Below are 63,481 nucleotides of genomic sequence, written 5' to 3' on the forward strand. Positions count from 1 at the left end.
AGGAAAAAAATGCTAAAACACTTCAAACAACATCCTACAAAACCCAACCTTCAAAAATACCTACAAGCACGAGCAAAAGCACGCTATATTATAAAAAAAAGCAAAAAAGAAACCTGGCAAAACTATATTTCCAAATTGAACAACAACACGCCATCAAAAAAAACATGGGAAATAATAAGAAAAATAACTGGAAAAAAACTTGGAACACCAATAAATAATATAAATACACCAAATGGTAGACAAACTATAGACAAAAAAGAAATAGCAAACATAATCGCAAATGAATTCAGCCAAAACTCATCATCCAACCACTACTCCCCCAAATTCCAAAAATACAAAAACAACGCAGAAAAAGAAAAACTCAATTTCACATCCAATAACAAAGAATACTATAACACCTCTTTCACTATAACAGAACTAAAAAATGTAATTCATAAAAGTAAAGATACAGCTACTGGTCCAGACGACATCCACTATCAATTTCTAAAACACATGCCAGACACATCTCTCAACATTCTCTTACAGATAATTAACAAAATATGGTGGACTAACAATTTTCCAAAACACTGGCTCGACTCCAATATCATCCCAATTCCTAAAGCAGGAAAAGATCACTCCAACCCTACCAATTATCGTCCTATCGCCTTAACAAGCTGTATATGCAAAACAACAGAAAGGATGGTCAATACAAGACTAATGTGGCATTTAGAAAAATATAACCTCATTTCTACGCACCAAAGTGGATTTAGACAAAATCAAGGTACTAATGACCAACTTATTCGGCTAGAAACATATATTCGTAACGGTCTAATAAGAAACCACCACGTGGTCTCAATCTTTTTTGATATCGAAAAGGCGTGTGACACCACGTGGAGATATGGAATCTTGAAAGATATTCATAATATGGGAATCAGAGGAAACCTAGCAAAATTTATCCAAGAATTCCTATCCCACAGAACATTTAAAGTATGCTTAGGAAATACAACATCAGATCAACACACACAAGAAACAGGGGTACCACAGGGTAGCGTACTATCTGCCACCCTTTTTCTAATTAAAATCAACAGTATAATCGAAAATGTTAACATGGGATTCGAAAAAACACTATTTGTTGATGACTTTTCAATAACTTACTCATCACCAAATATGCCAACTATTGAAAGACAAATGCAACATTGCCTTAACAAAATAGACCTTTGGGTTAACCAAAATGGATTTAAAATGTCCAAAAGCAAAACCACATGTATCCACTTTTGTAGGAAACGAAAATACCACCTTGACCCACAGCTCAAACTAGATGGACAACCAATACCAGTAGTACAACACACCAAATTTCTAGGGATCATTTTAGACAACAAACTAAACTTCAAGGAGCACATTAACAAATTAAAACAAAAATGCTTAAAAGCAATAAATATCTTAAAAATAGTATCAAAACTAGATTGGGGAGCAGATCAAGCTACAATGCTCAAAATATATCGCTCACATATCAGATCCAAACTGGATTATGGTTGTGCCATATACAGCTCTACTTACAAATCCTACAAAAACAAACTACTAACAATACAGAATCAAAGTTTAAGACTCAGCCTGGGAGCCTACCGAACTTCTCCAATGGAAAGCCTTCATGTAGAAGCCCAAGAACTACCCCTGCACTTAAGATGGAAAAAACTAGCGTTACAATACGCAACAAAACTACAAACCAACCCCGAAAACCCAACATACAAAACTACCTTCAACTTACAATGTACAAACTCTTATTCAAGGAAACCAAAAAGTATACCCTCCTTTGGACACAGAATTAAAGAAATAATACATCAAATCAATGAAAACCCCGACAATATAATTACTCAGAAAACAAACGACAGACCCCCATGGACATTACACAAACCAGAAACCGACATAACACTTACTACTTACAAGAAAAACATTACAAATAATATAACAAACAGAAGCAACTTTGGAGAACTAAGAGAAAAATATGCAGAATACATAGAAATATACACCGATGGGTCTAAAACTATAAACGGAACAAGCGCAGCATGCACAGATGGACAAAATCAATATCAAATAAGACTGCCCAACGAGGCTTCAATATATACAGCCGAACTGCAGGCCATCAAAATAGCTCTCAAACACATCAAAGACATCAACGAACAAAAAGCCATAATATATACAGACTCCCTATCCTGTATAATGGCCCTTGAAGTAAAATCTAAACATCCTTTTATCACAGAAATTATACAAGAATACAATGAAATAACCGAAAAAAACAATAAAAAAATTATAATAGCCTGGATACCAAGTCATGTCGGCATCCCAGGAAATGAAAAAGCAGACAAACTGGCTAAAGAAGCCACAAACCACCAAATGGAAAAAATTAAAATACCACACACAGACCTAAAAAGAAAAATCAACGAATATATAGAAAACATGTGGCAAGAGGAATGGAACAAATGCACTGCAAACAAATTGCATGAACATCAACCAATAATTAAAAACGAAAAACAAAAAAATTTTAAAGGAAGAAGAGAAGAAATTGTACTAAACCGAATAAGAATCGGACATACAAAATTAACTCATTCCTACCTAATCAAAGCGGAGGAAACACCAAATTGCACACTCTGCAATCAACAACTAACAATTAAACATCTACTGACAGAATGTAGAAAACACAAACACACTCAGAAGAAATATTTTAAAACAACAAACATTAGAAAAGTGTTCCAGGAAGTGGAACCCCAACAAATCATAAACTATTTAAAAGAAACAAATGTATTCAAACTCCTATAAAGCAAACAAGTAAAATTCAGTTTAGAAAAACAAATCTCTTACAACTAAAACAATTTTTCAGAAAACCTAAAACATCTTGCTTCAAAAGATAAACTTTTTCAAGAAACTTAAAAAATTTTTACAAGAAACTGAAAATCTATTATACCAACAAAACTTTTTTGGCATTAAATGACTCTTAGAGGTTGAAATGCCGTTAAACAAATACACTCACTCACTCACTGTATATGTATTTTTATTTCTTTTACCTCAGGATAGGCCATTATTTGTGCTAAAAACATCACCTCCACCTGGGAATAATTTTCTTGTAGACAGTGTATACATTTATAATTAAAAGGCTTATATATATATATATATAAAATAAAAATTACAATTAAATTTACCAAAATGATCCAAGATGGTAAAACTAAAGTATATTAAAGAATTAATTATCAAGTAATCTCAACCAGATGTAAAAGCTCGATAAAACCAAATAGGAGATAAAGCTTATAATAAGGGCAAATAGTTAATAAAACATGTTAAAAAACACTTTGAAAAAAGTTAAAAACATATTTACTTTGATAAGGAAACACTTAATAAGTAGATAGTCCTTAATCCGCGGAGTTTCAAAAAAATACTTTCCTTCTCATCAGAGGGTAGGGATTAGCAAAATGCGAGATTGGATTTTGCATACAAAAGTATTTGAGGAAACTGCAAGTAAGTCAAAGATCTTACTTGATAACAAAAAGTGAAGCAAAGGGAATATGGTGAAGAAAAAGGTGATTTCACATGAATGGATAGTCTAATGAAAGGTAAAGTATCCAATGACAGTAAAATTCAAAAATGTAAGTCCAAGAAAGTTAATTTAATTTTCTATTCGCACAAGTAAAATCCAAGGAAATCGCATAATTGTGTAACCCAACATGAGCCCCCACGACAGAACGCTAACTCCCAACATCGTGTATCATGGATTTTTCGTTCGACTATTATTATTATGGCCGGATCGTCCTTTTCCCGTTGGCGACTGTCAATGAGAACACACACAGTTCAAAAAATAGAAATATGAACAAAGAAAGGAAAAACACAAACGCCAATGTTCACATATAAATTGACTGTTGGACTTGTGAGTGTGTGTGTGTGTGTGTGTCTTCCCTCCGTTCTATCGATGTTACATTTATATATCTTTGTTTCACAGTCAACTCTAAATGTCAAACTGTAGTCATTATCAACTCCCATCCGCCATGTAGCGCATCTAGATCTCAACTGACTGTCTCCTCTGTCTTGGGGTCTCAGGTCGCCCACCCCACCCTGGCTACCGGAAGCTGCCCTTCCCTGTTTTATCAGTAGGTTTCTATTGTTATTATTTGCTACTTCCTATCTATTGTTGATTGTAGGATATTTCCGATTTCTTTGTTTATTCTACGCTATTTCCTCTTCCTTTGTCTATTCCCCCCTTCTCAGCACTTAGTGGCTCAAATCCACCCCAGGGCCGCTTTATAGTATCACACCTCCCATGCCCAACTTGTCATGTATTACATAAATTACAAAAACACAAAATCATATCAACATAAATTACATAAAATTTGTACATATTACATGAATAATGAAACATCAGATATATGTCCTTCACTTAACCCCCCCCCCCTGAAATTTGGAGTATTATTTCCAACCCAGTACCACAGGTGTGTACCTAACTCTCTCGGTATTCCAGGGGTATTTGAATATCCTTAAAAAACAACTCTTCAAAGCAATTCCTTTTTTGACTGGCTCCAGACAACTGGTACAGCTTTTCATACCAGAGAAGGAAAATCAACCTCACCCCTCCATCGAGGTAAAAAAAAAAAAACAAGAGGAATTTTAACCACCTCCAAAATAACAGGCATTCCGCCATTTCGCCCCACCCTCCCAAAAATAAACCTGAAAAAATAGCATTTAACAATTATAAGTCTCTTTTTTTTTTCAAATTTTTTTCATTTCTTGTACTAATCGATTAAGAAGTCCCTGTGTAAGCAAGAAACATATGTAATCGTCATCGTTAGAAATACATAAAAATTCACATAAGCAGTTTTTTTTTTTTTCATGACCAAAATGTTTTTCTTTAAAATCCAGATAAGTCTCTTTTTTTTCTCCTAATCTTTTTAACAATTAAAATATAAAGTTTGTATGCATGTGTACAGAAAAATTTGTTTAAACAGTCTCCATTTTTTTTTTCTATAAACGACAATTTTAATAAAAAGAAATTTTCATTATAACCGTCTATTTTTTATTTTATTTTCCTTTTTTTTTTTTTCTTTTAAGTGAAGGGCCTTCTTTCTTCCACTCTGCACAGGTCATCGGCCTGCGTCTCCTAATCCCCCCCGCCCCAGTGAATCATGAACATTGGTAAAAAATAACATTAAAATTCTAAAATTCTTGACTGACCTCATTGCAATCACCCATCGCATCAACTTTGATCTTCGTTAGTAACTCACTCTCCAAACATTAAACCTTCATTTATCCACGTTCTCGACGTATGTTAAATACATCCACTCTAAATACAATTTCTCAATGGTTCTTCATCTGCCACCGGATCATAGAATCGATGTACTCACATGCCAGTTTGTCATATCTCTAACTATCCAAATTTTTGGATGCTTCTTTTCTTGCATCCCACAAAAACTCATGCTCCGTTTTCCACCAACAACCTGGCCAAGTCGAATCACCATGACTTAATTTCTTTCTAACTATCGCCCCAACCCCCTATCACCTAGCATGCGATGTAAGACAAATCCCCGTTCCCACAACAGACGAAGTTCTCAGGAAATTCCTAAAATCGACAAACATCTCTCTCATAAAACGTGTTATGTTGCTAGAAGTCCTTGTAAACCATGAGTGAAAAGACGGGAGAACGCCGCATTGCCACAAATATAGAAGACCTCTATATGGACAAAAATTGAAATGTTTAGCAATTCCTATCATAGGCTTATATTTCCACAAAGTAACAACTGACGCACTGCCATGCTTTCCGATGCCACTTTAACACCGAGTGAACGCAATCCGTGTATCAGTAGTTGATGCATGTGGCCACATCTCCTGTTCCTAGCCAACATGTGAGGAGAAAAGACTTCACAATATGTGAATTGTTCCCCCTCACTTCAAACAAAGAGAAAAAACATCTAGAGAAAAAAAATCAATCCTAACAACAAAAGGAAAAAAATGATCAGCACAATAGAAAAAAAAATATGTATACAAAAAAGAACGACATTGTTTGTCTTTCTTTTAAAAAAAGAAAAACAGTACAGTTTCCCCTATCTCTTTGAGTATCAATATAAAACAATATAGAAAAACTGCGACTAATCCCACTATATTAAAAAAAATCAAATTTCTGTTCACCCAGATGTGCGCGACCCCCACGCTCACTCTACATCTTTTTTTTTTTTCGACTACCCTCTTTCCCATCGACTAAGCTTCTCCACCAACACTTTTCATTGTAGTTGCCAATCTCCTGACACCCCTCCGTCTTTTCTTCTATCTTGACTGACTTCCTCCACCCCGTCACTCCCTATTTTTCATTGTCCGGTCGATCTAGCTGATTTCCAGTCTTCAAATGCACTGTCGCTACGAACCCTCTCTCTCTCTCTCTTTTTCTCTCTCTCCCAATGTATCACACATGGAAAAACCTGTATTCGCACATTTTTAAATTCTTAGGCAAGAAAATGTCTACACATGCTAACAAACCTAAACAAAAAAAGTTAGAAAAATATTTCATTAAAATGAAAAAATAAATTGGTCTTAAATTGCCGGTTTTTTTTGTTTTTTGTTTTTTTTTTCTGTGCAGTGCGTATTTTTGGTTTTCTTCACTTTTTGTGCCCCAGAGTTTTTTTTTTGTTTTTTTTCCGGCTATTTCAATTTTTTCTGCGTCTCTCTCTCTCCGAAGTTTGTAATGAGAGTGCTCTCGTGTTTTTTCACTTCTTTTTTTTTTTTTTGCGTTCGTGATTTTTTTTTTGTTGTTTGTTTAGTTTATTTTATTTTTATTTTTTTTCGAAATGGATTCGGCCGTTACAATTTTTTTTCTGCATGTCCCTTTTCGTCGTGAAATCGCCTGAAGGTCGTCTTAGGTCTAACGGCACCATTGTAACTCGACGTGAGCCTCACGACAGAACACCGACTCCCAATGTGGTGTATCATGGATTTTTCGTTCGACTATTGTTCTTATGGCCGAATCGTCCTTTTCCCATTGGCGACTGTCGGTGAGAACACACTGTAGTCGTTATCAACTCCCATCTGCCGTCTAGCGCACCTAGATCTCAACTGACTGTCTCCTCTGTCTTGGTATCTCAGGTCGCCCACCCCACCCTGGCTACCAGGAGCTGCCCTTCCCTGTTTTATCAGTAGGTTTCTATTGTTATTATTTGCTACTTCTTATCTATTGTTGATTGTAGGATATTTCCGATTTCTTTGTTTATTCTACGCTATTTCTTCTTCCTTTATCTATTCTCCTCTCTCAGCACTTACTTAGTGGCTCAAATCCACCCCAGGGCCACTTTATAGTATCACAATTGGAAGATGGTCCAAAATAATCCGAAAGGCCGAAAAAATTCCAATAATATTAATAAAAGAAAAATAAGATATGCGTTTAACACGGCTGCTGAGACAAATTGTAATTAAGAAAAATCAGTAAAGAAGAAGAGAGAGAGAAAAAAAGAAAAAAAAGATTAAATGGTGATAGAATTAATTATGAAATAGAAAAGCAAATATCAAAATGCCGCAGACAAGATAACGTTAAAAGGCGTGAAAAATATAGGGCAAAAAAAGAGGTCAACTGAAATGTACAGGTTATTACTTAAGGAAATGTCAGCAAGAGTTATTAAAAGACACTAAATGGAAAAAAATAAATTAATTAATAAATAAATAAATAAATAAAAAGTAAATAAAATTAAAATATAAAATAAAAAAAATTTATGGGGAGAGGATAGCCGGTATCTGCAAATTCCAGATAAAGCAAGCAAGTATGTAAGTAAATGCATATAGTAAAATATAAGTAAATATACATATAGAATATAAATATGTCAGTAGATTGATATTTGATAGATAGGAATATTTAAAAACTAAAATGGAAATTGCAGATAAAAAAAAACAGCCAAGCACACAAGAAATAAAGAATAAAAATAAAGGATTATTAAGTTATAAAGTATTAAGAAAATAAGTAGAAAAAAACGATAATGTTAAAAAAGTATATATATCTGAAAGGTTAAAGTAATAACTATGTAATTTCAAAATTACCATAATTAAATTTGGACTTCTGTTTACAGAAAGAGATTAGTTCGTTTTTAGAATTTATTATATTGTTACTTTAAGGGGCTATAATTATAGTTATAGCTTCGGTTTTGCAGAGGCTGGAGTTTGATAGTCCATTTGATTGAAAAGGGGGGTATTAGAGTTAAGTTTTTTAATTAAAGTGGTTAGAGAAGTTCCTTGGTTATTAGAATTATGGTTGTTAAAAGGAGAAATGTGGTTTGATATTCTTTTCTTAATTAATGTTGAAGTAGCGTCAATATATGTATGTACTTTATTAAAAGCTCAAGGTCTGATATTAATTTACTTACATACTTACTTGCTGTATCTGGAATTTGCAGATACCGACCATCCTCTCCCCTTAAAAAAAATTTTCTTATTTTTATTTTTTCCATTTAGTGTATTAAAAATATTAAAATAACTCGTGCTGACATTTTCTTAAGTAATAACCTGTACATTTCAGTTGACCTCTTTTTTTGCCCTATATTTTTCGCGCCTTTTAACATTATCTTATCTGAGGCATTTTGACATTTGCTTTTCTATTTTGTATAATTCTATCACCATTTAATCTTTTTTTCTCTCCCTCTTCTTCACTGATTTTTCTTAATTACACTTTGTCTCGGCAGCTGTGTTAAACACATATTTTATTTTTATTTTATTAATATTATTGGAATTTATTCCCCTTTTCCTTATACATATTTGTGAATTATTCCTTGGATTTCGGCCTTTTGGATTATTTTGGACCATCTTCCAATTACGCAAGTTTCTTGGATTCTACTTGTGCGAATGGAAAATTAAATTAACTTTCTTGGACTTACATTTTTGGATTTTACTGTCATTGGATACTTTACCTTTCACCAGACTATCCATTCATGTGAAATCACCTTTTTCTTCACCATATTCCCTTTGCTTCACTTTTTGTTATCAAGTAAAATCTTGCAGTTTCATCAAATACTTTTGTATGCAAAATCCGATCCCGCATTTTGCTAATTCTTCCCTCTGATGAGAAGGAAAGTATTTCTTTGAAACTCCGGATTAAGAACTATCCACTTATTAAGTGTTTCCCTTTCAAATTAAATATGTTTTTAGCTCTTTTTCAAAGTGTTTTTTAACATGTTTTATTAACTATTTGCTCTTATATATATATATATAGAGAGAGAGAGAGAAAGAGACAGATGATAATAGTCGTATTCCTGTCTGTTTGTGTGTTCACAATTTAATTAATATGTACAAAAGGTACACTGTTTGACAAATTAATTTTTGTGCTGAAAATAGACGCTTACATTTTAGCCTGATTTCTATATATACTATTTATTCCAAGGGAATCTACAATCAAGGTGTAACCTTATTTGCATATTGCTAATTAAAGAAAATCTATTTTAATAATTAGTTCCATGTTATTAATTGATTGTTGTAATAGAATTGTTTATTATTTAAAGTTGATTTATTTTAATGTATTTATAGTTTAATGTATATTTAATTATCATTAGCCAACATTAGTTTCCTTTAAAAATGGGAGCAAGTTTACTTAAGCTATGAAAGTTATTTTCCCTTTTAAATTATTTTTTAAAAAATGTTACCCACTTTTCTTTTAATCTTTTTATTTATTCAAAAAAGCAACATTTTTTTGATTTTCCAAACTTTTTAAGATAAAAAAATCAGTCATGAAATGCTGGGCTTCATTGACTACAACATGGGACAAATCCCGAGTTTCTATGATGACCAGAACCAAAGTTATAATCAAAAATATGTGACTTTCACCTTTTCATTAACCTTAATTTTCTAGAATTAAATCTGTTCTCAGTTAGACCGTGACTAATATTTTTTGATCAAGTTTGGTGATGATTGATCAAGTGATGTACACAAAAAAATGCGACTGAAAATATAAACCTCCATGGCAGAAATAACAATAGTTATGTAGCATTTCATATGAATAAGTAGGATTTGTTATATATAAAAAAGAAACTGTCAGTTTTCATAAAGTTTTTATTTTTTCCAAATTTAATGTTTGGATTTGATGCACTTTAATAACAGCCTGCAATATTTCAACCTTTCAAGATTTTGATTCTTATGTTGTCAAGTGAAGAAATGCAGTTTCACAACTGTCTTATGTTCTTATTTGATTATGTGATGGTTTTTGTTTTTTTATTTGTTTTCTATTTTAAATCATTTTTTTTTTTTTTGTATATATAAATAAATATACAGAATACCTGAACTTGAAACCCCAGAACAAAGAATGTTGGCCGTTGTCGAATGGTACTTAACATCTTTCCATGCAGGCAGACAGGTAAGCGTCTATCAATGTAAAGCATATTCCTTTTCATATATCAGGTGTGTGTGTGTGTGTGTGTATTTATCGCTAAATGTAACAAGATAGGTTTAAAGTGGAGGTGTTATAGCTTCTCAAAAAAGGGGCACACTGGGTTGACACTAAAGTAAAAAGTGTCTATCAATATCAAATATTTCTATTCATATATCAGTTATGTGTCTGTGTATTTATTTAAGGCTAAATATAATACAAGATAGGTTTAAATTGAAGATATGATGGTGTTTCAAAAAAGGGACATTCTGGATTGACACAATAGTAAAAATTGTTTCAGATTTAGAAGAATTACGTTGTCTTTGACTAAAGACAAGACAGATTAAACACCTCGATTCATGGACAGAAGTTGAGTTATGTATGACCATATCAACAGAAATGTCAATTTACCTTTCAAAGATTTTTTTTTACTCTCACCCTAACCTTAAAGTCATAGTCTTTGCGGGCACCTGAAAAAAATATGCAGCTCAATAGAAGAAACGCAATATTCTCTGCCCATGTTTCTGCTCCATAGAGCAACCTGTTTGAGGAGGTCGTGACTATGGCTACTATATCTAGGTTTAATGCGGCTTTAGATAAATATTCAGACTGTACATAAATATGGCTTCTTGCATTTTATTTATTTTTTTATTTTATTTATTTATTTATTTTTTTTTTTTTGACAAATATTTGGTTTGATATCCGAGTACCCGAGATAAGAAACCAAGTTATTATTTATAAAGATTAAAAGCCTCTTGTAGATAGCAATTAAACAGATGGATAAAATGTCAAGTGACTGATAAATGACTATAATGAAAGAATTAAAAATGAATGGAATTTGAATTACTCATGAGGATGTTTTATTTGTTGATATTGGATTTGAAGATGACTATGCATCCCTATAGGTTGCATTCCTGTAATACTGTTCTACAGATTATAAGTTCTTTGAAAGAAATATTTCTTCATCAAAATTCCGTTCGATATTCGGCACACAAGAAGAAAAGATCATTCTTTGTAGCAGCAGTCAAATATGAACTTACAGCAGTTAAAGAGGGAAAAAGTTTTTGTCATTTACGCTTCCTTTCTCTGCTTTCTTTGTCTTAAAGACAGAACAAATATGGAGACAGTTTGCTTCATGCATTGAATTAATAACATCTCCATATTGAATTTGCTTTCTGAGTCAATTGCTCAACATGTCCTTCATAGACAATATCTACTTTAAATCTCACCTGTGGTATCTGTCAATATGAGTAAATTGGTTAGTTCACCGTGCTTAGAGACAGTTTGTGAGTTCAAACCTCAACTGAAGCATAATTATTTTATTCTGATTTGGTCCCAGAATTAACTTGAGTATTTCAAATGACAAGATTAAGTTGATTGTTTAGTTTTGCTTTTTCTTTTTTTTTCTTTTGTAATGCATGTAATTTACAGTAATTAGGATCCCAGGTGATGCTGGGTGGGGCTGCTAATTTAAGAATAAAGATCATTTTGAAAATGTGACATAGTTTTTATTTTTTTTTGTTCGACAGGGATCTGTAGCAAAAAAGCCTTACAATCCTATCCGAGGAGAAGCTTTTCATTGTTCCTGGAGAATACCCAAACAAGACACATACCCTCCATCTCCGGAACGTTCGAAAACAGAAAATGACACAAATGACCATTGTTTATTAACTTATTGTGCTGAGCAAGTTTCCCATCATCCACCAAGTGAGAAAATTTTTTTTTTTTTTTATTCTTGTTCAATTTGCCTGACACTGTTGTATTATCATTCTCTCTCTCTCTCTCTCTCTCTCTCTCTATATATATATATATATATATATATATATATATATATAAATTACATCCTGGACAGAAAATTGAAAGTGATTTAATTTCCAATTTTTTGTCAAAGCTTTCTTGTGATATAGCACGGTTAAATAATAAATATCATGAATTGTGGAGAAGTTCGGTTGGTAGTTTGTTGTTTTTCGACAAAATTAGATTTTCCAGATATGTTGCAATCATTCATGAACGTAACCTTTCTAGGTTATCGTTAAAAAATCAAAAGAATTTGCAATACTTAATCTTCAAAAAATATGGTTGCTCATTGAACCCTAGTGTTACTCAGAACGTCCTAAATCTTTCTTCCGCGCAGTTGTCTGAGCTTGAATTTAACATTCTTTCGCATGGCTTGGACTTTTGTATTCCTCCCATACCCCCAAAGCGTGAAGAGATATATGCTGAATTTGAAGTCTTCTTTGCTCAAATAAAAAGACTTCCTCCTGTTTCCGACTCTATGGTCAGTGATATTAAGGCGAAACTTAATGACGTTGCACATTCTTATGCTGGCAAGCCTATTTCGTTTTGTGAAGCAAAATGGCGAAGTGAACATTATCGTACAATTAAAGCACTTCGTCATAATAAATCTTTAGTCATCACAAAACCCGATAAAGGTTCTGGCGTAGTCATAATGGATCATCAGGATTATGTCAATAAAATGATGACCATCCTGGGGGACACCTCTAAATTTGTTAAATTAGGTCCGGTAGATACTCATGATTCTACTATTTCTATCGAGACCAAGTTCCAAAAGCAACTTGTCATATGGGTTAAAAGTGGTGTTCTTCCCACTTCCATTTCTAATTTAATTTGTCCCACGGGTTCCATCCGCCCCCGATTGTATGGTTTGCGTAAGACCCATAAAGAGGGGGTACCGTTGAGACCCATACTATCGATGATTGGGTCCTGTCAACATAATTTAGCAAAATTGTTGACAAGTATTTTAGAACCTGTTTTGGAACGTTTCAGTTCATTTTGCATTAAAGACTCTTTTTAGCTTTGCTAACTTTATGCAAAATTACACTCATTCAAATAAATTTATGTGTTCCTTTGATATTTCTAGTCTTTTTACATGCATTCCTTTGTTAGAGACGATTAATATTTGTGCTGACGCCTTATATCGAACTAAACTTCCGACTCCTCCAATTCCAGAAAATATTTTTGTAGAATTGATGAAGTTCGCCACTATGTCGGTTGAATTTAGTTTTAACGATGTTATGTACAGACAGACAGATGGTGTGGCCATGGGTTCCCCATTGGGACCAGCGTTGGCTAATATTTTTGTGGGTTTTCATGAACAGGATCTATTGTCTGGTTTGCATAAACCAGACATTTATTTTCGTTACGTTGATGATACCTTTTGCTTATTTGACAACGAGACGAATACGGATGCTTTTTTTTTGTGTCTCTTAATAACGTTCATCCAGCCCTTAAGTTTACGGTAGATAAGGAAACGAATTCTACTCTTCCATTCTTAGATGTACTTGTGTCTAAGACATCTTCGTGTTTTCTTACTTCGGTTTATCGTAAACCAACCTTTACGGGTCTCTATACTCGTTGGAACTCTTTCTGCCCTATAAACCAAAAATATAATTTGATTAAGACATTAACACATAGGGCCTTGATGATTTGTTCTAGGGTTAATCTGGATGACGAGTTTAAATTTATTACAAGGACCCTTTGTAATAATGGTTACCCATTGGATATTGTTGAAACTGTTATTAATAAGAAGGTTTCCAATTTCTATAAACTTAAAGAAATTACGGTTAATAGATGTCCTGTTTACCTACGTCTACCTTGGCTGGGCAACATTAGTGACCGTTTTGCCAAGCAAATTTCTGTGTCTGTACAACGGTGTTATTTTGCATCTAATCCTCATGTTGTTTTTTCAACCAGGCCTATGTTGCCGTCTATTCGCAAAGATGTTCTTCCCCTCCCCCCACCATAATAATTCTATTATTTATTTATTTAAATGTAGTTGCAGTGCGCACTATGTTGGGCGAACATCGCAAAGATTAGATTTTCGTTTGAAACAGCATGTGCCTTCGAAAATTCGTTATGCAAATTTCTCGCCGTCGGATGTTTTGAATAATACGTATGGTTCTTCGATTTGCGACCACCTTATAAATAACCATGCGTGTGCCACGAATTTCAGTGTCAACATGTTCACTATTTTGAGCAGGTCGCACTCTCCATATCATTTAAAAATTCTAGAGACTATTTATATTAAGTCGATGAGACCTTCTCTTTGCGAGCAAAAAGAAAATCTTCTCGGACTTAATTTGGTCTCTATGTAATTTTGTTTCCCCTGTTTATTTTTGATTTTTTTTTTTTTTTTCTCCTTTCCCTTGCCATATTCATGACTTTATTTATTATTTTTTTTAATCGTATTGTCCTCGATTTGGCTCTGTTGAGTGAGGATCGAAACCGGGTTAGCTGGCCTTTATTTTCATTTTTTATTTTTTAAATAATCATGTATATTGGTCTATATGTAGCCATCATTAAATTCTGTACCCCTCGAAAGATTTTCAAATATATATATATATATATATATATATATATATATATATATATACTAGCAGGCTGCCTGTGTTGCCCCATTATAAAATATATGTAGATCATGTATTTATTATTATAGAGCAAATTCGCTATTGATTATTATATTGTACCCAATATGTATAGTAATGATTTCAAAAGTTTAAAAAAAATGATTGCAGGATGCGATCAGCTGGAATTTAAACCAAAACATTCAATCAGTCATTATTTAACACTTCAGTCATCGTCGTTACCGTGAGCTATTAACAGATGGATAATAAAGGATATACATTAAGCGAAAAAAAAATGTATATGGTCGGAAGTTAATCAATTTACTCCTGCCAAGGTCAACTGTTTTTTTTTTTTTTTGTTTTTTGTTTTTCACTTTTGACTTGTTAGTAGCTATTTTTACAGGTTAAAAATCAAATACGCTAGATGTTTCAAGTCTGTAGACCAAATATTCAGAGAGGAGCTTGGTAGAGATGTTTCACACACACAAACAAGATCACTTCTATATATATATTATAAATGTTTATTTTTGAAATATTGTTAATTTCAAACGTATACCGGTTTCATTTAATGTGTGGAGACCATTATGATAAAAACTGAATCACCATGAATTTCGAGTAAAGTTCAATGTATCTACTTTATAAATGCAGAGGATAGATATATAGTACAAAATTTTGTTGAAATTCAAAAACTTACATTTTTTCTTTTTTTAACTTTTGTTTATTTCATCTTGAATTTCTTCATTACAGCCATTTTTGTTAATGAGATGGCAATTTTATGATTGTATGTTTTCATAAGTCTCCAATACTCATCAATTCGTCAGATGTTATTTCCATTCGATGTTACCAACAAAAAGTTAATTTTGTACATGATAAATAAGGTGTTTTCTTTTGGGAAAAGAAATTCCATCCTCACGTTGTTACAAGTTGGCCATCTTGGATATTGTGCAAACCAAAATTTCTGTTTTAAACCTTAATTTCGTATTTTTTAGTTTTTTGTTTTAGTTTTAATTTCCAATTTTTTTCCTATTCTTTCCTATTTTTTTAATAATTTTTATTGCTACATTTATGCGTGTTTATTCTAATATTCATTTTGTTTGGTTACATATTATTTATTATTTAATGTCTTTGTTTTAAGGGGAGGTCACTCATTGTTTAAACAAGATGCTGAGAAAGAAAATAACACTAGAGGTAACGAAAACAACAATGCAGATAAAAATGAAAACAACAGAAGAGATGATAACAATAATAGACAATCACAATAATGAAGATAGCAGCAGAACCAATTGTAAGACAGGCAACTACCTCAAGCCAGGATCAAAACCTGACTGCCCAAATGACAGTCAAGACTTCTCACCATTACACTATATGGCTGCATGAACCATGGTTTTTTTCTATCCACATCTCTTCCTTCCAAGGTTTTGTTTTCTGTTAAAGATTTACAAAAATAGGTAAATGCTAGCAAAAGTACCCATCGTTGACTGGGTTCAAAAACAGCCTACAGAAAATGGACTCTGATTTATGAAAGTATGATAAGTTATGAAAAGGAAGGATTGTAAAGAGATAGCTTTGAATTTGCGGGTATCAAAACCAAAGCAAAATATGATGAAAGTAAAAATAAAATAGATAATCCCCATAATTTAAGTTAAAACCTACTTATCAAAGTATTATTATGTACATCTATATCAAAAACACTTGTAAATGTTTTTTTTTTTTTTTTTTTTAATTTTAAAATTTTTTATTTCCATACTTTGTGGACCAGGCACATACGCAGACCCCACATTTTTAATGAATCATCATTATGCCAGATCAAACATACCCATTCTTGTGTCTCGATACATCTATCATTATATGTGATCAGTTTTCTATAATAGGCAACCATATAGGAGCCTATTCGTGACCAGACACACACACAGACGTTCCGCTTTATATTATACTAGCAAAAGTACCCGTCGTTGACTGGGTTCAAAAACAGCCTACAGAAAATGGACTCTGATTTATGAAAGTATGATAGGTTATGAAAAAGAAGGTTTGTAAAGAGATAGCTTCGAATTTGGAGGTATCAAAACCAAAGCAAAATATGATGAAAGTAAAAATAAAATAGATAAACCCCATAATTTATTATACCATACTTGTTCACACTGAAACACTTATCACAATATTCTGTGGATCTATATTAAAAAACCTTGTTAAACTTTGTGCTTATTTCCATTCTATGGAGGCCAGGCATGAACGCAGACCCCACAATTTTATTATACCATGTCTATTTAAGTTAAAACATACTTATCAAAGTATTCTTATGTACATCTATATTAAAAACACTTGTAAACGTTTTTTTTTTTTTTTTTTTTTTTTTTTTTTTTTTTTTTTTGTGAACTAGGTGCGAACGCAGACCCCACAATTTTAATGACCCACCGTTCTGCCAGATCAAACATACCCATTCCTGTGTCTCGATACATCTATCATTATATGTAATCAGTTTTTTAAAATAGTCAACCATATAGGAGCCTATTCGTGACCAGACACACACACACACACACACACACACACACACGCACACACACACGGGCATTCAGCTTTATATTATAGATAAAAATCTTTAACAAGCAGAAAACAAAACCTTTAAAGGAAGAGATGTAGGTAAAAAATTTTCTCATAGTTTTCCTTAAAAGGGAAATGGATTCCATATTGTTCATTGTAAAAGTGTTTTTTTAAACGTCTGATGAGAGGCTATTCTTGTGAAAATTTTCGAATGATATAAGGTTTGAATTTGTCCGAATGGTCTTGAAACAATTATAACGAACGATGAAATACATAATTTGTTGCTATCAATCCATTCTTTGATGTCTTGATTTTGTTAAAACAAATATGAATGCTCAATTACAAATGATGGTAATTTTGAAGCTTACAATGTAAGTCATCTCATTCTGACTTAAAATTTATTGCTATATGAACGGTTACGAATTATCAATTATATAAACCCAATAAAATTCGGAATGCTATAAATAAGATATATATATATATATATATATATTAATGATAGGACGATTTCAATATTTTTCCCGATTGCAGTTCTTTATAAATCTCTAAATATTTAACCATAGTTATTTTTTCGATTACCATAAAAACATGTTAAATTTGCAGATATTTTCTCAAATGTAAAAATACACTTTAGGGGGTTTGTCAATAGATTTTAGTTTTATTGGTAGTTTAAAATCAATAAATATTTATTATTTTAACATTACTACCAACATTGAAGGATTGTGCCTACCAAACTCCTCTGTCAGTTTTTGGTCTACAGAAATGAAATTTCATATATAAGGTATTTATCGAAACAGGGTGGGGGGTAATAAAGTTTGATCATGGGGCTGTATTGTCTCTTTCCCCCTCCTTTTCCTTTTTTTTTTTTTTTTTTTTTTTTTTTAATGGAAAGAAAAATTTAGTCGCAGTTATTATTTGGAATCAGACAGTCACATATTTCTTCTTTCATTGCACGTGGCAAAAAGTCAATTTATACATAACATGAATGATATTTTAACATAGAGACATGGGAGCGGGTTGGGCGGATTGGAGTGGATGAAAATTGATAAATACTTAGCTTCTTGATAATTGTCCGGTTCCGAGGAGCATCGTTAACACAAATGTCTTTTCTTCTTCGTCACCGTTCTCTTCTTATCCTAACGAGTGGTTTTTAGCATAATGTTCTCCATTGGAGGGATATTCATCTCCAGGACTAACATTCGGCCAAGGTATATCCAAGCTTTGAGTTGGTTTCCCTTTTCGGTCCAATGTGAGTTGAATGGCCTCTGTCTCACCTATGCGTCTTTCTACACTGGTGTTAAGACATTCTCTTCGGGGCCCTCATTTTCCACCAGTGTTCCCTCTGGCCGTTCGTAGCCCAACTGAATTTCCCGCTCAGGTTTTTTTATTTCCACGTGTTCTCATCTGAGATGGGTGGGTTGGGGGTTCTGTCTGATTTCCATCCGTTATGTTCGCCGTCCTGTCGAAAGGCGGTAAATCTTGTCTCTGTGATTTCCTTTGCGTGGGTGGATGGAGGGAGGTTGGGGATGGGGGTGTCTGCTTGACTAATACATACATTTATCGTGACGTGAAAGGAAGAAGGGGGGTATAGTTTTTTCTTATAAAAATATATACATCTTCCGATTCCTATATTACACTTTGATATGTAAGTTCATCATAAAATGTTCCTCAAAATTCCAGAAATACGTTAGTGAACAGGATATTTTGAGAATAGAACTGGTACTTCTATCATTTCTATTACATGCTATCACTCACCATTAAAGAGGAATAGAAGATAAAACTTTTACTCTTTTTTTTTTTTTTTTTTTTTTAATAATCTAATCCGACTTTTTTTTTCAGTTTCAGCTTTTTATTTTGAATGTCCTGAAAAAGAAATCAACATGAATGCATCAATATGGACCAAATCAAAATTCATGGGAATGTCAATCGGTGTTGTAATGGTCGGCAAAAGTGAGTCAAAAAAAAATTCTTTTTATTTTAAGACTTTCTATAATTTAGATTCATAGCAAAATATACAGGATGATGACCTCCCCTCCCCACGAAGAAATGCCCCACCCTTTTTTTTTTTTTTTTTTTTTTTTTTTTTTTTTTTTTAAGTTCTTTACATTAAATGATTTGGAGCAATTTACATTAAAAAGAAAGTTTTTATCTTATTGTCGGAGAAGCATTTTGAGTATTGTCTCATCAGTAACGTAATCCTTGAAGGAGCTTCATACTCCACAGATGTTTATTTGTTGTGTCATCTTAAAAACACAGTCTATAAAAACAATCTCCACATAAATATTGGGTACTTGTACAGGTTAATCAAGACATTAAAAAAATGATAAAAAATATAGATATTGTACGTATTGTACGTATCCGTTATGGAATGAAGTTCTCAGAAAAAAAAAAATTTCACTTAATTTCATCAAGTAATTTTTTTTTTTTTTTTTTTTTTTTTTTTTTTTTAAGCGAAAAAACAACTTGTAATGATACCGATCAAAATGTAGTCATGTTTTGATTTTTAGGAAGAAAATGTGGGAGGGAGAAGGAAGTGGGGGTCACCCTTTGCCATGTTATAAAATCTTACCTACATGATTGATCAACAAATAATTAATGTTGTCTCATTTATACTGAACGATTGTACTTGTCTTTCAGTTTGTTTAAATTTGCTGAAGCATGATGAGGAATACGTGTTTGGTTTACCGAGTGCCTATGCCAGATCCATCCTTACAGTTCCATGGGTGGAGCTGGGTGATAAGATTTATATTACCTGCCAGAAGTCTGGCTATTCTGCTGCTATCACATTCCACACAAAGGTGCGTATTTATGATGTCAACCAGATTTGGTCAGAATGTAACATTTCTTTAAAAAAACAAAACTTCTGTCTATCCCTCTATATATGTTTCTCTTTCCCCCCCCCTCTTCATCTCCTTCAACCACTCTTCCTCCTATACGCAGCTCATTCCTTTCTCGGGATGTGCACATATATACATCCAGACAATTTTTTATAGATTCCTTGAGGAATTAACAAATAAAATGTCAGTCAAAAAAAAAAAAAAAACCTTACCTAGTTGATCCTCAAAGAATAAGGCAGGAAAAGTCTACACCTCCAGGATATTATCATTTAGTGCTATTTCTTTGGTGTGGACAACTGATAGTAAGATGCACCCGTCCCATGCATCTCCTACACTTTAAGATGGGGTTTTTGACTAACTTGATCTTCAGGTCATTGTACTTTTTGTGGACCTACAGTCGATGCAGGTATTGCATTCTTAACATCCTTCTGGCAAAAATAATTATACTAGTATGAAAAAAAAATTCAAATAGATACATTCTTCGTTGGTTTATCTAGTGGACTGCAGACATTTTTTTTCTTATGATCTTTCGTCTTACTACATCTGGTGCTACCAGATCAGGCTGTCCAAAGATATCGTCTTCCTGACTTTAATACACCAAACATTGATGTTGGTTTTTTTTTTTTTTTCCTTTTGAAAAACTCAATCATGTTCTGCAAAGTCAAAAACAATTTTCTTCTACAAAACGATCAAACCAAACATGATAAATATTTAAAAATATAAAGAGCTTGAAGCATAAAGGCTTTTACCAAAATGACTAGATTTGGCATTGAAGAAGGGTTGATACACTATAAAACAACCAAACCAAATGCATTTTTACAATCGACGTCTGATACTCACTTTTTAGTTTCAGGAAGTAACTAAATAAAAATGAATTGTTTTTTATTTTTATTATTTACTAAGAAGTGTTGCTTAGTTCATCTGAATTTTAAGATCGTGTTTGTGTGTTATACGGACTGTCTCAAAATTAACCATCTATTTTGAAATCTAAATTAGTATTAGATGGTTCATTTTAGAACACCTTGTATATATTTTTTATGAGCTTACTGGATATACCAAATGAATATACATATAATTTATTTTCCTTTTTATTTTCAATAGCCTTTCTATGGTGGTAAGTTGCATCGAGTGACAGCTGAAGTGAAAAATAATAACACCGGCAATATTACATGCAAAGTGCAAGGGGAATGGAATAGCTTCTTAGAGTTCACATACGAAAATGTAAGTAAATATACATTCTTGGGTTTTTATTTTTATCTTTCTTTTGACAAAGTTGGCCAAAATTTCTTTTTACACAAGGTGGAACAATAATTTATCACACTAAAGAAAACGACACTACAGCTTTATTTTAAGACTTATTGAAAAAATTAATTCAGGTAATTTAATTATATAGTAGAGCTGACACCTATTTAATGTAGCCGCCTTCAGCTTCAATCACTACCTCAATACAGGTCCGGACCTAAGAGCATGCCTTTTCTATAAGTGTCAGCGGGAGCTCGGCGAATACTCGGCAATCTGGCTGGTTTTGGTGTTGTGAGAGGTTATCTTGATGATAATCTTGTGATGTATGACCAAACAAAGAAGTCCAGCATGTTCAAGTCGAGGGAGGAGTGCGGGCCAGTGAGAGAAGGGTTCAAAGTCGTAGCACTCCTTCTGAAGCCAGGCTTGAGTCTCTTTGGACTCGTGGGCTAGCACCAAGTTCTGCTACCACACCCAGGGTCTGCCAGCAGCCACCTGATTGCACCAGGGAATCACCACACTCTTCATCACATCCAGGTACACTTTAATGTTGACTTTCAAGCCCACTTGTGAGATGGCATGATGTGGCCCTCACTTGAAACTACACCAAAGATCATAACCGTGGCTGGAAACTTTGTTGAGCTGTACCCTCAAGCGTTGAACAGTCCGGAGTTGCATTTTGATGGTGCTGGCAATGGTCCTGTTGTCATAAGTTGGATTGGTAGAGAACAGGAGTTGTACAGACGGTGTCACTTTCAGACATGATAGAAGGCTCTTATTACTCTTGGGATTTGTACACAACTGGCCAACTAGTAGATGGTCTGCAACAATAAAAAGAAAACCGATTTTCATCAAATGGAAATAATAGAATCATGTTTTTCCTATAGCGACAATTTTATCGTTCCACCTTGCAGTTTAACAGTTTTTGTTCAAGCTTTACATTTTCTAACATATTTATGTTCTGATTCAGTGTTGTCTTGTTTGTTTATCACATCAACAACAGCAAAAAAAAAAAACATTGATAATGTCTGTTACATTGAAATTATTCTTCATTAAAAAAAAAAATCGTTTTTCTATTTGTTGAACAGTTTTCTGAGTTAAGATTCGTAGAGCAATATTTTTTCTGAATATCTGCCTCTTTAAAAAGAAAAGCTAAGTAGTTGACTACCGTTGAGAAACTCCAAAACTCCTTTTTCATTAGTTCCTATACCCAGGTGTAGGAAAGGCAAGAGTGTCACTCCATTCTCAGGATTGCTCCATTTTCCTTTGTCCTCTTCTTATAATGTTTGGTGTTTAGCAAGAGCACATCGAGTATCATTTTTAAATCTTTGGTTAAACTCTACTGAGGATTGAATTCTCATCTCCTGACCCAGATGCAAACGCTCTTATCATTATACCAAATAAAAAAGATATTGCTTAATTTAGTCCTTCTTAAGATAACAATCCTCAGTAGCTACAGTTAATGCAATTTTAATTTTGTGATTAATGCAGAATTGTTGTTCTGTAATATAAGTATCAATTCAGATTTTACCAAAAGCAAATCAGGTTTTCTTTCCGTTTTTTTTTTTTTTTTTTCCACATGACATTACTTTATTTTTACTAAAACTTTTCTACACAATAACAAGTATGCACAATATTAAATTATTTACTGAGCGTTATCAGGCAAGAAGCACTCAATTTTTTTGTTTTTGATATACCTGTGTCTCAGTGTTGCCCGGGAATTCATAGTGATAAAAATTCAATGCTCAAGCTCAAGCTAGAATTACTAATGAATAATACATGATAATAATGTTAGCAATATTAATACAAACATTAATAACAAATTGTTCTACTACTACTATTACTACTTATAGTACTAACATTATTGATAATATTAAGAATAAAAAGATTAATAATAATTATGTAAATGATGATAGTAATACTGAGAAAAATATAATACAAATAATGATAATACAAATAGCAAACTCATAATGATACTAATCTCTCTTGGCGACACCTCAACGGTGAGGATGGTGGTCATATTCTGGATTTTTTTTTTTTTTATGCGGAGGTAGCCGTTTTTTATGCGGAGGTAGCCGAGAAGGCCGATCCTGGCCTTTTGGAAGGTTGACTTTAGGAAGGTTGACTTCCTCCTCTCCTCAAGATCCATATGTCAGTTGGCCTTCAGCAATGGTCTGTCTCCAGATTTGCCTGTCCTTGTTCTGGGTCTCATGTGCCCGTATTGATGCCACATTTCAAGATTGCTTCTAAAAAATCCTTGTATCGCTTCTTCTAGCCTCTTTGACTACGCTCTTTCTTTTAACTGCTCATAGAAGAGTTGTTTTGGCAGCCGGGGATCCAACATCCTGATGAAATAGCCCAATCACCTCCACTAGTTTCAAGCAGCAATGGTTTCGACGCTAGTGGTGTTGGCCTTTTAGAGGATGCTGAGGTTGGTATAATAGTCCTCCCAGAAGATGTCTAGAATGTTCTGTTGGCAGGGTTGGTGAAACTTCTCCAGTGGTGGTATATCGTCCAGGTCTCTGGAGCATAGAGAAGCATCAGGAGCACGATAGCTTTGTATACAACCATTTTGGTGTCTGTCTGGATGTCTCTGTCTTGAAATATGGGTTCAAAGATAACCATAACCGGCTCTAGTGCATTTTAGGTGGTATTGAACTTCAACGATACTAGTAGAATGATAACGATAAAAGTAGTAGTTATAACATTAACCAAATAAATCAAAAGATACTAAAGATAATGTTAAATGAAACAATGTAAATATTAATAACGTTAGGACAAATAATAAACATAATACTTGTAACAGTAATATAGCCAATAGTAAAAATAATCAGAATAATAATAACAGAACAAAACAGAATATTAATAAGACTATTAATAATAATAACCAAAAATATGAAGAATGTAGAAAAGCAAAATAGTACTCTTAATAAAAATATTGATATTAAAATCACCAACAATAATAATAATAATAAAAACAGTAGTAATAATAATAGTTATGGTTTTAGCACTGACTGGCACCACACTAAGTAGTTGAGAAGAGTCTAGGAGGATGGAAAGACCAAGGAGAGAAAGCACTTACCAGATATCTACTGAATGAGTGCAAATTGGGTTGGATCTTGTGGAGGCTTACTCTCGCCTGAATTCCAGTGAAAATCAAAAATAGGAAGAATATAGAAAATCAAAATAGTACTATTAGTATGAAGAATAGCAATAATAACAATACTAAAGTTTATCCCACTCCACAAAACGAAACACAATAATAATAATAATAATAAAGTTAGTGTCAACATCAACTGTCACCACATTAAATAGTTGAGTTGTTTACGGTATGTTTTTATTAAATTCTGCAAAAGTATTAATGTTGTTAAAAGGCTTTGTCAGTAGTAATAGCAATAGTAAAATCATCACTACAAACAGCAATAAAGTGAGGTCCATAATCTGCAGAAGTACCTGTTAAAGTTATATTTTTTCTTATCAGATTGTTATTTGTAAATAAGTACCTTTTTAAAATAAAATTGTAAATGTGTTTTGGGTATGAATGTGCTACAATACCTTTTTTATTAAAATGTTAAGTGAATGTACAGAAGCCCTGTCCATAGCAATAAAACAAGACTAAAATCACCTACCTCTTTCAACAAAACTAGCAATCACAGTAAAACCCAGTCTATATTCTGCAGAAGTACCTGTTAATGTTGCTACTTTTAACTATGTATATATGTCCAAACCATGCTATATCTAAATATGCTTTTCAAGTTCAATTCAATGTTTACATGAAAAAAAGTTTCTTTTGAATAATTGGTTTGGGGGTGCAGGGCAAAAAATACTATGGTCAAGCATCAGTGCGTGTGCATTTGGATAAATTCAATGTTTGTTAGTTTTTTTTTAAAGTGATAGATGAAAATAAGTAACTTAAGATAAACAAAACTGTTTTAGTATTAATAATGATCGTATTAATATTACTACTAATAATAATTAGAATAATAATGGTCATAAGAATAGTAATCAATGTAGGAACTGTTTATGCATGAATGCCAAGAAGCAATACAGAATCCTGTTTTAACGTTGGATGTAATGAAGCATATTTAAAAAGGAAAAACTGGTTTTTTGCTGTTCAGGGCTTCCATACCTATGAATGGTGGAAACTAAGAAGTTCGAGTAGTGTGTAAACATGTTGCATGTACCATTGTGTGTCTGTTTTCTATGAGTAAGCTAAATGAAAAAAAAAAAGGTAAATAAAAAGTAGAGAAAGTTGTAACATATTTCGGAAGAATTGTTTAGTAAAACGTATTTTAAACTGACATTATGAATCTTGGTTTGTTTTTTTTTATGTTTGAAAATACAAACTCTTAATCTGAAGCTCCAGAGAGAACAAGTTAAGTTTCCAGAGTCAGCCTTTATAGAGTAGATATTAGGTTAAATGATAACAGAATCCATCAATCCCTTTTCTGCTCTTTTCTGATGTAGACATCTTGAATGAAGTTGGTTCTTTTTGTGTTTCAGGGCGAAACGAAAACTATTGATGTGAACAATCTTCAAATAATGCGTAAATCTGTCCGGCCAATTTCTTCACAGGGAGAATTTGAATCTAGGAAACTGTGGCGGCATGTCACAAATGCTCTTAGGTTGGGAGACGTGAATATTGCCACAGAACATAAGAAATTCGTAAGTAATCCTGTGAAGGGTTTTTTTTTTTTCTTCAGACTTTTATTGAAAATTGTTTATTTTGAATACACAGTTGTTTTGAGGAATAGTTCACATTAATGTCCACATTTTATTTTTATTACCTGCATTCTTGATTTCTGTAAAGTGTGTAGATTGTTTGATTTCAGTTTTTTATTTTATAATCTGTAATATTGTAATTTTAGATGTTTCGTTTTAAAATAAATCAGAAGAAAAATACTTTTGTCTCGCTGAGATGAATCTATCGTCGTTATCATGCATGTTTCACTTGTAGATTATACTAGGGATGAAATATTGATTGATATGGACTATAAAATTGTAAAGCCGAGTCAAAATTCTTTCAAATACATTTATGTGCATTCGTTTTTCAATAGCATTGCTTCCTCACACATCAGCGATAGGTAAAGAAACCGTCTCAAATGAATTTTACATTGTTTCAACATTAAATAACCCATGAAAATGTTGACAAACCAAAATTATTAGTCATCTTTGATGATAAAGTGTATAAATTTCCTTTTTTTCTTTCCTCTCTATTTGAATCATGTCCACCTATTACTTTTAGCACTTCCATGTTTTGTATTAATTTAATATTTAACACATCTCTAATCTTTTATTTCCTCCTTTGCCTGCTACCACTACCAACTTGCTCCCTCTTCATTTCTCTCCTACATAATTTAAACTTTTAAATTTCCACTATTTGTATTACCTCTCTTATTTTTTACTTCCTTTTCTTTCCGTTATAATTTTAAACATTCTATTCTCTCTCTTTCTCTCTCAAATATCCATCTAATCCACTCGACCTTCTTCTGTCTTGGGTTGTGCTAGACCAAAACACTACAAATCATTGAAATGTAATGTTGCAGCATTAGAAAGCAATAATATGGCAATACTAATACCTGCTGCCTGTTAGTTTTGCAAAATGTTTGTTGTAGAAATTAGTCAGTGATGAGTTTTTATTTCTTTTCATTTTGTTTTTTAGTTGGAAGATCGACAACGTGAAGGTGAACGATTACGAAAAGAAACGAACACAGCATTTGCAACAAAAGTAAGTTTTTTTTTTGGGGGGGGGGGGTTCTAAATTTTCCTTTCAGTATCCATGTGACATCAAAATTAAAAATTTAACTTTCGTTCGCTGATGGGTCTTATTAGGATTTTCTTCCTCCATAAAGGATTCATAGCTTGAGATTTTTTGAGTAAACGGTTTCAACCAGAACGGATTTTACCTCACTTTATGTCCACATCTGGACAGGAACCAGTCAGAGCACCCTGTATCACCTTGACAGTTCAAAATCGGCTTTGAAATTTCATAGGTGATGCCCTTTTATTGTTATTTTCATGGTAAGTGTTTGTCAGAGCTTCAATCTATGGTCCCTCTATGTCAAACTTTCACAAATAGCACTCGCATAGCTAAAACCACGATCAACAATTTTCCTTCATTCTCTATCTGTGCCTAAATCTAAATGCAAGTTCCAGGAACAAAACTTTTTTCCTAGAACTGCCTTTCTGGCTGACTACAAAATTGTCATCTTCAAGTTCAATGTAAGCAAATTCTTATTGAGCCGTCCCTTATATAGTCACCTTCTACTCGCTTTCCATCACTGTATACACATTACCCTGTATCCTCGAGTGGCCTTCAGGCCTTGATAAGTGGTTACTCCTCTGTAGAAAAAAAAGAAAAAAGGTTAAAAGAGATAATGCTTGGGGGTGTGAATTCTCTCCTTTTAGTGGCATTCTGTTTTTTTGTTTTTTTTAATCCAGACAAAATTGCTTTCTGCTTAAATAGCCAGAACCTGTCATAGATACAGGTTGCTGGCTTTTTAGTGGAACGTATGTTTTTGATTAGAAAAAAAACATTTTTTGTCCTTTTTCAGTTTTTAAAGAGAACTGTCATGTTAGTTTGGTACTTGTACAGTTTAATCAAGACATTAAAAAATGAAAATATCGAAAAAAAAAAAAAAGGTTATATTGTACATATCCATTTTGACATGAAGATCTTTGAAAAAAAAAAAATTTCACCTTATTTGATAGAGTAATTTTTTTACAGCGGAAAAACACGTTTTTATGAAAGTGCGTTAAAGGCAGCCATTTTGGTTTGTTTGTTTTTTTTTTTCATTTTTGTTTGGAGTTTATAAACGCCACGGGGAGATAACTCCATGTAAAGCGCCAATACTCCCTTCCCATCTTTTAATAACTATCTTTTCTTCCTAAAAATCGAACCGTTTGCTCGGTATCATAACAAATTGTTTTTTTGCTATAAAATGAAAACTACTTGATGAAATCAAGTGAAATTTTTTTGCAGAGAACTTCATTCCATAACAGATACGTACAATTTAAACTTTTTTTGATATTTTCATTTTTTAATGTCTTGATTAAACTGTACAAGTACCATTAGTTTTCCTAGGAAGTTTAAAACTTTAAATCATTCATGATGAGGGGAGGGAACTTAGATGACTTTTATGTTCATCAAAAATGGCATCTTATTTTTGCCTGTTACGTAAGTATGTCACAAAGTTTGTTAATTTATTTGGAACTGTGATTTTCACCTGTGCGCCATACTGTACATAGCTTTTAAGCTTTTCTTCATTAATGTCCATTCTTTTTAATTTAGAAATATTTGTTGGGTTTCATTTTTTAACTTTTAATTTTTTCTCTCTCCTTTTTTTATTTTATTTATTTTTTTTTTTTTTTTCAGTTTTTCTACCAGGATGGTGAGGATTGGGTGTACAAGAATATTTTAAAAGGCAGGCATAAAAAAGATGGCGAAAAGGTAACAAAAGGCGACATCTCACACAGTGAAAAGAACCACATCGAGAACAAACAGCTAGAGAAGAGTCCGTCACGAAGTAGTCGAGACTCCCAGAAAGAGAACTGTAGGACTGGGCAGGTCTCAACCAGCCGATGTGATATCGACAGTACGGAGGAAAATAAGAACGAGAAAGAAAAAAGTCTTCAAAAGGAAGATTCCTCATCCTCCTTAAGAATGAAGAAGTCTCCCAAGATTAGTCGAAACAATAAAAATGAAAAAATTCATAAAAATGAAAAGAGCTTAAAGGATTTGGTCTCGTGATAAGCTGTGAAAAAATTATGGTTAGAATATTTTTTTTATTCTTCCGTGGAAGACACAGGCCTAAAATCCGGTTTTATTCATTTGTATGAAAAGAAGAAAATGATGCTCGGCTGCAGAACGAAATCTAAAATCGCCCCTGCCCCCTTCTTCATCCCAATTCAAAATCTGCTTGCCGATGCTGACTTGTTAAAAACTCCAAAAGATGAATCAGACAAAGATGATGCTACGACAAAGGCTTTTTGGTCAGTTATATTGATCTACTCAGAAGTCTACTAGAAGAATTCGGATTCTTTGCTCTTTATCTCTACCCCACCCACCCTGATCCTCTGTCTTGTTAAAATAATGACCATTAATAAAAATGTTTTTAGTATAAAAATTTTAATTTAAAAAAAAAAATTATTAAAAAATTAAAAACAGTAAAAGAAAACCTGACACCAAGGTTATTTCAAAAAGTATTCTTTCTTTTTGGAAAATTAGACAAAAACTTTTTTTTTTGTAACAATAAAATAAAAATATTCTCCCAGAGATAAATTTTACTGAATGAAAAATATATAGAGAGAAAAAAACGTACCATTAATTGGTATAATATTTTGACTGAGCGACTGTGGGAAGAAAATTTTACTTTTTTTGTTCCTTCTCCTCCCACTGAATTTTCTCTTGCTCCTCCCCCCGACTTCTCTCTCTCTCCTCCTCCCCTCCCGACTTCTCTCCTCATCCACTCCCCGACTTCTCTCTCCTCCTCGACTTCTCCTTCTCCCCTCCCCGACATCTCTCTCTCCTTCTCCCCTCCCCGACATCTCTCTCTCCTTCTCCCCTCCCCGACATCTCTCTCTCCTTCTCCCCTCCCCGACATCTCTCTCTCCTTCTCTCCTCCCCGACATCTTCTCTCCTCTTCCCCTCCCCGACTTCTCTCTCTCTCTCGTCCTCCCCTCCACGACTTCTCTCTCTCTCTCTCTCGTCCTCCCCTCCACGACTTCTCTCTCTCTCTCTCTCTCTCTCTCGGCCTCCCCTCCACGACTTCTCTCTCTCTCTCTCTCTCTATCGTCCTCCCCTCCACGACTTCTCTCTCTCGTCCTCCCCTCCACGACTTCTCTTTCTCTCTCTCTCTCTTGTCCTCCCCTCCACGACTTCTCTTTCTCTCTCTCTCTCTAGTCCTCCCCTCCACGACTTCTCTTTCTCTCTCTCTCGTCCTCCCCTCCACGACTTCTCTTTCTCTCTCTCTCGTCCTCCCCTCCACGACTTCTCTTTCTCTCTCTCTCGTCCTCCCCTCCACGACTTCTCTTTCTCTCTCTCTCATCCTCCCCTCCACGACTTCTCTTTCTCTCTCTCTCGTCCTCCCCTCCACGACTTCTCTTTCTCTCTCTCTCGTCCTCCCCTCCACGACTTCTCTTTCTCTCTCTCTCGTCCTCCCCTCCCAACCCCGACTTCTCTCTCTCTCTCCTCCTCCCCCATCCCCAACTTCTCTCTCCTTCCTTCTTTCCAACCCCCCGACTTCTCTCTCTCTCCTCCTCCCCCACCCCCCGACTTCTCTCTCTCCTCCTCCCCCACCCCCCGACTTCTCTCTCTCCTCCTCCCCCACCCCCCGACTTCTCTCTCTCCTCCTCCCCCACCCCCCGACTTCTCTCTCTCCTCCTCCCCCACCCCCCGACTTCTCTCTCTCCTCCTCCCCCACCCCCCGACTTCTCTCTCTCCTCCTCCCCCACCCCCCGACTTCTCTCTCTCTCCTCCTCCCCCACCCCCCGACTTCTCTCTCTCTCCTCCTCCCCCACCCCCCGACTTCTCTCTCTCTCCTCCTCCCCCACCCCCCGACTTCTCTCTCTCTCCTCCTCCCCCACCCCCCGACTTCTCTCTCTCTCCTCCTCCCCCACCCCCCGACTTCTCTCTCTCTCCTCCTCCCCCACCCCCCGACTTCTCTCTCCTCCTCCCCCACCCCCCGACTTCTCTCTCCTCCTCCCCCACCCCCCGACTTCTCTCTCCTCCTCCCCCACCCCCCGACTTCTCTCTCCTCCTCCCCCACCCCCGACTTCTCTCTCCTCCTCCCCCACCCCCCGACTTCTCTCTCTCTCTCTCCTCCTCCCCCACCCCCCGACTTCTCTCTCTCTCCTCCTCCCCCACCCCCCGACTTCTCTCTCTCTCCTCCTCCCCCACCCCCCGACTTCTCTCTCTCTCCTCCTCCCCCACCCCCCGACTTCTCTCTCTCTCCTCCTCCCCCACCCCCCGACTTCTCTCTCTCTCCTCCTCCCCCACCCCCCGACTTCTCTCTCTCTCCTCCTCCCCCACCCCCCGACTTCTCTCTCTCTCCTCCTCCCCCACCCCCCGACTTCTCTCTCTCTCCTCCTCCCCCACCCCCCGACTTCTCTCTCTCTCCTCCTCCCCCACCCCCCGACTTCTCTCTCTCTCCTCCTCCCCCACCCCCCGACTTCTCTCTCTCTCCTCCTCCCCCACCCCCCGACTTCTCTCTCTCCTCCTCCCCCACCCCCCGACTTCTCTCTCTCCTCCTCCCCCACCCCGCCGACTTCTCTCTCTCTCCTCCTCCCCCACCCCGCCGACTTCTCTCTCTCTCCTCCTCCCCCACCCCGCCGACTTCTCTCTCTCCTCCTCCCCCACCCCGCCGACTTCTCTCTCTCCTCCTCTCCCACTCCCCGACTTCTCTCTCTCCTCCTCCCCCACTCCCCGACTTCTCTCTCTCCTCCTTTCCCACCTCTGACTTCTCTCTCTCTCTCTCTCTCTCCTCCTCCCCCACCCCCGACTTCTCTCACTCTCCTTCTTTCCCACCCCGACTTCTCTCTCACTCTCCTTCTTTCCCACCCCGACTTCTCTCTCACTCTCCTTCTTTCCCACCCCGACTTCTCTCTCACTCTCCTTCTTTCCCACCCCGACTTCTCTCTCACTCTCCTTCTTTCCCACCCCGACTTCTCTCTCACTCTCCTTCTTTCCCACCCCGACTTCTCTCTCACTCTCCTTCTTTCCCACCCCGACTTCTCTCTCACTCTCCTTCTTTCCCACCCCGACTTCTCTCTCACTCTCCTTCTTTCCCACCCCGACTTCTCTCTCACTCTCCTTCTTTCCCACCCCGACTTCTCTCTCACTCTCCTTCTTTCCCACCCCGACTTCTCTCTCACTCTCCTTCTTTCCCACCCCGACTTCTCTCTCACTCTCCTTCTTTCCCACCCCGACTTCTCTCTCACTCTCCTTCTTTCCCACCCCGACTTCTCTCTCACTCTCCTTCTTTCCCACCCCGACTTCTCTCTCACTCTCCTTCTTTCCCACCCCCGACTTCTCTCTCACTCTCCTTCTTTCCCACCCCCGACTTCTCTCTCACTCTCCTTCTTTCCCACCCCGACTTCTCTCTCACTCTCCTTCTTTCCCACCCCTGACTTCTCTCTCTCTTTCTCCTTCCCCATCCACGACTTCTCTCTTTCTTTTTCCTACCACCTTAGTTTTTTTTCTCTTTCTTTATACATTTTTTCTTTTTACCTCTTCTCTCTTTTTCAATTAAACTCTCATTTTAGTTGTCTTTGACATTTTTTTTTTTTTTTACTAATCTGTTTCTTCCTTCTCATTTGCTCCCTCCACCTTACTCTTCTACATAATTTAAATGTTTAAATTTCCTTTTTTTTTTCCCCCTTCCTTTATTTGAATTCTTCCCACCTACTACTTTCAGCCCTTCTTTTATGTTTTGTATTAATTTAATATTTAACACACCTTCAATCTTTTATTTTCTTTGCCTGCAACCACTACTAACTTGCTCCCACTTCCTTTCCCTCCTAAATCTTTCATTTCCTCTATTTGTATTACCTCTTTCTTTTTCTTTTTTTTATTAGAACTTCCTTTTCTTTCTCTTATAATTTTAAACATTCTTCTATTCTCTCTCTCTCTCTTTCAAATATCAATCTAATTCACTCGTCCTTCTTCTGTCTTGGGTTGTGCTAGACCCAAACACTACAAATCATTGAAATGGAATGTTGCGGCATTAGAAAGCTTTAATATGGCAGCACTAATGTCTGCTGCATATTCAGAACAAACCCCCAAATCAACTGGGATTAACGATGAGTTTGATAAACAGTTTCTACCAACAAAAATGAAAGTAATCAAAGGAAGGGAGCTAACTCTGTGATTATTTATGCTGTAAATAATAAGCATATCATAAATTTTTATCAAAGCCTAAAATTGTTTTGTCTTTGATTCGCCTCCATCCAATGTAATATTCTAATTTTCAGGAACAAAAGTTTCAAATTTTTCAATGGAGAAAATCTGAAGAATTTTCAATAAATTAATAATAAAGAACAAACCCAAAAAACTGATTTGTTTGTTAGACCGCTCTGGTCACTTGCACCTTTTTTTTTTTTTTTTTTTTTAGTATTTACACCGATATTCACACTATTAATATTTCATCCGATAGTTACCAACAAATGCCCTTTAATTTGTCTACAGGATCAAAACTCCAAGAATTTGTTTCAAACATAGAAATCTTCAAATCATAAGCAGATAGTTGGTGTGTGTCATGCAGTAGTAGCAGTGAATATAGATTGTGTCTGTGTCTCTTTCTTATTCTGTTGTTTGTAATAGTAGTTATGTTTAATTACACCAACACCTTTATAATTTTGGGTTTTGATAATTTCCCATTCCCAGCTCTCTGTTCCAATTTGATTGTTTCTGTGGATTCAAACTTGATACACACAGGTTGTCAGTCCATGTTGTCAATCACTTAGCCATTGTCACTTCCTTGCTGCTGATGATGCTGATGATTTTCTATTTGAGCAATCTCAGCCTATCGTTTCAAACAATCTCTAATTCTCACTGCAATTTTGAGCAATCTCAGCTTGTCAGCTTGGAGTATGTGAAATATGTCTTGCTGCATTATTTGAAATAAAATATCAAACTTTTTTTTTTTACAATGTGGTCACCACTTATCAAGGCCCGGAAGCCATTCAGGGATAAGGGTTATTGTAAGTACAGTACGTTAGTGTGGAGGTTTAATAAAGAGTCTACTTAAGAGGGCGGTTCATCAGGAATTTGTTTACGTTGGACTTGAAGACACCCAAGTTGTAATCAGGTGGGAAGCAGGCAGACGGAACAGAGTTCCACAGGTGTGCAGTTGTAAGAAAGAAGCTTTGTTCATGGAATCTACATTTTGATTTAGGCATAGATAAACAGTGGGGAAGGTTTTTGACAGTGGATTCAGTTAGACGGGTGTTTTTCATAAAAGATGGGGGGGGGCAGAGATTGGAGTTCAGACGAGCACCTGCCATGGAAATAACGATAAAACAAGGATAGGCTCGCAACGTCTCTTCTGTGGGAGAGATGTTGCAGGGTAGAGAAAAGGGCATCCCCCACAAAGCCACGAAGTCTATTTTGTACTCTGTCAAGGCAGGATAGGCTGTTTTTAGCAGCTCCTGCCCAGATATGGCAGCAGTATTCCATCCTTGGACGTACTTGGCTTTTATATAGATAGAGAATTGCATCAGTAGTGAGATATCTTCTGGAGCGGTAGAAGGATCCCACCATCTTTCCAGCGACCTTGGCAACAGACTTGATGTACGTGTTCCATTTCAGATCAAGAGTAAAGGTCAAGCCCAGAAGCTTGTCAAAACATGGGGCTTCTCCTAGACGAGAGCCATCCATTTCAGTTGATGCCAGATGGGGATCAGAGCGTTGATGATGTAAAGATAGGAGTTTGGTTTTAGATGCATTAAAGGTAACCAGCCATGTCTTCCCCCACTGAACTACTCATTCGAGATCAGAGGAGAGAGAATCAGAGAGAGCTTTGTCATTTACAGCCTTTGATGTGTTGTCATAGATGGTCGTATCATCAGCATAGATGTCAACGAATGATTTAAGTATGTGTTTAGGGAGATCATTGATGTAGATAAGGAAGAGAGTAGGGCCCAGGATGGACCCTTCAGGGACTCCAGCATTAATACTGCAGGCCTCTGATTTTTGTCCATCAACCACTACTCTTATGAGCCTATTAGAGAGAAATGATTTAATGATAGAATATTTCCAGTTATACCGTAGCTGGAAATCTTGTGAAGTAAGCCTTTATGCCATACCTTATCGAAGGCCTTTGATATGTCAAGAGCAATTGCCCTAGAAAGGAAGCCTTTGTCAAGAGATTCACTAATCCTATGAGATATAACCGTTAGCACATCTGCGGTAGATCTTGCAGAATGGAAACTATATTACGTGTCACTAAGAAGGTTATTTCTGCTGAGGTGGTTGACTATTTCCCTATTTAATATGGATTCCAGCAACTTACTCATGACACACAGGAGACTTATTGGTCTGTACTTAGAGGGAGATGACTTATCAGCAGAGTTCTTAAATACAGGGCATACTTACGAGGTTTTCCAGGGTGTTGGAAAGCACTTCTCCTTAAGGCAACGCTTAAACAGTTTTGTAAGTATGGGAGCAAGTTCTGGTTGAAGCTTTTTTAACACTATAATTGAGATGCCGTCAGGGCCAGTTGCTTTACTGGAATCAAGGTTCTTGATTAGCTTGGCGACCTCACGCACAGATATTTGTATGTTAACTAGCGTGTTCTGTGTTATAGGAGGAACTATTGGGAGTTGATGGCCTTCGTCGCATAGGGTAGAATTAGCTGCAAAGTTCTTGGAAAATAGTTTGGCCTTGTCTGAAGCTGAAGAGATGACCTCTGATCTGTTGATAATGGTTGGGATAGAACGCACACTTTTGTTCAGGATCCTATTTGTTATTTGCCAAAACTGGTGGGAACCAAGCCGCTGATCAGCTACTTTGGATTTAACAGACTGGGCATATAGCTCTCTTGCATTTTTTATTACTCTTTTACAGTGGTTGCTGGTGTTCCTGAAAGCAGGTTTTAGTCACAATTTTCCGTTATAAAGATTATAAATCCAAATATGAACCTAAAAAGTATTTGCCAAAATATATTTTTGGATTTTTTTATTTATTTATTTATTTTTTTTTTTTTTGTTGCTGATTCTTAAATATCCCCTCCCCCCTCTTAGTCTGAAATAAAAAAAAAAAAAAATTTTAGTGTTTACAAACATGTCTGAATTAAATCTTAAGGTGAAAGTTGACTAAATCTGTATTTTTTTTTTTTTTTTTTTAATACAGCAGATTTCCCAAATGTTGATGGAAATCAGAAGTTGTTCAAATTGATAAGCCAAGATTGCTCTGATAGAATCAGCAGTGATGGGCATTCATTTTTTTTTTTTTTTTTTTTTTTTTTTTTTTTTCCACCAAAATTCGCATCATTTTCCAATTTTAATGAAATCTTTACTAGTTTTTCTATTTGTTATATATTTTACTAGCAGGATCTGTAGAAATTCCATGCTTTCTACATCAATCTCTATATTTTACTATATTTAATAATAATGTGTTTCTTTCAAATTGCTTCTGATTATTACTACTATTAAGAAAAATCAAATTCATTTTTCTTCCATAAAACTGTCATTTTCAGCTAACTATTCTTTAAATAAATAAGACACATATGTCTGTTTATTTAAAGTCACAGCAATTTACTTTTAATGACAAACTAGCAGTGGTAAAATATGCTTAAATATGATATTTTAATTTATGCAGGTTTCATATAGATTATAGAACCAATTCTATATTGATCATTATGTATTGTATTGTATCCAATATATAGTAGTGATTCCAAAAGTAAAAAAAACAAAAAAACAAAAAAGACTTTGATGCCATCAGTTAGAATAGAAACCAAAACTAAAATTTATAAAGAATTCTTGGTAAAATTATTTATTACAAGATTCAAGAAAGCTCGGACAGTCCGCAGAGTTTTATAATTAAGATATTCTCCATTTTGTTAGCATAAAAATAAATTTGTCAGCTAAATCTTTTTCAAATTAATAAAAGGAATGCCATTTTTTTTTTTTTAAATGAAATTGTACTATTTTAGTTGACATGATTTTAGATCTGCTTTTTACACCTTACAAACATCAAATTAAAATGTAAACTCAATTAAGAAAAGTGACTTTTTTTTTTTTTTTTTTTTTTTTTTTATAAAAAGTCATTAGATATTTATGTATTATTCCTTAATTGCAGTTCATTTTTGAGATGAGCATTATATATATTAATTTATTTTTATTTCGGACTACTAGTCTCATCTTTATTAGTTGTTGTTTTTCATTTTTTTATTGGATTGTTTATTCACAACGTTTCGGCCAACTAATTCCTCTGGCCTTCGTCAGGTAGTAACCGCGACGGATAGGAACTTCGAATCTCCTAACTGCATTCTCAGCCATCACTGCCATCCGTAGTTGTTGTCGTCTCACCACATTTTTGGCCAATTAACCTCTGGCACGTTTTGGGTGGGATTGAAACCGCTATCTTCAGACAATTTTTTATCTGGAACTGTAGAGATTCAACGTCTCTATCAACTGCGCCATGGGCCCCGAATGGCGATCAAGGTTGGATTCTTTGATCTTATAAATCCACGTTTATTTATTATCTGATCTTCCATAGTCGGGTCCGTACCGATTGGTATATATATATATATATATATATATTATTCCTTAATTGGAATTCATTTTTGAGATGAGCATTATATATATTAATTTATTTTTATTTCGGACTACTAGTCTCATCTTTATTAGTTGTTGTTTTTCATCTTTTATTGGATTGTTTATTCACAACGTTTCGGCCAACTAATTCCTCTGGCCTTCGTCAGGTGGTAACCGCGACGGATAGGAACTTCGAATCTCCTAACTGCATTCTCAGCCATCACTGCCATCCGTAGTTGTTGTCGTCTCACCACATTCGGGGCCCGTGGCGCAGTTGATAGAGACGTTGAATCTCTACAGTTCCAGATGAACACTGTCTGAAGATAGCGGTTTCAATCCCACCCAAAACGTGCCAGAGGTTAATTGTGGTGAGACGACAACAACTAATAAAGATGAGACTAGTAGTTGGAAATAAAAATAAATTAATCATTAGATATTTTTAAAAATAAAATGAATACTTCTGTTATTTTAAACTAAGGAGAGGTGCTTGATCGTAAAAGATGCTTAAATATATTTTAATTTATCCAGATTTCATATTATTATTAAGGCTATGACAATTTGCCCATATATATATATATATATATATATATATATGGGCAAATCATCATATAATGATTAGATCACTTTGATAGACGTTAAAAAGCATTTTAAAAAACAAATGTTTAATTTCAACAATATTTCTCGCGGTTAACAGAGATGGCTTCTTTAGCCTGGTTCAAATCTATCGCCTGGTGTTAATCGTGACACCCTGCACTGATGATTACCGAAAGGATGAAACACTAGTGTCTGTAGGTATTTAATAATTATAGTAAATAATAATATATATCAAATTTTATTCATTCAATAAATTTAAAAAATTTATGACATGAAATGGTCAAATTTCAAATCAAAAGATTTTTATTATTCTATGTAAGACAATACATTTGAAATATAACTCCTTATCCTATAGGATTTCGATGTCTACCATCTCTTCAGAGGAGTAAATAGGGTTTTGATCGAAATCTTATCAGATAAGGAGTTATATTTCAAATGTATGCTTTGTCTTACATAGAATAAAAAAAATCTTTTGATTTGAAATTTGACCATTTCACGTCATAATTTTTTAAATTTATTGAATGACTAAAATTTGATTTATTCGCTTTATCTTGTATATCGAGCAATCTTTATCTAAATGAGATAGTCCTTATAGAATATTACTGCCAATAATATTTTGTAAGACCTATAATCATAGGTTTTCATACCAGTTGATTTGTTAGATAACTTCAACCTTCTTAATGACACGCAATATGGTTTCCGTTCTGCTAGATCTACAGCAGATGTGCTTACAGTTAAGCGAATCTCTCGACGGAGGCTACCTTTCTAGGGCAATTGTTCTTGACATATCAAAGGCCTTTGATAGAGTATGGCATAAAAGTTTATTTCACAAGATCTCCAGCTATGGTATAGCTGAAAATGTCTTCTCAATTATTAAATCATTTCTCTCTGATACGTTCATAAGAGTAGTGGTTGATGAGTAGAAATCAGAAGCTCTTAGTATTAATGCTGGAGCCCCTCAAGGGTCCATCCTGGGCCCAACTCTTTTCCTGATCTACATTAATGATCTTCCAAATAACATCATTACATAATTCGTTGCCATCTATGCTGATGACACTACTATGTTAGCATATCTAAGGCCGTAAACGACCAAGTTCTCTCTGATTCTCTCTCCTCTGATCTTGAGCAAGTGGTACAATGGGGAAAGAGGTGGCTTGTTACTTTTAATGCATCTAAAACCAAACTTTTATCTTTACATCATCAACGCTCTGATCCCCATCTGGCATCAATTGAAATAAATGGCTCTCGTCTTGGGGAGGCCTTATGTTTTGACAAGCTTCTGGGCTTGACCTTTACTCCTAATCTTAAATGGAACACATACATTAAATCCATTGCCAAGGCCACTGGAAAAATGGTGGGATCCTTCTATCGATCCAGTAGATATCTCACTACTGATGCTCTTCTCTATCTATAGAAGAGCCAGGTACGTCCAAGTATGGAATACTGTTCCACATCTGGGCAGGAGCTGCTAGAAAGGACTTATCCTGCCTTGATAGAGTTCAAAATAGACTTCGTAGCCTTGTGGGGGGTGTCCTTTTCTCTTCCCTGCAACCTCTTTCTCGCAAAAGAGATGTTGCGAGTTTGTCTCTGCTTTATCGTTATTTTCATGGCAGGTGCTCGGCTGAGCTCCATTCTATGGTCCCCCTTCGCCAAACTTTCACAACACCCGTCTAGCAGAAAACACTATCACTAGTTTCCCCCCACTCTTTATCTGTGCCTAAACCTAAGCATAGATTCCATGAGCAAAGCTTCTTTCTTAGAACTGCACGCCTATGGAATTGTCTTCCGTTTTTCTGCTTTCCAGCTAACTACAATATGGTTGTCTTCAAGTCTAATGTAAACAAGTTTTTGATGAGCCGTTCCATATAAGTTAACAAATTTACCGAATCTCCATTACTAACGATTACTATATTGTCCAATTTCTACTGTACACTCTTTAACCCTTATACTCGAGTGGCCTCTTGGCCTTTATAAGGGGTGATGCCTATGTAAAAAAAAGTGTATATATATGTATATATATATATATATATATACACACACACAGAAGATGGAACTATACATATATAGCAGAAGATGCAACTCATGATGATGCCCGTAAAATTCAACGATAGCACGATTCTTGTTCTGCACAAGTACCTTCTATATCTTTAGTATTGAATTTTGCTATGACCGCTTTTCGCTTTCTCTACTGCCAGATATTATGGAGTCAATCCTCTATCGATTATTTCATGATATTGTACCCAATATAAAGTCATGATTTAAAAAGTAAAAAAAAATTTTTAAAGTATGACTTGGGTGCCATCAGTTAGAACCAGAAAAAAAAAATGTAGCATTCCAGCCTGAGACGTTAACATATGAGCCATCATCAGTCTGATAGGAAAAGGCTGAATCTAATATTAATGTACAAATGTATATATTTGCACATGTGTAAGTCAACTAGAGCTTGCCAAGTTTTAATTTCTTTCAATTTTGATCCTTTATCAAATATTGTGACCCCTTCGTAATTATTTTAACCGGGTAAAGACCCATAAAAAAAAAATTAAAAAAACGATCCCAGATGAAAACGATAGTCCGAATGGTCAAAGTACTTAGTATGTTATTTTCAAGTAAATAAAATTGATTCATGTAAAGTTTTTTGGAGTGAAGGGATAGGCACGGCCCTATCGTTTTAAATAGAGGCTAAGCTTCTCCCAATATTTAAGAAAAAAATATTTTTTAATTCATTCCGTTTTCAGGAAAATAAAATTGACTTTTCTAAGTTTGGTTGTGCAGAGGGGGAGCTAACCTTCCCTATAGTTGTAAATAGGTGCTAAGCCTTTCCCTTATTTTAAAGTAAATATTTAAAAATAAGTATATACTCTGTTATTTTCAAGCAAATAGCATCGATTTGTCAGTTTTTCTTGGAGGGAGGGGGCTAGGTTTGTTCTATAGTTTTAAATAGGGGATAAGCATCCCATTTCCAATAGATTTTTTTCCAAGTGAGATTTTCATCCATTTTTCACTTGCGCGAGTTTTCATATTTATGGACACATGCCATCTTTAGCATGTCTCTTTTTCCAGTGCCATTTTTATTATATATATATATATATTTTACCTTTTCCACGAGTGTGTGTGTGTGTATATATATATATATATATTTGTGGAAATATATTCTGTTTCCTTATAGGTACCAACCCTTATTTAAGAAGCTCAATGTAATTACAAAGCAATATAGTGAATAAATGACAAGACTATTATATTCCAAAGTTCATCATGTCGACCATCTTATAATTTATTTCTATAATTCAGTTGGTATTTATAATTCTTGACAGTATCTATATGATTTCATGTATGCATACACATATGAGGTGAAATAATATATTGTACATATATTTTTAATATTTACTTTAACAGTGATCTAGTTATGATAGTAGTAGTAGTATAAAAATGTTTCTGGCAATCAAATTGCACATAGGCATCCATGTTTAATTCCGCCAAAATGAAACGTTAGTCTGACAATTCTCTGCAGGAATGACATATGGACACCTCTGTGTAGCTTAAGTGCCATAAATATATTTTATACATATATGAGAAGAGTAGTCTGAATATCTAAATATAAATTATCAATCTTCATCTATAAAAAAAAAATTTTTATAAATGAACAAAGTATTCGCTTCAAAATATTTTATTAGCTGCTTAACTAATGAGTTAAAAACAGCTGAGATGTGACATTGGCAAAAAATACATCTAATTTGCATTTAGATTTACAAATGTTGTATAACTTTCATTTTTTTTTTTATGTTCAGAATTACTACTTTTTTGTGTTAGGAGTTTTTATGTTGAAAGTTACTTCCTTTTTATGTTGAAATTACTTTTTTGGGGTGCTTCTATATTATACAAACGAAAAAATATTTAATTTCAAGTAAACAAATAGTTCCTATGTAATTGTCAGGTCTCAAACAGTAAAATATCCAAAAAATTACCAAAAACAATAAGGTAGAAAAAATAATTACCGTATATACTTGCATATTATGTCACGACCCGGTTAATGGATGACCGAATTGATAGGCAGTCAGATCGAGACACAAGAATTTATTTTATTTTATATCCAATATCTCATAATTATCTTCGGTTAATCGTCGGATGTCGGATTAACCAGCGAAACATATCATTAAGGGGAACGGAACAACAGAGCAAAAATGACGAAAAAAAAACTCAATAAAAGTTTCAAATTTCAAGAAAGATTTTTATATACAAAGGAAGAAGAAAAAGCTCCGATAAAAAGAATGAGTGAGACAGACGTATTTTTTGGGGATGTTTGCCTAATGTATGCGACATGCAAAATACAGTACAATATGTATAAAAGTTTGTGGAAAGGAAAAGATATTGGCATGAGATAGGCCAAACTTATCTGTTTTTATCCGTTAGGGTAAACACGGATTAAAAGTTCGCAAACACAATATCCAAGAAAAAAGTTGAGATGGCGAAAGTCTATCTCTTCCTCGAATCTTAGTTCCAAAGAAGAATTCAATCGACAATACGATTGTATTTGAATGATAATCCGCAATTTAATTGATCCAAATCTCAATCTTCGATGAGGTCCGATTCTCGGAGATAATGTTTGTATACCGGGCTGTCTCGCTTCTTTTCGCCAACTATTTATTTCTTATTTTCAAATCCCCTGTGCTCCGCGTTTCCCGCCACGAACGTTCACTGTCTGGTTGCCAGGACGACGTATTTCCGCTCGTTACGGCGATATTCACACCCAATCTCTGTCCCATTTCCCTCAGCCAAGTGTCTGCCACGCCACATCATTTACAGAGAGAGGGGGTTATCTGGTTCATTAGATTTTTAAGAAAGAGAGAGAGATAGTGAGATATATATAGAGAGTAAGTAAAGAGATTGACTGTTCGCTTTGCTCTGACGTCACATCCTCCCCCTTAAAAGGCCGAAAACTTATTTTTCCTTAAATGACGTTTTCGGATATAGTATGACTTATTTATAGGCGGGATAATGCATCCGCCACTATGTTCTTTCAGCCCGCGATGTGCCACATTTTCAAATTAAATTCTTGAGCTAAGAGACACCACGACAACAATCTTCTGTTATTGTTTTTCATGCGATGCAGAAATTGCAATGGATCGTGGTCCGTATATACGATCGTAACGTCCGCTGACGATGTCAGATAGATTTCAAAGTGCTTAAAACTGTCGATTAGAGCTAATGCTTCTTTCTCGATCGTTGAATATTTCTGCTGGTGAATATTAAATTTTCTGGAGTGATAACTGACCGGATGTAATTCTCCATCGTCATCCTTTTGTAAAAGCACTGATCCTAAGCCATTATCGCTAGCGTCAGTAGCTAGAGAAAAGGGTTTGTTGAAATTCGGTGCTTGCAGCACTGGTCCAGTACTTAGCTTCCTATTTATGTTAGAGAAGGCTTCTCTGCATTCGTCTGTCCACAAGAATTTTGTTCTTTTCTTAAGTAATTCGGTTAATGGGTTAGCAAGATCGGAGAAGTTCGGGCAGAACCTTCTGTAATACCCTGCTATGCCTAAGAATCTCCTGATATCCTTTACGTTCTTCGGTTCGGGGTAATTCATGATTTTGCTAATCTTAGCCTCCTGGGGTGATATTTTTCCATATCCCAGTGTATGTCCTAAATATTGCACTGTGGCTTTTCCAAATTCACTTTTCGCTAGGTTAATCGTTAGATTGGCCTGCTGTAACCTGTGAAAGACTTCCCTTATTGTGTCCATATGGACCTCCCATGTATCGCTATAGATCACGATGTCGTCTATATAGGTATCCACACCCTTTACGCCTCTCAAACATTTATCCATCATTCGGACGAATGTTGCCTGGGAGTTTTTAAGTCCAAAGGGCATGAGGCGATATTGGAAACTGCCTTCCGGCGTAACAAAGGCTGATATAGCTTTGGCCGCCTCGGATAGAGGTACCACCCAATATCCTTTAAGTAAGTCACATTTCATTAGATACTTGGCATTTCCTATTCGATCTATACAGTCATCCATTCTGGGTATGGGATAAGCATCTGTAGCCGTTACTCGATTCACCTTTCTGTAATCGGTGCAGAATCGCTTCGATCCGTCTGGCTTGTCTACGAGAACGCATGGAGATGCCCAAGCACTATAGCTGGGTTCTATAAGATTATGCTGTAGCATATAATCCGTCTCGTCTTTCATCAGCTTAGCCTTATTCGGATTCATCCGGTAAGGATGTTGCTTGATGGGCTTTGCATCTCCTACATCGATTTCATGTACTGCTATTTTCGATTTGCTAGGCACGTCTCCGAATAAGCATCTGAAACTTTCGATGAGCTTCGATAACTCCTCCCGTTCTGTTGTGCCCAAGTGATCCAATTTCTCCCTCAGCTTTTCCAAGATTGCAGAATTCTGAAGTTTAGGTGATTTTTCTTGGAGCACGTCATAATAATCGTGACTATCACATGTTTCGCTCTCACTCAACTCCGGTTTGCATGCGGCTATTTTTGCCATTTCTTCATTTCTGCTGTGATATGACTTCAGCATATTTATGTGGCATTTTCGAGTTTTCCTTCTTCTATCCGGTGTTCCGATGATATAGTTTAAGTCACTGACTTTCCTTATAACCTTATAAGGTCCTTGGAACTTGGATTTGAGTGGATGGGTATTCATTGGTAATAGAAGAAGTACTTCGTCCCCCACTTCAAATTCCCGTTGGATCGTCTTTTTGTCACATCTTAATTTCATTTTGGTTTGGGTGTGCTCCAAATGTTCCCTAGCCAAGTCGTTTGCTTCCCTTATCCGTTTTCTCATCTTCAGTACGTATTCCGACAAATTCGGTTGTCTTGAAGTGTCGACCAGCCATTTTTCTTTTATTAGTTTTAATGGTCCCCTGACTGAGTGTCCGTATATCAGCTCGAATGGGCTATATCCGAGTGATTCTTGGGTAGCTTCTCTCGCTGCAAACATAACAAAAGGTAGTCCTTCATCCCATTCTTTTTGACTCTCCGTGCAGTATGCTCGAAGCATGCTTTTCAATGTGGAGTGGAATCGCTCAAGCGCCCCTTGGGATTCAGGGTGATATGCGCTCGCTCGAATCGCTTCGATTCCCAGTTGTTCAATGGCCTGTTGAAAGATCTTGGAAGTGAAGTTTGATCCTTGATCCGATTGTATTTCTTGTGGCAAACCGAATTTTGTAAAAAAGTTCACCAGAGTTCCAACTATTTTCTTAGATGATATGTTTCTTAATGGTATACTTCTGGGAATCTGGATGTTGCGCACATAATTGTAAATATATATTTGTTTCCCTGCTTTGTTCGGGGTAGGGGTCCTACGCAGTCTATGATCACTTTGCTGAATGGTTCGCCGGTAATAGGTATGGGTTGTAATGGAGCTTTAGGTATGTTTGAATTTGCCTTTCCCGCTATCTGACACGTATGGCATGTGCTGCAAAACTTTACTACATCTCTTTTTATCCCTGGCCAGTAAAAGTGTCTAGTTACTTTGTCGTAAGATTTATTTATCCCCAAATGCCCTGCTGCCCCGCTAACGGCATCTCATGTGCTGTTTTTAAGATAAGCACCCGGTAGTCCTGAGGTATTACTACCTGATCTCTATTTTCCCAGTCTTCGATATCAGGGGTATTCTTCGGTCTCCATCTTCTCATCAGGATCCCATTGCAGATATGATATTCCGAGGTGCTATTATCTTTTTCAATATTCCCTTCGGCCAAATCGAAATATTTCTTGAGGCTTGGATCCATCTTCTGTTTTTCGATAAGATCTTCCGTAGTGGTTTGATCACGTAAGATGTTGTGTTCGCCATCTTCCTTTCTTGTCGGTAGTTTGCGCCTTTTCTTGATCTTCCCGCAATTTTCTCCTGATTCCCGCGCCATCTCCTCTGGCTGCCTATGTTTTTCCTCCTCCACCTCCTCCTCTCTGCTACGTGTTCGAGTTTGTGCGCGCGTCACCACTCCCGCCTTTTTCTGATTTGGGTTCGCTTTTGGTGCCCATTTTCTGACTTCCTTCTGTTCTGGTATACCCGTGGCCATTACTCTGGGTCCAGCTATTTCCTAAAAGCATATCCACTTCCTCGATCGGTAGAGTTTCGACTACCCCTATTTTTATCGTTTTCGAGATCCATTTCGACTCGAGGTTTATTTGATGGATTGGGACTTTCGTGACTTTTCCGCCTATACCTTTAATTTCGACATGTTCACCCATATCGGATCGTCTTCCTTTGGGGAGTTGTCTTCTTAGCAACAGGGACTGTGATGCTCCTGTGTCTCTCAGTATTTTAACTTTCGAGGTGTTCCCACTATCGTTCTTCTGTGACACTAGTCCCATAGCTATGAATGGTTTATAGCTGTCCTCTATTTCTTTTCGCGACACTATCCCCTGGGGTGTGGTTTGATATTTCTCTTCCCGACTGAATTGATTTCTACAATTCCTGGCTATATGGTCGATCTTTCCACAATGGAAGCAAGTTATCTCCTGCCTTTTATCGGAGGATGGTTTCTTGCTGGCACACTCTCGATCGGTGTATAGTGGCCTTTTCCTCGCATGGTTGGTATTCCCGCGTAGCTGTGCTTTGCTTTGAATGTCTTATGTGTCAGGGCATGTTCATCTGCTAAAGTAGCTAATTCGCGTGCAGTTCCAACTCTCCTCTCCTCTACATAAAGCCGCAATTGGTCACTCAAGCCCTTTTTACATTCTTCGATGAGAATTGTTTCAGCTTTTCGTAGTCTCCCTCCGCTCCCTCGGTCGAAGTATGTTTCCTTCTGTCTAAGGAATTCCGTATAGAACTGAGTTTCGTTTTTCGATAGTTTCGAAACTTTTGCAGGTATGCTTCTGGTAATAGCTCGTATGCCGCCATTATCGCCCTTTTTACCGTCTCGTAGTTTGCACATTCCTCGATCGTCAACGACGCGTATGCTTTTTGCGCCTTGCCGCTTATAACGGTTTGTAATAGCATCGTCCACGTGTGATTCGGCCATTCCAGATTAATCACTGTTTTCTCGAAGTGCTGGAAATATTCGTCGACCTCGTCTTCTTTGAATTTTGGTACTAGCCTGACTTGCTTCGCTAAGTCAAATTCTTTATTGCCTGATCCAAAATTTCTTTCTCGGAGTTCCAGTTCTAATTTCCTGGTTTCCTGCTCTATTCAGGCTTTTTCTATCTCTGCTCTGGCCATTATTTTTGCCCTCTCGAGCTCGATTTGTGCTGATGTCACTTTTTGAGGTTCTACCTGTAATTTGTCCAGTATCTCGTCCTCGAATACATCATTGTCGACCATGTGTTCTGCAATTATCTTATGAAGATGAGCTTTCCTCATAGATTGTCTGACATCTAATTGGAGCTGTTGTCCTATTACGAATGCGTCGTCCTTCTTCAATTTTAATAATTGCTCCGCCGATGGGTTTCTTAAGAATTCCTCTACTGTAGACATTTCTTCTGCTAGTCTCCCCAATTGACAGATTTCGGATAAAGATAAAAAGTAATGAGAATCCCGGACTTGAGCCCCCAAATTATGTCACGACCCGGTTAATGGATGACCGAATTGATTGGCAGTCAGATCGAGACACAAGAATTTATTTTATTTTATATCCAATATCTCATAATTATCTTCGGTTAATCGTCGGATGTTGGATTAACTAGCAAAACATATCATTAAGGAGGACGGAACAACAGAGCAAAAATGACGAAACAAACACTCAATAAAAGTTTCAAATTTCAAGAAAGATTTTTATATACAAAGGAAGAAGAAAAAGCTCCGATAAAAAGAATGAGTGAGACAGACGTATTTTTTTGGGATGTTTGCCAGATGTATGCGACATGCAAAATACAGTACAATATGTATAAAAGTTTGTGGAAAGGAAAAGATATTGGCATGAGATAGGCCAAACTTATCTGTTTTTATCCGTTAGGGTAAACACGGATTAAAAGTTCGCAAACACAATATCCAAGAAAAAAGTTGAGATGGCGAAAGTCTATCTCTTCCTCGAATCTTAGTTCCAAAGAAGAATTCAATCGACAATACGATTGTATTTGAATGATAATCTGCAATTTAATTGATCCAAATCTCAATCTTCGATGAGGTCCGATTCTCGGAGATAATGTTTGTATACCGGGCTGTCTCGCTTCTTTTCGCCAACTATTTATTTCTTATTTTCAAATCCCCTGTACTCCGCGTTTCCCGCCACGAACGTTCGCTGTCTGGTTGCCAGGACGACGTATTTCCACTCGTTACGACGATATTCACACCCAATCTCTGTCCCATTTCCCTCAGCCAAGTGTCTGCCACGCCACATCATTCACAGAGAGATTCATTAGATTTTTAAGAAAGAGAGAGAGATAGTGAGATATATAGAGAGAGTAAGTAGAGAGATTGACTGTTCGCTTTGCTCTGACGTCACAATAGTCGATCTGGTGTATAAGTCAGTGTGCCTTTTAAGACCAAAAAAATTGTCATTTTAGGTATTAACTATGTAGGAGTCGATTGTAGATTCTAGGCAAGTTAAATGGTCCATATCATGGCTCTTTCTTGCACAGATAATATCCTTTTTGATGTTTCTTCTTTTGTAAGACATATAAATTGTTTCTTGGCATCCGCAAGCGATAATACATGCATTTATGCAAGTGTGGTCCATTCGATTTTCATATATAGAACCAACTTTTGCACGCATACAATTTTGTTCATTACTTTCATAAAAAATAATTATCTGCTTAAAAATTTCAATAGTATTGACTTGTCAAGAATTACTCTGGAGTTGTCCTTAGGGCTGAACTGTTAGATGCAGGTATGTATTTTATTCAAAAGAAACTAGGGCAAGAATGGTGGGCCGTAAAATTAATATTGTCGTTTATAGGATTTTTTAATAGTGAACTTAGGAAAGAATGACATATCGTAAACACCAAACTTAGGCCTATAGCTGCATCTAGAGAGTGAACATTGCAAGAGCAATTCCAATTATTATTAAGTCTCCCACTGAAAAACCGTGCATGTGTTTACATGTTGGCAAACGCACTGCAGTGGAGTTCGGAAGGAGTGCGATTAATTATTAGGATTACTGGTATATACCGAGTGCACAAAGTGGCGTTTTCTATGTAATGACCAAGTGCGGAGTCGCTCTTTAACAAACATTTCCAAAAACATTACCTATGTAAAGTCGACCCCCTCCAAAAATAACGTTAAAATCTTCTCTCAGAAATTCGACTTATACACAAATATATACAGTATTCATGAAAAACATTGCCGATAAGGTTACATGCTGGGTACGACATAATAGGTCATATGACATGATAAACACCCGTCTAGCTGAAACCACTGTCAGTAATTTTACCCACTCTTTATCTATGCCTAAATTAAAATGTAGATTCCATGAACAAAGCTTCTTTCTTAGAAATGCACGTCTGTGAAACTCTCTTCCGTTTGCCTGTTTCTTACCTGACTACAACTTGGATGTCTTCAAGTCCAACATAAACAAATTCCTGATGAACCGCCCCTTTAAGTAAGACACTTTATCAAATCGCCAATACTAACGATTACTACGATACTATCTCATTGATTACTGTACACGCAATAACCCTTATCCCTGAGTGGCTTCCGGGCCTTGATAAGTGGTGACCACCATGTAAAAAAAAAAAAGACATAAGCAAAAGGAGAACCAATTCCAATCAGGAGATTTTGAAACCAAATCACTATATTTTACAAATGTCTTTTTTTACGAATAATTATTTTTCTACCTGATCGTTTTTCGTATGTTTTGGATATGTTACTATTTGAGACACAACAATTGTGTTTTTTTTTTTGTTTTTTTGTTTTTTTTTCATTTGTATAATATAGAAGCACTCTGTTTTTTGTGTTGGGAGTTACTTTGTCTTGTTGAGTTATTTCTGGTTTCACTTTACTTTTTTTTCTTTAAAGGGTAATGATTGGATTGAATGTCATAACATCGCTGGATGGTGTATTGGCATTTGAGTATATCTTGACATGGGCGGCTTAACCAATTCTCCAGTCTAATTTGATGTTCAATCAAAGTGTTCAGACTTTGCTTTGTGATATCACCCAAGAGGAACTGGCTGGACACTGTATCGTAATTAGGCTGGCATCTCAGAATAGTCAATGCCTTCTTTGCCACATAGTTACTGTGGCCACAATTCTTGCAGTCGTTAGTCATTTCTACGTCTCCTTCTCCTTCAAGACTTTCAATTGGAGTATCACATTTGTCACACTTAAAAGACAGTGGAACATTCATCAGTTCTTCATACATGGGCCAATCCTTCTTACAGGCGAGGCATGCACACTCAAAATAGTACTGCCGACGCAAATGACTCTGTCGTTTCTCCTTTTCCATTGTCGAATAGAATACGCCGTAACTATCAACGATCTCTTCTCCCTTTTTGATGTTGTGGATTGCCCTCACTACACACTTGTCTCCATAGCTATACCTGAGCACGTTCGGGTCACAGGAGTGGTTAAACAGACTGACAGTGGCATAGATGGCTGATCCGATCATGATGAAATTGGAAGCGAACATCTCTCCTGGTTCAATAAGCAACTCGTGGACTTCATGAGCGTTGCACGACACCATCTGAAGATGGCGCAAGATATGGCTGCCAACTTTGATGCGATCAGTTTGACTGCACTCATCGTCTGCCGGAAAATATTCAGTTTTCTCTAAACACTTCAGCAAATAAACTGCAATCATTGTCCAACGGAACAAATCTGGAAACTTCCTGTCAAAGGTATGGTTGACTAAGTTATAGACAGCCCAGTAATCGTGGGAGTCATAGACACCATCTTCATTAAACCCAAGCGAACAGGCATTCTCTACCTCCATCTCTTGTTCGTTACTGTTGCCGTATTTCTCTTTAAATTCCTTAAGGTATTTGAAAGTTGCTTTTACGACCATTCTTAAAGACAATTGTGCATTATCAGTGACCAAAGGAAGAATGGAACATTCCAAAGAGTGACTCGTTTCCCAAGACGCTTCCTGGCATTTAAGGCTGCAGTAAACTACGTTGGAACATTCACTACAAGGAACCGGAACCTCTGCTCTCTCACAACAAAAGTGACAGTGGGTAGCAAGGTATTTATTATTTACGAACGAACAATACGGCTCTTCGACAACCAAAATATCTCCGACCTTGACATTAGCAGTTGCAACAGGGTATCTTCCTTTTTCTTTGGTATATTTCAGAGAAAATGAATCCGAGGCACATGGAAATTTCTCACTTTTTATGTCAGTAATTTCTGGGAGCGGATCCATATATTTGGAACCCTTCAATGTTTTTTCATCATCAGGCTTATCCTTGCAACGTTCAAGCAAGGCGTTTAGTTTCTTTTCTCGAGTTTCCATTTCTTCTTTTTTTAGTTTCGCCTTTTGTAGTTTGAAGATTGCCTTTTCGAAGCTCTTAGCCGCCTCACTATATAAGCCGAGTTCGTAATAACATCGGCCCTGCCTTTCGAGGATTTTATGTTTCAGGTTTACCGGATAGCCATATGAGAGAGCAAGCTCGATATCTTTGAGACAGAGTTTATTTCTTCTCTTCTTTCGTCACGGCTGACCGATTAGCATAACCGAGTGCCAATTCTTCGCTTCCAGCTGGCGCCTTCAGTATACTCTGGGTATAGTACTCAAACGCTTCAGCGTAATTTTTTTGTTTGAACTCATCGTTTCCCATCTTTCGCATTTTTGTGGAATCATCGGGACATTTAGATGATTCCGGCATCGTAATCGTAATGATGTCATCTATAAATGGTAGTTCATAGATAGACTTGAAGCGATCTGCATCCGTGACAGATTCAAGGAAATGTTTCAACCACAAATCCCATTCGTCATTCTTCTTTAACCATGACTCCAACTTATGAGGCAATTGGGTCTAGGTATTTATGATTTACGGTTGACATCTTGATATTTGATAAAATACATAAATAAAATTTACAATCAGATTATCTATATAAAAATACAGTGCTTGTACAGTATAAGGAAGGGATCTTAAAAAAAAAATAAGGCAGTTTAGATAAAAATACCATTAGATACTTACAAGTCATGTCAAAATTAGTAAAAATTCCGAAAAACGATTGAGTAAAAGATATGCTGGAACTAAAAGAAAAAAAAAAAAACATTAGCTGTCTGTCACTTTTTATTTTGAAATGGCAGGTTACAATTATTGATTTGAAAAAAAATGCAAAAAATATTATGTACTTTCTACATGAATCTGTAACTTTTAATAATATTTTCAATTAATGAACGTGTCTTATGATCAATATTATTAAAAAAAAAAAAAAAAAAAAAAAAAAAAAGAACTAGCGGGACCTGTGGAAATTCCACATGGCTCATTCATATGTAATATATTGATATTGGCATTTTGTAGATGCTCAGTGTAAATGGAGACGCTCTGATATTATTGTAGCTCTTTTGTTAAATCTGTAAAAGTATTTATCTAAGCTAGCACAAACACCCGGCAAAACCCAGTCATGAATTACACTTAAATATGATATTTTAATTCTTGCAGATTTCGTATATATTAACTATAAAGTTAATGTTCTATCGATTTTTATATATTATAAAGTTGCGATTTCAAAAATAAAAAATATATATATCCATATGACTTGGGTGTGTTAGCTTGAATCGAAATAAAAACTTATCAAAAAAAAAATATATATATATATATAATTTGAGTTCCTTCAGCCATAACCGAAACTTATGAAGAATTCTTGATAAAATTATTTATAAAAAAAAAAATAGATTATAGATTACTGGAGTGCCATCAGTTATCAAAACTGAAACCAAAACTTCTGAAGAATTCTTGGTAAAATTATTTATGAAAGAAATGGAAGTACATAACAATTAAACGACCCGGATGTAAGTGTGACACAGAAAATAACACACATGCTATTGTATTAATATATAGATTACTTGTTATTTCTTCCATAAAAGTAATTGTCAGAAATAAAATGTATATGTCTCTTCTTTTAAGACGTAAAAAGTTAATTCTTTATCAACCAATAAATATTCTGTCTTTTTTACCATGGAAATAATGGTCCTTTGTTGCATCATGTGCATTTCATGACAATTAAAACAACGTTTTTTTTACTTATGTAGAATAATTTTTTTTTCTATACTTTAGTTGCCTATACAGAGACCAATAAGCAGCCTTGACCTTGAGATCAAAAACTAAGATTGAGTCAAACGGAATGAATCAACAGAACTTTGGTAAATCTGTTCATATCTTTATGAATGTATGTGGCGAGAGGAAGTGGGACAAATAATTCGGCAAAATCCTTTGTTGCATTTCATGACAATTAAAACAACTTTTTTTTTTTTTTTTACTTATGTAGAATAATTTTTTTTTTCTATACTTTAGAATGACAAATAATTTAAGTAACCTTTAAACACATTTTATTTTTAAGTCAAATTTAATTTTAATTTAAAATGAAAAACTAAATTTATGTAGAATAAATGCATGTGATGCAGCAAAGGATTTTGCCAAATTATTTGTGCCACTCGCGCTCTCCACATAAATTCATTCATAAAGATACAAACAGATTCACCAAAGTTGTGTCGATTCATTACATTTGACTCAATCTTAGTTTTTTGATCACAAGGTCACGGTTGCTTCTTGGTCTACGAGCAGCCATGTTGATTTTTTTTGCTTATTGAATGCTTACACATTTTAATCGTGCATTTCTCGAGTTTCGATGGCTAAAATAAATTAACTTTTTACACGAAATGACTCCTCATGTATTAATGTTTAAGATAAGAAACATTTTGAATGCCTTGTTTTTTTCATATCATCCGCAAACCTTATGTAGCGACATTACTGTTAATTCTTTTTCAACCAATAAATATTCTGTCTTTTTTACCATGGAAATAATTGTCAGCAAAATATTCTACAGATTACTAAAATGAATTTCACTTTCTAAATATTCTTCAAATCGATAAAACAAATATCAATTTTTGTTTTGGAATCTATTGATTTACAATTGTACCATTTTAATCAATAGTGTTTCTGTTAATCAATTGGTTAGCACATCATATTTCGAGACAGAGGTTGTGAGTTCAACCTCATCAGGGGCATAATTATTTTTTTTTTTATTATTCTGATTTTGTCCTCAAATGAACTTAAACATTTGAATTAAGGAAACTAGATTTCAGAATAGTTAAGAAAAAACTGCCAAATCATAGAATTTACAGTTTTAACAGGTTAGAAAGTGAGAATCATTTTTGTTTTGGAATCTGTTGATTTACAATTGTACCATTTTAATCAATAGTGAAACAATTTGATTTTGGAACAATTCATTTTAAAATAGGTAAAGTTGGAATTTTTTACCTTAGCAATATCAGATTAAATCTATATTTGCTGATCAGACGATGACATTTTTAAAATGTGGGTGAAAGGTGATAATGCACACATGAACATGAAATGTTTTAACTTATTTTTTTATGCAATATAATGGGATTTTAAGGCAAAAGCTCAATTACACACTTTGTTATGTTGAAATTTGTAAAAAAAAAATTTTTCAATTACGTAAAATGATAAAGTAGAAAAATAATTACACGTAAAAAATAAAATTTATCGAATTATAGAATTTTTGGTACTTCTGCATGACAGTACCATGAGGCGACTGAGACAAGTTATCAACCCCTGTTCTTGGAATGAGAGATGCCCTCTACCAGCCATTCTGTGAGCCTCAAATATAAACAAGTGTCTCGAAGAATGCAAAAATATATAATAACGAAATACATAATACAAAAATATAGGAAAAGTGAAACATATATTGTATAAAAAATATAATATTAATGTTTTAATATTTTTTTTTAAATGAGTGATTTATAAGCTAAAATAAAATGTTAAAAAGATGGAACATTTATAGATTGTTTCAGAATTATTTGGGGAGGGTTTTTTCTGTACGATTGTATAAAATGTAGCAACATATAATTATTTTTTATTTATTTTTTTACAATAAGATTGCATAAAAATATATCAAAATAAAATTTTAGCAAAATATAATTTTAAAAACATGAAACAGAGGTTTAAGATTTTTTTTTTTTTTTTTTTTTTTTTACACAATATAGTTTGGTTTTTTTTCACAGTAAGATTGTATAAACATATTAAAATATAATTTTTGGTTTGTCAATGTAGCAAAATATAATTTTAATATAGAAGTTTTTTTATTTATAAAACTTTACAGAAACTTTTAATAATTTTTTTTTTTTTTTTTTTTTTTATTGAGTGATACGATTTATCGACCCCCCACCCCTGTTCAACTGAGAAACTAAAATACACACATTCGCCTCATGGCACTGTCATGCAGAAGTGCCGAAGTTTTTCACATAATGTTGGTAAAAAACAAACGAATAAACACTCCAGAGTTCCCCTTTTTGGGGAGCTTGATTTTCCCTACATTAAAAGCAGTAGTCTAAATAATCCAAATAACTCAAATTGTCAATACTATTCTCAAAAACTCAGAAACAAAAAGAAGAGACAATTTGTGCAGATTGTTATCCTCATCTTCATAGTTGTGGTTTCGCAATCATCAGGAAAAGGCTGAAAATAAACTAATATTAATGGACAAATGTATAATATTTGCAGATGTTTATGTCTCGGTGTATCAGAATTTTTGTAGGAATTTTTGATACCCCTAATACGAAACTGCGAATAAAATATAAAAAAACTCGTAATTTCTCTTTTAAAAGTGGGTTGTTTATTTTCTTTATGGATTATACTTCCAAAATAAACTATTAAAGTTGCATAAAAGTAATAGAAATATTATTTTTTTATTTTTTAAAAAACAGTAATGAAATTAATTGAATTTTACGAATTCAGTATTTTAAACTTTAAAAATCTATCAAAATTTTTCTATTGATTCTATTTTTACGATATTTTCAGGGTCAATGTGAAATTGTATGCTCTTTCCAATAAACCGAATATAATATTTTAGGCAAACGTTGTTTTTAAATTCACGCCCCCCCCCCGTTTTGAAATGTCTATTAAAAAGTAAATAATTAATTTACTCACCAAAGTTTTATATATCACAAATTGAAGATGAAAGATCAGTAAATAATATATTCAAATTTAAAACAAAAAAGTAGTGTTTTTTTAAAAATGTACCTATAAAGTCCGAAGTTTAAAACCTTTTTTTTAATTTTTTTTTAATCACGTTTTTTTTTTGTTTTGTTTTTTTTTTAAATAAAACCTTGATCCTTGCTCCTTTAATTGAAAAAAAAATTAGGGTTTGAATTACATGTTTTCAAGTAGTTATAAGCTTGGAAAGACAGGGGGTATAATTATTCAATATTTTTCACGAAGTTTCTGACACACGTATGTCGACTTGAGCAGCTTGCCAAGTCATAATTTCTTGTAATTTTGATCTTTTCTCAAATATTGTGACCCCTTAGTAACTATGTTTATCTATTGGTAATATGCCTAATTATTTTAGGTATAAGTCCGCTAGATACTTTGAAAGAATTTATTTCATGCCTAAATATAGGCACATTTCCATGAAGTCAATTAAAAGACTTTCATTAGTGTGAATTACCGCACTAACATTTTCATGGATTTCTGCCTGCGCTATGTTATCAATGCGAATATTGGATCCTTTACCTCAGAAGGCATCTTATCGACTCCTCCTATGGCTGCAAACTCATATCTTCGAAGACAGAATGACCTAACGAATAATTCCTGTTGAAGAATCAAAGACTATTACCCTACGAGGTTGTTAACAGCTCTGGTTACAGAGGCAAAGGATGGGTATTCCTTTTTTGCCACTGAGGATCAATAAAATTGCATTGAATTTTAAAGGTAGGCCTTTGTTGTGATTGCCTTGTTTTACGACTGTTCCAGGAGCAAAAAAACGTTAGAAAGATTTCCTACAATTTTGTTAAATTTTATTTTTACAAATATTGAGTATTTATGTTAAATTTTGTTAAAAATTTTAAAAACTTTTATTGTAATAAAAATATTTAAACCAAATGGCTTAGTTTGTGATTAAATAAATTAAAACTGGTGAATGGTGCGTATAAAACTCAACATGCACGAAAAAAATGAAAGAAAACAAACATTGTTCTTTGAGTATTTTGTTCAATTTTATTTTGGTACTTCTGCGGTTTACGGCCCGCGCTATTTTTGAACGCTATTATTTAGAAACCTATTATTTAACATGGGGAAGGGAGTCTGTTTTGTAACTATTCTGTACTTTTACCTAACAGTTCAATAAAAAAACATTGTAAAACTTGAATTTAATTTGAAAATACTATTGAAAAAAATATTATTTTTTTAAGTTTACCAATACCTCAGCATTTACCTTTGAATTGTCTACTTTAAAGATTTTTTTTTTTTACATAGGCATCACTTATCAAGGCCCAGAGGCGACTCGAGGATAAGGGTTAAAGAGTGTACAGTAGAAATTGGACACTATAGTAATCTTTAGTAATGTAAATTCGGTAAATTTGTTAACTCATATGGAACAACTCATCAAAAACTTGTTTACGTTAGACTTGAAGACAACCATATTGTAGTCAGTTGGAAAGCAGGAAAACGGAAGACAATTCCATAGGTTTTCGGGTATGCTGAGAACGAATATCGCATTTATTTTTTTGCACAAATAAATAGTTATATATATTTAAAGACATTCAGTATTGTTGTTTTATGAATATGCGTATGGTGGCAGGGAAGAACCAGACAAAGAATATTAGTTTAATTTTATGCAATTGATTACTCAATCGTTTATTTAAAAAAAAAAAAACTTAAGAAAAGCAAAATAAAATGTTCTTCAGTTCAGCAACAGTTTGTCCCTGCTGTTTAGGTTATTCATTTCAACATTGTCTTTATCAGCGATTCGCGTCTTTCATTGTCATTCCTTGTGGTGTTATTTTCGATAACAATGTTGAAGGAGAAGAGTTTTTTTTGGGTTTTTTTTTTTTGTTTTTTTTATAGAAAGTCCAAGGTGAGCAACACAGCAGATTTGTTGTCTACTGTTGATGAAATATGTCAATATGTATTTCTTGCGCTGGGTGGTTTTGATAACAATCTCGGAAAATAAGAATTTGTTTTCCAATGGGAAACGTTAAGGGAAGCAACTTAGCAGATTTGTCGCCTACTTGTTTTTTGAAATATTGTTCCTCTTATGTTTAACTGGGGCGTTTATTCAGCTGTGCTTTACGGGCATCGTAGATCCTAACATGGTACAGATTTGTCGTCTGCCAGTTAACGATATCGACTTTGTCTGCAGTCGTCTCATCTCTCGGGCAAGCTGTCAAGTCTCCTTGTGTATGTCATAGTAGCAGTATCTAGAAGTAGCGCCTTCGATGTATTTGTTGATCCTTGGTCTGGAGATTTGACTAGTGGTCTGGTGTGGAAGTCAGTACTAACCGGTGGTAGACCGGTGAAGTTGTACTTCTTACTTCTCATATCTTGGTTTTAGTTGAGACCCGTGACCAAACTGGTCAGGGTTAAAGTTGGTTGCTCTCTTTGGGTTTGAAGTTGGGTTCTCAACTGATAGATTCATGTGGCGTGCGCCGGGCTCTCTTGAGCCAGTCTCTGGATCAGCTGGGCTCCTCTCTATTTAAATGTAAACATAACAGGTGATCGGCTCCCACAGCAAGTTGTTTCTGATTGGTCAAAGTTGGATTTTGACAGCCAATCAGAATTGAGTACTTTTTAGTATTTTGTAAAGATTTGTAAATATTGTTGTTTTTAGCTGCTGCTGCTGCTATTATTTGTCATGGTTGGGGCTGTCCCTTCTAATTCCATAATTCGTTTGCTACTCCTGCTAATTTGTTTTCTTTGCGAGAAAGCTTCACAAATCGAAATGAGATCTAGCACTCAATTTCATAACAGTATCCAACGTAATAACTATCACTTTTACTGGCGGCCATCTTGTGTCCCATTTAGGAAAAAAGAGCCAAAAGGGCCAAAACATGGCCCCCAAAACATTTTTCAGCTTCAAGACCAAAATGACCCCACACATCCACCCCTTCGGATATTTTTCGGCTTCCCTATATCGAAACGGACAATCTTTTTTTCACTTTCATTCATTTTTTTCCACCGACCTCTCTAATTTGGCTTTCTAGTGGTATTCAAGGAACAACGAATCTGATAATCAAACTCGTCGCAAATTTACCGTTTGTATGGTATAAACCTCTTTTAATTGATCTAAAAAAAAAAATCAAGTTTAAACGGTTAATTAAACTGCAAAAGCACCTGTTAAACTACACAAGTTCTATAATTGAATACCCCTCCCAAAAAGAAAACGAAATCATAAAAATGTTTTTGTAAACCGCTCATGAAAACTTAATTTTTTAGATCAATTAAAAGGGGTTAATATACTATACAAACGGTAAATTTGCGACGAGTTAGATTATCAGATTCGTTGTCAACGACCTCAAATACCACTAGAAAACCAAATTAGAGTAGTCGGTGTTCTGCTGTAGCGTAAAGTAATATTTACCTTTGTAATTTATTTTAATAAATATTACTTTAAATACTGTTTTAATTTGTAGTCTTGTCTTTACATTCTTTCCTTTCACTCAAGAGTTCTTGGAATCCCCCCTACCCCTCCAATAAACCTTACCTTTTTTGTGCAACGTCGGTTGTGGGGAGGGAGATTCCAGCTACATGTGGCGTATTTGGCTTTTTTTCGTTATTGGAAAACAAGATGGCCGTCTGTAAAAACGATAGTCGACAAATTAAAGGTGAATTCCGAGGGGTCGGTATACTAAAACTTTACCGAAAAGATAGCGCGGCTCGTGAATTGCAGAAGCACCAAATTTTATTTTTAAAACTCTCAACGCGAACGAAAAATGAACTAAATTTAAGTTAAAGAAAAATTATTTAAGTAAAAAAAAAATATGATGAAAGAAAACCAAACTCCTATCTTTACACCATCAACGCTCTGATCTAGGTGTGTCAGAAATTTCGTGAAAATAGTGAATAATTTCACCCCATCTTTCCAAGCTCATAACTCCTCGAAAAATGTAATTCAAGCCCTATTTTTTTTTTCAATAAAGGAGCAAGGACTAAGGTTTCATTTAAAAAAAAAAAAAAAAAAAAAAAAAAGTTTTTTTTTTTTTAAAGAAAAAGGTTTTAAACTTCGGACTTTACAGGTAAATTTCTAAAAAACAGTTCTTTTTTTTTGTTTTAAATTTGAATATATTATTTATTGACCTTTTCTCTTCAATTTGTGATATATAAGACTTTGGTACATAAATTATTTACTTTTTAATAGACATTTCAAAATGGGAGGCGTGAATTATTCGACCCCCTGTCTTTCCAAGCTTATAACTACTCGAAAAATGTAATTCAAGCCCTAATTTTTTTTTTCAATTAAAGGAGCAAGGACTAAGGTTCCATAAAAAAAAAAGAAAAAACAAATAACGTGGTTTAAAAAAAAAGGTTATAAACTTCAAACTTTACAGGTAAAATTCTAAAAAACACTACGTTTTTTTTTTTTTTTTGTTTTAAATTTGAATATATTATTTATTGACCTTTTCTCTTCAATTTGTGCGTAAATTAATTATTTACTTTTTAATAGATACTTTAAAATGGGGGGGGCGTAAATTAAAAAAAAAAAACGTTTGTCTAAAATATTATATTCGGTTTATTGAAAAGAACATAAAATTTCACATTGACCCTGAAAATATCGTAAAATTGAATCAATAGAAAAATTTTGATAGATTTTTAAAGTTTAAAAATTGAAAAATATTGAGTTCGGAAAATTCATTACTGTTTAAAAAAAACAAATAAATATTTCTATTACTTTTAAAACAACTTTAATAGTTTATTTTGGAAGTATAATCCATAAAGAAATAAATAACCCACTTTTAGCAGAGAAATTACGAGATTGTTATATTTTATTCGCAGTTTCGTGTTAGGGGTGTCAAAAATTCCTACCTGATCCCCATCTGGCAGCAATTGAAATGGATGGCTCTCGTCTAGGAGAAGCCCCATGTTTTGACAAGCTTCGGGGTTTGTCCTTTATTCCTGATCTGAAATGGAACACGTACATAAAGTCTGTTGCCAAGGTCGCTGGAAAGATTGTGTTCGTTACAACTCTACTTTCAACCGAGTCGTTGTTTGTTTCGTTCACCACACTCTTTCCTTCTACCTCTTCTTTTACACACGTCCATTCGTTTTCATGACTCAAAATCGTCTCTGTTCCCGCTTTTCTCTCCTCGTTATTTATGGAATCAGGGTACGAGATTCTCCGAGATTCCACGAGACTTTTTTCCACATAAACGCATGCGGGCGCCATCTTGATTCTTAGTTTGTGCTCTGCAGGCACAAACGCACAGTCTCTTTAACGCTACGCCACTTTCTCCACACTCCCCCCTGATCTCATGATCACAGAGACGACAGGGGGGCGGTGATCGCCGCCGTCGGGTGCTTCTACGAAGGGGGACAGTGCTGCTCTCGTCTTCGCGTGCACTCTCATCCACCGCCTGATGGTCGGGGAAGGCTTCATCTCCGTGGAGGGTACTGATATCAGAGTCACTGCTTGATAGGGATGGTGCAAACCAAAGCGATGGCCCACTCGTCTCAGAGTTAGAATCACTCTCATCGTCCACTGGAGGTGGTACATGTGTCGTCAGCCGTAGGTCCCTAACGTGACGGGGTACGCCATCAACCTGGACACACTGTGCCTCGTTTTTACTTGTCAGTACATCGGTTTCCTGGCGGCTTCACCCAGACAGCATCCCCTTTGGCATATCGATTCCGTTCTATCTCAGTGGCCACAGTTGTATCGGGGTGGATTCCTTTTTCTCGGACACGGTACTGATAGATTGCGTTTGCAGGCGCCGTTCCTGGAGAAACGCCATCCTTTGGCATGAGATTATACCAGTACACAGCTTCTGCGATGGTGCACTGCTTCCTGGCTGCAATTGTTTTGATGCTGCGATAGCTTCTCTCAGCTATACCATTGCCAGAAGGCACATAAGCGCATCTAAGCCACAGCCGCACACCCCATTCTTGTAAGAACTGTCTCATCTGATGGCTGCAAAAGGCTGGATCGTTGTCCGTCAGCACTTCATCGGGCGCACCTTTTTCACAGAACACGGATGACAGCTGGCGAATAATTTTGCAAGAGTCCTGGCGCCCGAGGAGTCTCCAGACTGCGAAACGTGTAGGCCCACAATCGATGAGGGTAAGGAAGTGGTTGCCACAGTAGTGTGTGATGTCCATGCCCACTCTCTGCCACTTAGCACTCACTCCTAACTCCCCTTTCTTCCATCGTGCTGGAGCTGGGTCGATGGATTGGCAGGCCTCGCAACTTTCCACCACTCTTCGGATATCTTTTTTTCCTACTTCTGGATCAATCATCTTGACAAAGTACAGTGTCCGCTTGATGCCAGGATGTCCACACTGTCGACGAATGTCCATGATGCGCGCTGCATCCACATTACACACAACTGCTGCACATGTGTTTTGCAGATTATCAGCATCTCTCCGAGCACCAGCCAGAAGCTATCGTTGAGGGACTCTTGTCAAAGCATCTGCTCTGTTGAGCGCAGACCTGATCAATACTACGTCCACGGTCAGGTCGTACTCTGTGATGGTGTCGACCAAGGTGGCAAGCCGTCTTCGAATTAACATCTCACTCGATGCTCGTGTCGTCAGCCGTACTCTTCCACTTAATGCATCGGTTATCCACCGATGAGTGCATGCCGAGTCAGTCATGATATGTAGAACCTTGGCGTGCCATTGAAGCGCCAAGTTAACGCCCTTCAATGTGGCATCAAGTTCGGCCAGGTTTATGTGCCTCGAATCATTCTCTGCCCGAACCCAACAGGCATCTTCAATAATGGAATCATTAACTGCAAGGGCAACTCCAAGGGCCAGTGAACTAGCATCCACCCAGACCGTGAACTCATTCCCGCTGACGCACCACTTTCCCTGAACGAGGTCATCACTGGTCACTCTGGACACAGTCTCTGTCAATATGCTCCTTAGGGTGACATTGTGTACTGCATCGTCCAATCCCGACGACACGGCTGTTGCATGTCTCTTTATGGCTGCCACGGCCACCCTGAGCCAACCGCACACAGGGAAATGGCCTACCATTTTTCCACAAAGCGAAAACACTGTTCGTCGAGTGATGTCTGCTGGGACCTTGGGAACGTGACTTCCTCTTCTCCAGCAAAGTCCCTCCTTGCTATTGCGCACGTGCAGGCCGAGAACTTTTGCTCCATTGCACAGACGCTCTGGTTCCTTATATGTCAGTCCAAAGCTTTCAAAGTGCGTTCTAACCGATTGCGCTGACATAAGGTTCTCATTGACGAATATATCATCGATGTATGAGGATGTTGCCTGTTGCACTGCCTCAT

General features: G+C 35.6%; 1 protein-coding gene and 1 pseudogene across 12 annotated transcripts in view; one reads left to right on the forward strand and one right to left on the reverse strand.

The window, feature by feature from the left end:
- The window catches only part of LOC145276793 (oxysterol-binding protein-related protein 11-like), a 430,789-nt gene extending 401,188 nt beyond the window's left edge, over positions 1-29,601 (forward strand). For 9 of the 11 annotated variants that reach the window (XM_080128095.1, XM_080128098.1, XM_080128099.1 and 6 more), the window contains 8 exons: positions 10,249-10,330; positions 11,872-12,049; positions 19,084-19,194; positions 19,882-20,042; positions 21,183-21,302; positions 25,824-25,985; positions 26,983-27,048; positions 28,696-29,430. In XM_080128095.1, coding sequence (XP_079984221.1) covers positions 10,249-10,330; positions 11,872-12,049; positions 19,084-19,194; positions 19,882-20,042; positions 21,183-21,302; positions 25,824-25,985; positions 26,983-27,048; positions 28,696-29,070 — 1,255 coding nt within the window. In that variant the 3' untranslated portion in view covers positions 29,071-29,430. Of the gene's footprint in view, positions 1-10,248; positions 10,331-11,871; positions 12,050-19,083; positions 19,195-19,881; positions 20,043-21,182; positions 21,303-25,823; positions 25,986-26,982; positions 27,049-28,695 lie in introns of all 11 variants that reach the window. The other 2 variants (XM_080128103.1, XM_080128101.1) reach the window with 2 other exon arrangements.
- Positions 29,602-47,869: 18,268 nt separating this feature from the next.
- On the reverse strand, positions 47,870-52,068 carry LOC145276795 (protein-lysine N-methyltransferase SMYD4-like; annotated as a pseudogene). The gene has a single exon (XR_013868015.1). The product of XR_013868015.1 is annotated as a protein-lysine N-methyltransferase SMYD4-like (transcript).
- Positions 52,069-63,481: the final 11,413 nt, after the last annotated feature.

Source organism: Euprymna scolopes, chromosome 5, assembly GCF_053919585.1.
Source record: "Euprymna scolopes isolate OS-2025 chromosome 5, ASM5391958v1, whole genome shotgun sequence".
Classification (NCBI taxonomy): Eukaryota; Metazoa; Mollusca; class Cephalopoda; order Sepiida; family Sepiolidae; genus Euprymna; species Euprymna scolopes.